The sequence below is a fragment of the Papaver somniferum genome, unplaced genomic scaffold (assembly GCF_003573695.1).
Source record: "Papaver somniferum cultivar HN1 unplaced genomic scaffold, ASM357369v1 unplaced-scaffold_19, whole genome shotgun sequence".
Taxonomy (NCBI): Eukaryota; Viridiplantae; Streptophyta; class Magnoliopsida; order Ranunculales; family Papaveraceae; genus Papaver; species Papaver somniferum.
The window spans coordinates 11,285,697-11,357,785 of record NW_020628818.1 but is presented as its reverse complement, the minus strand read 5'-3'; the positions used below and the strand labels follow the sequence as shown (position 1 = coordinate 11,357,785).

Below are 72,089 nucleotides of genomic sequence, written 5' to 3'. Positions count from 1 at the left end.
GATTTGAATTAGAAATAATATTATCATTATAAAGCTCAGTTGGAGTAACAAATTCCTGATCACTACGCCTAAATATTTCAGATTCTTCATCAGCATTATCCTCATCATAATCATAATAACATGAAAATGGTTGAACCTCATCTAAAGTATTGCTTCCAATTCTATCCTTGTCATCTTGATTATGTAAATAATATTTTTTTCTCACTTTCAAGGTTGATTTTTGAAGCAATGTATTGGCAATTCAGGGTAATTCGAGCAATTCTTTATTCCGTCTCTAACTCAAGCCTACGTGTTGACTCAGCAAACTCAGGTGTTGACTCAGTTAACTTATATGTTGACTCAGCTAACTTCCTGAGGTTATCTTCTAAAGAAGGTTCACTCATTGTTACAGTTCTTTCGTCTATAACTAAGTCATCTATGTCCGCTGACTTATGTGTCGACTCATGTAACTTATGCGTTGACTCAAGTATCTTACATGCTTCATCTAAAGGAGAGAAATTATAAGAATCTTGCTCGTATGACCGGTGGGCATGTGGATAGTAATTGGGCTCACCATGGTATGAGCCATCCTTCAAAATTTTTATGTTCCCAACCACTATTCACACTATGGTCATAAAAAGAATAATGTTCATATTGCTCAGTCGAATAATCATTGTATTGTCTATACCAGTTCGACATCCTAACTGCAAGAGAATTCTAAACAAACACAAAGAAGGCTGATTCGACCACAACAAGCCTATTTTATCTAGCAAACAAAAAACATGATGGCTCCCTTAGATTATTTCTAGACCAGCTTTTATTATTACGAAAAGGAATTCGTTACAATCTGAGCAAACCTCTCTGGAATCAATCCGAGTTAAAGTAAGTTGAGTATAGACGAGGGAATCTCAGTGGAGCTTTGATACCCAAGGCCTCACCGGCGTTATAAGGCGGCGTATCCAACTAACAGAAACCATCATGAACTTCAAAGTATGCTCAAAAGAGTAACCAATATTTTCCGAACGACTTTCCTAACAAGCTCGTTACCCTATCGGTCTCGTTCTAGTCCAAATTTTAAGGCTTAGGTTCGCGTAGGTTACGTGTTCCTAAGGCGGGCAAGAAGGAAACGGTGATGAAATCCAAGTCCGTATCTTGATTTGGCCAGGCCTATCCCTTTACTAGAAAATTAAATACGATTTCAGGTCCTCAACATATATGCATATGAAATCATCCAGTAAACCCGCTGACAGGGGATTCTCGGGTGTTTAGAATTCTTACCTCCCGATCCAGATGGGGAATGAACCATTGAAGTCGACTCGGGCCAAGACTCTTATGTCATGTACGAACCCGAGGAGCTGAGGCGGTATCGTAATCTCCGTCCTTCTCTGCAAATAGTTTATTTAAAACTACCCTTCCGCAGGGTTTTAAAAATAAAGTCCAATGTTCAATGTCCAAAAGAAAAGAAGAAAAAAAAATTGTCCAAAAATAAAATACTACAAAAATAAAAACCTTAATTACAGTTTCTAAAAATATAAAAATAAAATTATTTACAAAATCTTCTTCTTCACTCCTTTTGGATTTCTCTTTTCTTCCTTTTTGGGCTTTTCCTTTCTTTTCAGAACTTTCCTTTTCAGAACTTTCTTTTTTCCTTTAGCTTAGATCCAAATCTGAAAGCAAACAAAAATACCAAAACGCGTAAAAAAGAACAAATAAAATAAAACCTAAAAACAAACCTATAAACAAATCCGCGTCGGCGGCGCCAAAAATTGATCGAATTTTATATAGTGGTAAGAAGGTTGTCGTTCTCTCGGACTTGTGAAGATTGATTTAAGATTTAAGATCATGGAAAGAACTGAGACTATGGATTCCACCATTGACCAATTTTGAAGTGATTCAGTTAACAACAATATTTAGGCAATTCATACATTCAATTTGATTCTAAGATATTGCCAATATTAGATTTCCAAAATATTAATTGTAAATCGCAAGTATGGAACATCAAGAGCTCTAAGCTAAGCATGCACCATCAAGAGAGAACACAACTAATTAATCAAAATATTATAATCAATTATAGTTCAATGCAAATAATCATAAAGAAATTGCAATAATAAATTAATAAGAAAATACCACTTTATTATTGGAACAACGCTTCCTCCATAATCCCAGCATGTGATTCTAGTTCCTCATTATTATAAAGAAAACTAAATAGAAGAAATAAAAGAAAATTGTGAAACTAGCTACCGGCTCACCGGCTCTCCAATAACCCCCTTGTTTCCTGTTCTCGACTCTTCTTGGAATCCTAGGTTTAGCCGATTTTCTTGGAAGAGCCCATTTTATTCATTTACCTACAAAAACACAATAAATACCAAAATAAGCACCAACAATATATATTTTGGGTAGTAAATATGTAAGAATTAATCGCTCATCAGAGACTTGAACTCATCTATCACTCAAAAACAGTCAATTATATCTCCTACTCTTGAGACAAAAGTCGTATAATCATATATATTTTTATTATACAAATTTGCTATTTCGAGCCGAGTTATCTAGCGTATCTAATTCTCGAAATATGTGTTGGTAAGCTTTCGCTTTAGCTAAGTGCATCTTTACTCGTGACGAAAGTCATGTTGATATTTCAATCTCTTCAAAATTGCTTTGATGAAAAATAGTTTGTGAATAAAAACTATATAACATCCTCTAAGAATGTTTGAAAGATTGAAATGAGAGTTTAGATTATGTAACCATCTTCGAATATAAGCATATATAGTGTGTTCACACATTAGTGTGTAAATCCATAAACTGGAAACAAAGTGTGTGGGCATATATGTGCATACGGAATTGGTGAAGGAGACAGGTTATGTACGCGTACCCGTACGCGTACTGGCAAAATTTCACGTCCGTTAATTTCTACTGAGTTTGGGTTTTGCAAACTCTTAACTAGACACCTTAAGTACGCGTACCCGTATGCGTATTGGCAGACACTTTTCACCCCAAAATTTCTGTTGAGTTTGGAAACTAAAACCAACTCAAGTCGGTTGCTTAAGTACGCATACTTAAGCTGGTTACTTTATCAAATTGGTTAGTTCATGAACACAATCAATTAAATAATAAGGAATGCAATCTTTGCAAACCGTGGCTATATTTTTCATGAACCGATTTAAGTGAATCAAATCAATTTTGTTTCAATTGTGTCTATTATAAAGATCTAAGAAATTGAAGAAACTCTCTAACTAGTTCTTTTGAAGTTATTTTATCTAGTTACCGTGAAGATGAATATGGTTAATATGGAAGTGATCATATGGCTAACCATTTGGTTAACTATTGTTGAACCAACTAAGTGTACACGTTTAGGTACGATTACTCAAACCTAAATGAAATACATTTCATTTGTGTATGGCAAGCTAAGATTCGATCTAACGGTTGAAAGATATTATCTTGATTCAAATCAAGGTTTTCATCTAGCGATGAATATTGAATGATTTGTTACTAAGCTAACATTGATTGCAAACTCTGATTTGAAATATTTATAAAGGAGAACTCTAACAACTGGGAAAACTAATTCCCGCACCTCCTGTATAATACTAGTTGTGTTAGCTAGAGTCGATTCTCCTTTAACCTTAGGTTTCTTCCCGAGACCATGTAGGTTAACGAATTATGAAGCCAGACCCAACTATTTTCTTTGTAGTTGCGTGATCTGATCTTGCCGTTTGTATCGTAGTAGTACAATCGTAAGATTGGATTGAGATTGATATCTCCCATATGCAAGATAAAAGAAGTCACAAACATCTTTGTCTCATCGTTTTTGATTCCGCAATATCTTGTTTCGCTAGTCGATTAAGATTATTGTGAGGTGATTGATGATTTTTGGCTGTTCTTCGGGAAAATAAGTCCGGTTTACCGGTTGGTTCCTGTTCACCTTGATTTTATCAATAGACGAAACAAACTCGTAGGTATTTCTGTGGGAGACAGATTTATCTATCATCGTAGACTTTTCTATGTGATACAGATTTTTTTATTCAAGCCTTCGATTTTTGATGTCGTAGAAACTCTTGGTTTTGGGTGAGATCAGCTAAGGGAATCAAGTGCGTAGCATCCTGCTGGGATCCGAGACATAAAAAACGTAACTGTATCTTGAATCATGTGAGATTGATTATGGTTCAACTACAGTCCAGACCAGAGTTAGTTTGTAGTAGTCTAGTGTCTGTAGCGGCTTAATACAGTATGGTATTCAATCTGGACTAGGTCCCAGGGTTTTTATGCATTTGCGGTTTCCTCGTTAACAAAATTTCTGGTGTCTGTGTTATTTTTTTCCGCATTATATTTTGTTATATAATTGAAATATCACAGGTTATGCGTTGTATCGCTCAATTGTGAAATCGAACCTTTGGATGTTGATTGAAATTGATTGATCCTTGGATATTGGTCTTTGGTACCATCCAAGTTTATATCTCTTATATTCAATCGGGCTCACAGATCTCTATTTGCTGATTGCAGATTGAATTAGAGATTGAGATATTTAACTCCTTGATATATCTTTCTTAAGATTGAATCTAGCTGTCTAGCTGATTCTCTTGAAAGTATATTGGAGTTAGTCCATACAGATTGCTAATCGAAATATTGGGTGAAATTGTTAGACCCCCGCTTTTTCAAAGTCTACCACAAAGAAGCAAATTTATCCAGTAAAATGGAAGAAAGTTTGCATTCCGAAAACAAATGGAGGTGTAGGGATTTAGAGACACATAAGTATAAACAAAGCTCTTATGAAAAAATGGTGATCAGGATTTAATTTTGAACTTGAATCCCTTTGGATAAAATTAGTTGCTGCCAAACACGGAACGTCGAACCGCAGTAGAGAAACAAAATCTCCTAAACGCAGTTATGGGGCAGGTGTTTGGAAGAAAAATTATAACAATCTGCAACTTTATAAACAAGTTGCAACTATTAAGATGGGAGATGGGGCCACCACTTGTTTCTGGGAAGAAAAATGGCCTGAGAATAACACGTTAAAGGAGACTTACCAAACTCATATGCCAAATCTACAACCAGGGGAAAGACACTAACAGAGAGCGTTGAGTTCAGCAACAACTCCACCAACTTGAAGCTTCGTATACAAAGAAGGCTCACCAGCGTTCAGATCAACGAAGCAATCGACCTTATCACCAAATTGTAACCCATTAAGGTGTGCACTGAAACTGATACTAAAAATTGGACCCTCACAAAATCAGGTGAATTTTCTGTTCAATCTTGATATTCTATAAGCTTCCCTATTTGTCAAAAATCCTAGGATTTGGTGTCCAAAATGGCCTTATAAAATAGTCTTCTTTTTATGGCTAGTCTTACACAAAAGACTGCCGACCCTCAGCTTGTTAAGAAATCGGGGGCTAGATGTCCAAGATGTTTGCTGTTTATCTGCTAAAAATATTGAGACCAATGTGGTAAAAGGCGAGCGCTTTTGGCGCTTAAGCGTTAGAGGCCCACTAAATGCAGGACAAACGCCTAGCAAAAAAAGGCGCCAAGACGAGGTGACATGACCAATTTTTTTACTTTTTCTGGGCGGCTAGGGAGCTCAGGGAACGCTTAAGCGCTAGGAGAGGCCAGGCGATGGGCTTGGCACCTCGCCTCGCCCAACACCTTTTACAACATAGAGTGAGACTACTTCCCATCTTACTTTCGACTGTAACTACACTGATCGAATTTGACAACATTTTCCTAATAATTGGGGACTAATTAGAGGATGCCTAACTGATTCGATTTTATCCTCAAGAGGTGGAAAAGAAGTTCTCTATCTGCCGAGGGAAAACATCTATGGGATAGAATTACGGCAGCTATAGCTTAGACAACACGAAAAGCTCGCAATGATGTTGCTTTCAACAACAAAGCGGCTACTGTAGAGAAATCCATTATTCAAGTCAAGTTGCAAGCTTTCTATTGGTGTATCAATGAAAAAATTGTGCAGGGTTTAAGTTGGATCAAATTGCTGTAAATTGGGATAACATTTTAGTTTTCTTTAACTGTTTTCATTTGGGGTTTCATGTTTGGGTTTTGTCGCCTCTGGTTTTGGGGTCTTTGGAGTTCCTTTTGGTCTCCTTTCCTTGTCATCGTTAGCGGTTTCAGATGGCTTTCCCTAATTGATATATTTTGCCGATTAAAAAGAAAAGAAAAAACATGCACGTTCCAACCGAGTGTTCAAAATATCTCATGCATGGCAGCATCGCACATTATCATGTTTTTAGTCTTTCGAAATCATTAGTGTTTCAATTTCTTTTATCAAATAAAAGACTTTCATTGAGTGGTAGACAGAACGAAAAACCATGAGGAGACACCATTTTGGTTTTAAAATTAAAAGGTGGGTGCTGAATTTAGAAAACACGAATGATCTTTGATCCGTGATTTAACCAACTTCAACCCTAATTCGTACAACTTTTCATTAGAAACATAAACTAAGGTTTACTTCGCCAATATATCTTCTATGTGTCTACGTGACTCCTCCCTCCACTATCAAAACACACAATCATCTGTCTCTATCTTTCTCCTTGTAATGTAAACAGCTCACTACCACCTACTCTGAGTCTGGATTGATAAATTATTTAACTCGAAACCACGTCCTAAAAGAGTTTCTATGGAAAAAGTAAGAGTTCATTTTTCTTCGGTGTAACTATCCTTCTGTGCGGTGGATTCCTATCTTCGTCCCCATAAAAGAAGTTGAAGGTTTGGAACCTTGCAATAGCAGCTACTATTGCTAGTTATGAAGGAAGATTAATACGATGCAAGGAAAACAAAAACACTAAGCAAACCATCAAGAACACTACCAAAACCACACACAGGCCGATATCTTTTTTTGTTGGGTCTTATGGTGTTCAGCTGGAACCGTGCATGGTGCCGTTAGTGGGTGGGTCCAGGGACCCATCACATAATGAATCTCAAGCAGTCCGATGCATGGAGTAATGTTAACATATTCCTTCTGGTCGACGGCAGCAGTTATAAAATTGCCAAGTCTCAATCATTGCACTAGAAAAATTTAAAATAAATAAAAAAATAAAAAAGATGGTGTTAAGTTGTATCGGAAAAACCCTGACCGGAGAAATAAATAAAACATTAAAAAGATGGTCTTCATTAACTTGATACTCCTTTCATTTCTTAGATTTTAGTTTATGTTTAGGCAAAAACAAAGAAGTAATAGTAACATTTTCGAAAGAATATGTATTTTTTATTTTTATAAACCAACAACATTAGGTTAGGTGCCCCACTCAGCATTTCCCAAAAAAAAACGCCCATTTTTCCTGATGGTGTATATTATGTTGGTGTTGTTTAGAAGGACGGTTCGTGTAGAATGATATATACATATATAAAGTTGATTGCAAAGGCAAATCAAACACAAAAGAGCAATGTAATTGTCAATTTTGAATACCCAAAAAGTTTGAGAGAACCACAACAGAAATATCTTCTTCTTTTGTTCTTTTCGCCATTAAAACACTCGGAGTCAGAAAAAAAAATACCCAAAAAGTTCAACATTACTAATGATGTGAACCAGTTTAGTAGGAGGGTGCCAATTTGCATATAGAATAAGCTAGGAATGACTTTGTTTTATATGAAAATCTAAACACTTTGTTTTATATGAAAATCTATACGCTTCAAGTAAAATGGTATATCCTATTAGTAGTCATTAAAAAGTTGAATGATAATTTTGTTCACCAGAATGCTATATGAAAAGTAATTCTGTATCCCAAGTTTGGTATACAGAAACAAATTTTAAAAGTAAAATATATTGTTTTACTAATTATAAGTTAACTTTATTACCCATAGAAATCAATCCGAAATTGTATACCCGAATTAACTATTGATTTTTGTTACTTCTGACAATGTAAAAGCAAAAATGATATTAGATCTTTTACCTACATGAGAAAAGACAGTACCTTGCATTATAATAACCCCACAGCACCCTCTAATAGAAAGTTCTAATGTCACATTGATGATTCACCAGTGATGACAACAATATTGAATTGAGTAGTACAAACACCATAAAGTACTTACTATACCTGAATTATAAGCTTATAACTCGACATTAAAATAAAATAAAAAAAGGTCAACACTTTCTTGAATCAAGAAAGTTTTTCTCTTTCAGTTCAGAAGAAGAGAGAAAATCAAGAAAGGTAGCAAAATCTGTGTCCAAATAGCGCCTTGGATTCTTTTCATTGATAAGTTCTGGTGATGGTCTCACCATATTTATGAATGGCATACTATGCAGTGAAGCTACTGATGTTCTTGACTTGTTTGAATTCACTATTGCCCTGTGCAATACACTCTTGTACCTTCCATTGCTGAATATCTCAAGATGATCACCAACATTGACAACGAAAGAATTAGGAATTGGTTCTACGGTTACCCATTGTCCATCATGTTGTATTTGTAGTCCTTCAACTTCATCTTGAAGGAGAAGAGTTAGAAACCCGAAATCTGAATGTGGTGGCATACCCAGTGTTAGCTCCGGTTGAGGACAAGATGGGTAATAATTGATAACCATAACATGGCTTCCGTTTTCAAATTCTTTTGTAACAAAATCGTTAACTATATCATCGTTGTCATTCCTCTTGGTCTTAGGAACTATTCCTAGGCTCTCTGTAATGGCTTCCATGATCTTGAGAAACAAGAACTTGTTCTCTTTGGCATACTCACATATGGAATCCCTGTTAAAAATTAGCAAAATGAATTAGTTAGCATTTAGATGTTTATCGGAAATTAGTATTAAACTTTGATTATTCAAGTTATTAACATACCTGAAATCCGAAGGAGAAGTAGGCCAATGAGGAAGAGAATCTTCAATGGAATGACAAACAAGTTTTAAGAAATCTCTCCAACAAAAAATACTATCTGTACTTTGATTAAAACTAGTTCCATAACGAACTGGTGCTCGAACATCAGTCATCATGAACTTTGATCTCTCTTCCATAGGCTGTTGGAAAAATCGTCGACTCACATAGATCATATTTCCAATAATATCACTAGATATGCCATGGTTTATAAACTGAAACATAAAGATAATCAAACTAATTAATACTTAACCCAAACTTAAGAAGTTAAGTAATTAAAATTAAGTTACCAAGTTATTAATGAATTAGAGATAAGTTAGGTTGTACCTGAAAAAACCCATAATCCTCACAAGCTTTGGCAAGAGAGTCAAGAACTTGGAGCCGATTAGGACCTTGTAATTCAGAAAAATCAATGATAGGCAGTTTAAGGTTTAAACCAGATAATCCTGCTTGATCTTCTTCATTGTTTCTTTCAGGGGGAGGAAATATGTATCTTTTAGGAACGTTAGCGATTCCAGTCTCACATAAATGTTTAACTCCTTTGTTACGTATGATGCTTTCTGAGGATGAACTGCTATCTGCATTTTTCTTTTCCATAACTTCACACCCAATATGAACTGGTAAGTAGGTTTAAGTTAAGTTAGAGATCACAGAGAAATGGAATGAAAAGGGATGGAATGAAAAAGGATGGGATTCAATGATGTATTTATAGGGCAATGGTTGATGACGGAAAGGTCAAGGATAACTACAAACATATACACATAAAATGAACACTTAATTAGCTAGCTTACGGTTTTATACGCATGAAAAGTAGTACTACGTAACGTACAACTAGTTCCAGTATAACGACACGGGCTGACTTTTTGCAAATTTTCCCTGTCACTTGAGTATTGTAGCAGTTGCGATCCCTTCCAGAAATTTCTTTTCATTTGTAAATTTCAATACTTGTAGAGAAACTTCTTTTTGATTGTTACCCGTGTCTCCAAATTCTACGTATATGGTCTCCATATTTTGAAATAGATTTGCTGTGGACTTTTATTGTTTGTATGTCTTAGTCATATCGACTGAGTTTGTATACAACCAACACTAATACAATGTATTGGGCATATAATCAAATGTAACGCGTACAAGAATGGTCCTTAATTTCACTTTGTATACCATTATTTTTATTGGTACTGTATATTTATATATCCCATTTACATCGAACTCAATATTCTACTCCGTACTATATATGTTGTCAGGAAATTGTCTGCGTAACTTGCAGGGGTTGGTACTGCGGGGAATGTTTCAAAACCCATTCATAGTTTGGTACAGAGGTTTGCCATTTAGCCACAAGTTAGTTTGATTTGTTCACCCCACGGGCCATTTCAATCTCCTCAAGGCTACAGGAAGTTCTCAATGGCTGTTGCATATAAGTTTCGTGGATTAGCTGCTGGATTAACTCCGATCACTATAATTACGTGCAACTCACAAACGGAAAAGGTTATAGTGATTACCAAGGAAAAAATCACCATTGAAGAAAGTTATATAGTAAATTGGAAACTATGTTTCAATATGATAGTTGTCCACCTAAATAGAATTTGATGCACGAGAAATGGAAATGAAATAGAAAGGTTCTCAGTAGAACCCTACACACAAGGGCCACAAGTACTCTGGAACGGAAAGGCTGATGTCACTGTGATGATGCTGAAAGACGAAAACACAAACCCATAATAAATACTCAATTCTTCAAAGATTTTGTTTTGACTTGCCATGGTCTTACTTTTCTCCCAAAGATCAGCACTTTCTTGAATCAAGAAAATCTTTCTCTTTAAGTTCACAATTAGAGATAAAATTGAAAAACGTAGCAAAGTCTGTGTCCAAATAACGCCTTGGATTCTCTTCATTGATGAGTGTTGGTGATGGTCTCACCATATTCTTGACTGGCATACTATGCAACGAAGCAACCGATGTTCTTGATCTGTTTGAATTCACTATTGCTCTATGTAATACACTCTTGTATCTTCCATTGCTGAATATCTGTTTACATACAAAAAAAGAAAAAGAGAGTCAATAATGATATAATTAAAGACAACAGTTTCATGCAAAAATGATGATGGTTTCATGAAAACTATTAACTAACCTCAAGATGGTCACCAACATTGACAACGAAAGAATTTGGGATTGGTTCGACGGTTAGCCATTGTCCTTCATGTTGTATTTGAAGTCCTTCGACTTCGTCTTGGAGTAGAAGAGTAAGAAACCCGTAATCGGAATGTGGTGGTATACCAAGTGTTAGCTCCGGTTGTGGACAAGATGGGTAATGGTTGATAACCATAAGATGGCTTCCGTTTCCGAATTCTTGTGAAACAAAATCCTTCAAGGCTTCGTCATTTTCGTTGCTGTTATCTTCTGTGCTTTTACAAATTATACCAAGGCTCTCTATAATGGCTTCCATGATCTTGAAAAACAAGAATTTGTTCTGCTTGGCGTACTCAAATATCGAATCACTGATTAACGAAAGATTTAGTTAGCATTCAACTTTGTAATAATGAGTAGATATAATAATACAGTTAAACATGGGATACTGAAATAATTAATTAACAAACCTAAAATCTGAAGGAGAAGTAGGCCAATGAGGTAGAGAATCTTCCATGGCATGACAATTAAGTTTCAAGAAATCCCTCCAACAAAATACGCTATCTTTGGTTTGATTAAAACTAGTTCCATAACGGACCAGTGCTTGAAGATCAGTCGACATATACTTTGATCTCTCTTCCATGGGCTGTTGGAAAAATCGTCGACTTACATCAATGGTATTGTCAATAGTATCATCAGAAATGCCGTGGTTTATAACCTGAAACACAAAGAGAGTCAAACTCATTAATACTTAAACCCAAAATAGAACTTTCATATATAATGAATCAGATAGTTAGTCGTAGTCGAGTAGTACCTGAAAAAACCCATAATTCTCAAGAGCTTTCGAAAGAGAATGAAGTACATTGTGCCGATTAGGACCTTGCAGTTCAGCAAAGTCGATAACAGGCAACTTAAGGCTTAACACTACTTCATTTTCATTGTTTCTTTGAGAAGCAGGAAATATGTATTTCTTAGGGACATTATCAATTCCAGTTTCACATAAATGCTTAACCCCTTTGTTATATTTCTTGATACTTTCGGAAGACGGGATATCATCATCTTTTGGTTTTGTCTCCATGACAGTACAACCCATTCTTAAAATTTCCAAAAGAGATTGAGACAGAAATGAATGGAGAAGATGTGACTAAAGGAGAATGTTGGTGTTTGGGAATTAAATGTAGCAGTACTAGAAGATACTGATGATGAATGAAAATAAAGTGAAATGTTGATGTATTTATAGCGGGAAAATGTTGCGGTGGAGGGGTGGGGACAAACAATAACAGAAATTTCAGTTAATTTTCATAGAATATTTTTTCTCGTATGACCAGTTTACGGAAAAGAAAAGTACAACGAAGACTAGTTCTTCTAGTAAGAAGAATAACGACACAGGCTGACTTGTTGAGGTTGTCCTATCTTTTCTGTATCTGTCCTTTTTATGTCCTTTTTATAGTACTAGTGGGCTTGTGGGTGTGTAGTGTGGAGTTGTGGACGAGGTCTCCTAAATTTAGGAGGAGATTTGGCGCTGTTTTTTTTTCCTCTCTCGTATTCTGATTCAGTGAGTGTGTCAACTGTTTACGTACCGAGTCTTGGTCAGATTGACTGAGTTTGTATACCATGAACATCGAACCGTGTACGATGAGTTTGTCAACGCGGTGATAAGAAACGGTCTGTAAAATATCTGGTATACCCGTTATTTTGAACCTTTCTTTCGTGTGTACGGAGCCAAAACATTTTGTGAGAAATGATGAAGTTGTCTCCCTAACTCTTTCAGAGTTTGGTTCTTGGTAAGGGGGATGAGATGACCGAGTACCGAAGTTACTAAAATGATATAGGATGATCTGAAATGATGCCATTACATAAGGTCAACTGGTCAAGGGTCCTTAAAGCATCATAAATACCTGTTATTTTGATTTCATATTTTGAATCTTTCTTTCATGTATACTGAGCCAAACATTTTGTGGAAATGAAGAAATTATCTCGCTACCTCTTTTAGAGATTATTTCTTGGTATATAAATGACCGAGAACGTAGGTTGTTACGATCCCATGACATAAGTTTTTTTTTTTTTTTTTTGTTTGCAAGGATTTTATGTTACAGCCGTTGTACCAAAGACCCCTGACCTTATGTCATGGGATAGCAATCTAAAACTTGCTACTGTGATTTAGAAACCTACTCGGCCACCAAGAAGTTCCTTCATCACCTAAATTTTGTCCGGTGAGTCGTGACAATAAAAGAAGAAGGAAATATGACCTAAATTCTACTATATGACCCGAATTTTGCTACGTTGATCCAAAATCTATCTTATGTCTAAATTTACTCCTTCCGTTCTTTTCTAATATGCTGGTTTCTATAAATAAATGTTTCAAAAAAATAGGCTGGTTTCCTAATTGGGAAAGTTAAATGTTACTTTAATTTTTTGGGACCACTTTTTTCTTAACTTCTTTTGATGAGAAGTGTCATGTGACCATTTCACTTTACTTCTTTTACTGACAAGTGTCATGGGAACCATTTCACTTCACTTCTTTTATTAACAAGTGTCATGAGGACCATTTTCAATAATTAATTCTCTTAATTTCCTTAAATTTCTCTAAAAACAAAACCAGTCTATTAAAAAGAAACGGAGCGAATATTTTGTTATTTAGCTTTTGCATAATAGTAACACCTAAGAAATTGCTACTTTGATCTTAAATATGTAAGTTTTTAAAGAACTCTACTAAATTAATGACCCACGATAACATAAAATTTACTTCGTGACCCAAATCTTCTTAACTCTTGAATAATACCTCGATGGTGAAATAATACATTTGAACTTTTTTGGTCGTCCACAAATTTACCTCATGACTTTGAATCTGCATCTTAATTTAAAATTGCTTAATGAATTCACCAAAGTCATATCTTTAACAAGACATTATAATCCAAAATCAATATCCTTCAAAAATATTACTCGATGATCCAAAATTTTCCATGTGAGTCGGATGTGACCATAAGTTTTCCTTTTGACTGAATTCTACACCTCGAGTTCTCCACTCCAAATTGTGCAGTGATCCTAAGTTTGAATATTTGACCTAAAATACGTCTCTTCGCCTAAATTTTACACTTCAATACAAAAACTGCTATTGTGATCCAACTCTGCTCCAGCCACTAAGACTCTCAAGGCTCAATATTTTGCACAACGGATTTTGTTACTATTATGTCCCAAAATATACCGCATGACCTTGCATCATCCATTGTAAACCAAAATTTTTGCCCCTATAATGCAAAAACTCTTTTTTTTTTTGTTTGGTAAAAAGAGATTATATTAAGAAGAGAGGCACGCAAGCCACAAAGTACAATTGCAAACAGCATGGAAGTCACCAAGCAAGGGAAACGAAAACAAAACCCAAAACAAGAAAACCCACACTAAGTAGGTTTGAACAACAAACATTGCATTCCATTTCCATGGATAAAAAGTTACAAGTCAAAATTTGTCATCATGGTCCAAAATATGCCTTGTGACTATATATTTGAAAGATTTACTAGTCCATTTTCACTTTTTCAATTTAACCTATTTTTATAGGCAAAATTGAAAAAAAAAATCGAAGTATCATTTTTCGGGTTAGAAGTAATAGTAGATTTATGCAATAAATGAATCAGACTAGTCTGATTTGTACTATTGACTTCCATGAATGGCTAAACACATGGTTTGAAAAACATAATAGAAATGGGGGAGCTATGGATTGGCTTGCAGTATTGTTTGTTGGCATGTTTAATTTGGAAAGCAAGATGTGACTTTGTTTTTAGAAAACTGAAGCAAAATAGTGTGCAAACTGCTTGGATGATAGTCAAGTTTATGAATAGCTTCATGAATACAAATGCAACTGATTATCACATTATGCAAACACTTTATTATAATCCAATGAATGTTGAGAACTTGAAATCACTTATGAAGAACCTGATATTGATAAGGTGCACATAGCTGTCAGAATTAATGTTGCTATAACTATGTTTGAGCCAATTACTAGCTCTTGGTCTGACTCTTAATGATTACGCAGGGATCACAAAAGAAGCAAGAGGATACAATGCAGATTGTAGAACCAGAGAAGAGCTGGAATTGAGAGAGGCTGAAACTGCTTTTCAATGGGCAACATAATAGAATGGACACAACATCATCTTTTAAAGTGATCCGGAACCTATCCTTTTACAAAAGATACAATATTAGTGAGGACTTTGATTTTAAAGCTTCAAACCGTATAAACTTCAAAGTCCACCAATTATTTTGAAAAGTAGATTTCAAATAATAGAGGCAGCTCATATATACCTATTGTAATAGATTAGTTATGAACAACTCTTGGTCAGGTGAAAATCTTAGAGTTCTTTTACACAATCTTCAATTTCAATTGTGGAAAGCAAATGTAACCGACTCTATTGCTTACTACAACAGATTAGCTACAAACCACTTGAGGTTTAATGAAACCCTTAAAGGACCTTTGAGCAACCTTGAATTTCAAGCTTGTAATGTAAATGTAATTCACTCTAGTGCTCTCTATAAAGAGGAGTCAGAGATTCTCATCAATGAATGACGTTATTCCTCCTTTTCCCAAAAAAAAAGAAGAAGTCGGATTTGTACTTTGAGATTTTGATAACAAGAATTTAGATCTGTCAACTCATAGTCTTAATTTGAGCTTTGAAAATACATACAGCGGGGATGCCAACGATTACTGTTAATTCACGGTCATGTTCAATGAAAATGTGGCCTCGCTGTTGGGCGCTAATAACCATGTAGTACTTAAATGATTAAGTAATGAACTATTAGGCCGAAAACTTAAATGATTAAGGGCCATGATTAACTAATGAACTGTTAGACCGGAAAGGAAATGTATGTTTATTTTAGGAAATAAACTTTGACTTAAAAGAAGAACTATTCAAAGACTTAAAAGTGAACAAAGAGGTGATTCTTTCAGGGTTTATCATGAAGAGGTGATTTAAGGTTACGATTAATAAAAAAATTAAGTAAATCTATAAGTGACTTTGTCAATGAGATCCAGAGGTCAAGAGTCAAGATTCTCGAGAATATATGGGATACTCTAATGCCCGCAACTAGGCCCTTGTTAATGTGTATATATGACTGATAACATCCTGTTTTTTGTCAGGCAGCTCGACAGTATCATATTACATGTTGACATTTTTTAGTAAGATTTTTTTTTTATTTAGAATTGACTGAATCTGGTGAGCTAGAATTGACTGAAACTAACTCTGATGGATACTGAAGACATTGTCTTTGTGCACTTGGTGTGAACAAATCCCAAAAATATAACTTGAATTTTCTTCATGCATGTAAAAACTATCAAGGGGTCACAATTTTCTTCACGCATGGTCTTTTTTCAACATATACTGCCTGACCAAATAACTTGGTGCTAAGGCCAAATATGCAAGGGGTCACAATTTTTGTTCTATACATAGGTATGAAAATTCTGTATATTCTTTTTTTCTTCTGAAGTTTTCTTATGAATGAGACTGGCCCTGAATATTTTCATGCAGTATCTTTTTTCTTTCTGACAAACAAAATGAACTAGTATCAAATTCAATAAGGTTGCTTAAAGAGTAGACTTTTGGCAGGAACTCATGGAAGGAAATCAAATTTGTTATTCAGATTGAGACCAGGCCAGGTGTGGACGAATGACGATGAATGAACTCATGGAAGGAAATCAAATTGTTTCAATATTTACTAAAAGTTGGTTTTTATCTTGACTTTTTGGTAGCTAATTGTATTACTGCTACATGTATGATTGAGACATAAGATTATGCAAAAATGATCTGTAAGTTAACTAATTTATTTCATGAAAACCATTGTCCCGGCCGAAATCCAGGAGGCCTGGAGGGTCACCCCAAGATCAAGGATATGCATATTTCAATTATTTAGCTTACAGATCATATTTGCATAATCTTATGTCCCAATCATTTTTGTATACGTAGAAGATCAAATGGCCAATTCGTATCATCGACCCAGTACACTAGTAACAATGTCTAGCTACTAAACGAAGGATTCAAACAGAAAATTGAATTATGTCTAGAACTCTGCAGCATGTGTCTACTTTAGGAAAACTAAGCAGAGGGCAAATTGTCCAAATTTTCTCACATATTCTTATTCTCCCGATTGTGTAGAATAAGAAAATATGCCCTCTGCAGTTCCTCCAATATGCGTGAAAAAGTTCTTACTTCCGGCAGTTCATTATTCTTCCACCATAACTCTGCATATGCCACTGCCTCCTTTAGCCTTTTCACTTTACTAGGGCTGAAACGCTTAACAAAATCACCGGGCACTACTCGTAACATATGTTGAGAAACAAAAAACCACACTTTAGTTTTCCCCCGCAGCTTGTTTTTCTTACTTTCCTCCTCCACCTCCTGTTATGGATTCTCCATTTTATGGAGCTAGTCGCTCAATGCACTTGTGTTTGCCAATCGTCTATGATTTTTATCCGCAGCAGCAGATTGAGTTAATCATCGACATCTTTTCCCCCGAGATGAGTATTACCTGCTACAGATTTAACTTTATACTTCTTCCATCCATCTTTGATATTGACAACCGCAACACTCAATGTCCCTCCACCAAGATCAAATATCAATACATTCTGTTCATCTTCATCAGCGATTCTTGTTTCAACACAGTGTTGTTGTTGCTGCTGCTGTTGGTTTTCTCTTGATTTCATCTTCTTAAGCTATCCATAAGCAAGTGCAGTTGCTTAAGTTTCATTAGTTAAAGAACTTCGGCAATTGCGCTTACTAATGCATGGATTGTTTAAGGAAGTACCAAACAACAGCTAGCAACATTGTATCAATAGAAACTAGATACGCTCAGGAAGATCATGGGAATGTATTAACTGTCCGAGAAAATGATTTATTTAATAAATGGATTTTGGTCTTGGTGTGGTTTGATCTCATGACCTAAGGGTCTAAGGATACTCATTCATTTTTGAGTGAATGAAATGGAATCTTTAGTCCCACATTGTGGAAAACTAAAGAGGTGCTCCACTATATAATCATGTGCTCATGGATATGTTGTAAAACAATGTGGGTGGAGCGTTCGTGATGAAAAATACATGTTTTGACCCATGCCCATGCGCGTATACCATGCACCAAGTGGCGAATTCTTTTTAGGTCTACTTTTCTTCTTATTATTTTTTTTTGTGCGGCGTTTTACTTCCATCCCTGTTGCTGAGTTAAAGAGTTTTTTTTAGGTCTACTTTTCTTCTTATTATTTTTTTTGTGCGGCGTTTCACTTCCATCCCTGTTGCTGAGTAAAAGAGTGGGTAACTTGCGTTGTGATAACTCAAGTTATATCGGACAATGTTATGCTGAACACATCTTCGCACGTTGGGGTTTAGCATTACTTCAGAGTATACCTGCGAACTAATATGTTAAGGACAGCTTGTTGAACCTGTGATTCTGCCCTCATCAATTTGTTCGTGGTAGAGTTGTTTGATACGGTTCTTTATATTTATTGTTTGATACATCTGACGTTTCTTCTATTGTTGCAAGACACCAACATTAACATCCGATCACAGTAGAGAAAGTGCTCCGATTGTGAAAGACGGGAAGAAGAAGTATGAAGTTAAAGCAGTAACAAAAAAACAGACATGAACATACAAGAGTTCACGGCCGCAGAGTATTTCTCATACCTTTGCTGCTCCCAAAAATTTCGCATACCTTCCCTGCACCAAAATTTTGTCATAGCTTTGCGCCAAGATTACAAGATCATTCTCACCCTTAGAGGCCTACTTATACAGGTGAGGTGACATTCCTTGGGAAACACACCAAAAGAAAACCAAGTTGGATTAGGAAATTCTTTCCTACACAACTCCACCGACTTCCCTAAACGAGTACCAATCATCACCGCTAGTTCTGCAGTTGATCGTGATCGGATTTTGGCAGAATCTGCTGGAGACAACAATAGCCTAGGATGATCAAAAAGAAAGGGTAACGCCCACAAAGCTTCCCGAAGTGGTAAAGGGTTTTGACAATCAAAGAAAGGTAAGAGGATAAAACATAAAAATTGAACCAGAAGTTGCCATGGTGATGCACATTGCACAGTTGCCAAGCAACCATAGATGAAACTAGCTGTGTTGTATCAGAATTTTGAAGAGTGCGGGGATTGAAAGTACAAGGGGATAAAAGAATCGACAGTGTAAAAGCAAATAATGAAGAGGATGTACCAGGCCAGGGGTGAAAATGTACAAAAATAGTCTACGAAACCCAATTGACAAGGTTGTTCGCGAGTACCAAACACAAAAAAACAAAAATCGTTTCGTTGTTCTCTACTTGAGGAAGAATGGACTGGCGTAGCTTCAAAACGAGAAAAGATCTATATATCTTTAGAGTGTGTTTTTTCTTCTCTTTTTCTATCTTGGCGGGAGAAAGAATAAGACACCCCTAATAATACAGAGACATCTAGTGAGCGCTAGGGACAAAGGCAAGGAAGCCAAGCCTAATAAGTTAAGTTGATACACTGTGTTGCATATTTGTCCTTTCTTCTTCATACACTGCATAGTTATATGATAAACACAAGTCACAAATTCCACTGATCGTTTCTCTCCGCTTATTCTTCCTCACCTATGTGTCAGGATACCGCTATATATAGGCCATGTTGTAAGGAGGATCACCACTAGATCTGGATTACTGGCAAGGAGAAGAAAAGCATTTTCACAGGTTTTATTTATGGGCTATTCAGCAATACAAGCTTCTTATCTCTAAAATGGGGTGACAAGCTAGTAAGATGGAAGTGCTTAGGCCGGAAACCACATTAAGAAAAATTTACCAAACGCCTTTTGGGTCTTAATCTTACCGTTACCACAGTCTTGTTACAAATTTCTTTGGACGATCGTATGCCACTTCCCACCCCATACATGTGACGTTGGACTTTGAATGGTGTTCCCGATTTCAAATCGTTTGAATCGGTTATGCTGAGTTAACTCTGCAACTTGACTGATTCAATTACGAGTTCCGAACTAAAATGGTAATTAAACTTAAGGGCACAAAGAGAAACACTTTTCGACTTTTTAATGTTATCTGTAATATCATCACCCTTTGGTCTTCTTGATGAATCACTTTTAAAATGGCTTGATCATTAATTAAATGATGTTAATTGACCCTCAAATTTGGCTAAAAGAGACCCTTAAACATAATTAAAAAGGTCAACATCAGTGGACGAATAAACTTTTAGGACAATGCTCAAAAGCTGTCTAGCTTGCTAATCCTCTTTGACTCATAAGTGATTAATGCTTAAAGTTTGAACTAGTTTCGTGTCATCGATTCCTAGACTGAAATCATACTTTACTGTCATCCTTTTATACTTTCACAATAAAGGTTTTCTAAACAGTGATGCTACGTTTCACCGTGAATATCACCGCACTTCACGGCCCCTGGACCCATTGGAACTTGCAAAGAGTGGGTTATTTTTGTTATGAGTTGCGGCGATTTTTTGGGATTTTCTCTCGCATCACACTTGTAATATTTATTTCACTTGCTGCGGAAATTGACGGGGATTAACTCAGTAGGCCACTGGTCGAACTCCAGTTATTAGTTTCACCAAACAACTACTGCAAATTCGGTGGTGTTTTCGATTTCAAAGAGTGCCCCGTCTAGTACGACTTGATCGACAACTCAGTAACCATTGAAATTAATCGGCTGCTTAGAGATATTGTCCCCATTTTGCATTCACTTTCTGTTTCTTTTGCAAAGTTATGGGTTGCAGCACTTACACATGCATTCACCTCGTGAGCTGCTACAGGACGATGACGCATTTCCAGATGAACCTGTTGGACTTTGGAGGAGGCTAAAGAGTAAAGAGACCGTATAAATTAATGCACGTGAAAATTTGCATTATAATAAACTAATTTTCTCTAATCCCGCCCTGATATTACGAAAATTATGCACCTTCATGAGTAGTGGAAAGTGGAAAATCTCCCCAAATAGGGAAGCCTACTGTCTATGGATAACATTCAGGTCCAATTTAGTTGTTGACGGCTTTTCTGTGGGACTAGCTGGGTTTATAATGCACACAGCTCATTCATCATTTTCTATGTTTTGTATTGTTTTAAAACTAATTTTTAAATAATAAACAAATCAGTGATTCAAGTTTTTTGTTTTTCTCGAACTAATTAATCAATTGAAGCCCAACACTGTGGAACTGGAAGAAGGTCCAAAGTCGCATAAATGATGCTTTGGATCGATGAAAACATAAAATATTTGACCGCAGGCTGCTATGCCTATGTACAAGGGTAGTTATCTTTCTTCTGAATCCATTAGACCATGATTATGGAGAAATTAACTTTTCAACTGGCAAACTGGCTAATGCAGGATGAGATGCTGGTAAATACTTAGTCTCTTTTGATTAACTACTGTTGATTCTCTTTTATGTATTCTCTTTTGATTACCTACTGTTGATTCTCTTTTATGTATTCTCTTTTGATTACCTACCGTTAAATTGGTAATTCCCCATGGCAGCAGTCTGGTGAATACTTAGTCTCTTTTTTTCTTCTTTTTTTCTAGTCACACTTGCACATGGATTTTAAATGCACTCGGTGAGAGAAGAAAATAATACTATAAAGAGACCAAGTACGCTGCTATATTTATAAATTTTGTTTTGACTTTCCTTGGCTATTAATTCAAGGTGCAAAAGAACTCTTACAACTATATACTTTGACTTCTATTGATTCCTATACAAATAGTAATATCAAAAAGGTCAACATTTTCTTGAATCAAGAAAATTTTTCTCTTTAAGCTCGAAAGTAGTAATAAAATCAAGAAAAGTAGCAAAATTTGTGTCCAAATAACGCCTTGGATTGTCTTCATTGATGAGTGTTGGTGACGGTCTCACCATATTCATGATTGGCATACTATGCAGTGAAGCTACTGATGTTCTGGATTTGATTGCGTTCACTAATACTCTATGTAATACACTCTTGTACCTTCCATTGCTGAATATCTCAAGATGATCACCAACATTGACGACAAAAGAATTTGGGATTGGTTCGACGGTTAGCCATTGTCCTTCATGTTGTATTTGAAGTCCTTCGACTTCGTCTTGAAGGAGAAGAGTAAGAAATCCGTAATCAGAATGTGGTGGCATACCGAGTGTTAGCTCCGGTTGTGGACAAGATGGGTAACAGTTGACAACCATCATATGGCTTCCGTCTTCGAATTCTTTTGATATGAAATCCTTTAATGCATCACTGTTGTCGTTTCCGGTTGTCTTGGGAACTATTCCTAGGCTCTCTGTAATGGCTTCCATGATGTTGAGAAACAAGAACCTGTTTTCTTTGGCGTACTCGAATATGGAATCCCTGTTAACAAAAGAAATCACTATTAGCATTCAGATTCGTAATGATCATCAATTAGTGATTACTAAACCTGGATTAATGATGTAATCAACATACCTGAAATCTGCAGGAGAAGTAGGCCAATGAGGAAGAGATTCATCCATGGAATGACAATTAAGTTTCAAGAAATCTCTCCAGCAGAACACACTATCTTGACTTTGATTGAAACTAGTTCCGTAACGAACCGGTGCTCGAACATCAGTCGTCATAAACTTTGATCTTTCTTCCATAGATTGCTGGAAGAATCTTCGACTTACGTCGATCATATCTCTAATTGTATCAGTAGAAATGCCATGGTTTATCACCTGCAAATTAACATTAATCAAACCCATTAATACTTAATCCAACAATTAACAACTTACTTCATCCAAATTAAGTGAGTATACGAATAAGCCGAGAGTTTAGTCGAGCTGTACCTGAAAAAACCCATAATCCTCACAAGCTTTGGTAAGAGAATCAAGAACTTTGAGTCGATTAGGACCTTGTAATTCAGCAAAATCAATGATAGGAAGCTTCACATTCAAACCAGATAAACTGGGCACTAGTTGATCTTTGTTTCTCTGAGAAGCTGGAAATATGTATTTCTTAGGAACTTTAGAAATTCCGTTTTCAGATAAATGTCTAACTCCTTTGTTATACTTCTTCATCATACTTTTTGATGAAATATCAACCTCTGGTTTTGTTTCCATAACTTTACACCCCATTTTTTTTGAAATTAGAAACGTGGGAAGCAAATGAATTGATGGGAAGTGAAAAAAAGCTTAAGAGAAAGGGATGAGAGGATGTTGTTGTTGTTGATGAATGAATGAAAAGAGAGGGAATTCAATTAAGTATTTATAGGGGAAATGTTGGGGCATGGTAGGGACGGAAAACAGCAAACACACAGAAATCTCTTTAACTAGTTTTCGGTTTTATATACTATGAATTAAAGATTAAAAGGTAATACTACAAAGACTAATTCTAGTATAACGACATATGCTGACTTTTTATAACTCGTCCCACCACTTAAGCTAGTGTACATTTTGGTATAGTTGTAAAGTCCCTCCTAGTCCCTACCTCAAATTAGAAGCTTATCCGACTCTTTTTGGTTTTTGGTTCCGAGCATTTTCCTGATTGCTGTAGGGAAACTTCATTCTCTTTTATCATTTGTTGATTTGTTTTCTTCTCCTTAAATTCTACATACAGTACTACCTGTATAGCATGGATAATTATACTACTACCCAATCATATATGTCAACGCGCATAAGAAATGGTCCCTAACTGAACTTACATTACCCGGATTCCAACTTGCATTTTGTTTATTTATGCAGAAAATTGTCTATGCACACAGGCTAATGCCCCCCCACTAGATGGCCATTGCAATCCCCTTTGAGGCCACTCTAAGTTTTTAGCTGCTGTTGCACTCACAAGTTCAGTAGTTTAGCCAGGTTGGGGTTAACTACCCGCAAGTTAAGTTTTCTCCCATGATTTGTCTGTCGCTCAATCATTGTTTATCCATTGCTTACTTGTGATACCCACCGTCAGTTCCGATAGAGTCTATCTTTTCTTCTTTCATTTACTTTATTTTGGAAGCCAGAATTTATCATTCCTAGATTTTGGATTTAGATTGATAATATTTAAGTCCCAATAAGAAAAAAAATTGGGGCAAAACTTAAGAACATATAGCAGCTTCGAATTGAATCTGAAATGCCTTTTTTTTTTCTTTTGAAAGCCCAAAAATTATACTAAAGTTTAAACATCAAAGACGTTTATAACTTACAAACCCAATGCTCACGAGTTTCAAACTCAGATCGTTGGCATCATTATCCAACAACTTTACCATTGTACCACAATAACATCTGCGGTAAATGGGTCATTTGTCCAAATATTTTTAAAACATGGTTCTAATGGACGAGTAAAAATTATTACGGGTGAAATGGACAAAAAAAGATAGCAAGGATGAAACTGGATTCATCCTGGCTTAAACTTAAAAAATAGAAAGGATGAAACTGGATGCGTCCTGATGTAAATTAAAAAAATATTTGAAAATGGGTAGGACGAAACTGTTTACATCCTGACTATTTTAACATTTTTGCTTATTCAAACAGTATCAAAACCTAAATGTCTTTTTCAGCCAAAAATTATTGATTTTGGTCTTTTTAACCAATTTTTTGTAACATATGTGAAACGGCCTTATTTGACCTGATCTGATTCCTCGGAGGTACCTTCACTAATCTTGCATTGAATTTTTTGGCTTCGAGATATTTAGCTTGTGCCTGGCTTAATTAGAACCCTAAATTTTGAAGTCAAAAACCCCCAGACACCATCATAAAGATGCAGAAAACAAACATCCACCAGAAGTGCCGTAACCTTACCGGACACTCAACCCCACACATGCATAGACATCGCACACAAACGACCTACCCTCATTCTACGTGGCTTAAATCTTAAACAACGTAGCTATTACAGCTTGGATCAGGAGGAATGATGGATCGTACTGTACCATGTACGGTGTACCTCAACCAATAACTTTAAAACCAGGTCAACTAAATTTAACTAGTTATCGGTTAACATTTAAGACATATGTCGGTATATTCACTGTTCCAAGACTGACCCTAAGACTTGGACTTTGAAGCTAAATGATTAGTCGGCAGCTGCTTCCGGCAACAAATAGTTCATGTAAATTCTACTAATCCAGTCTTATTATGTGCTCTCGTGTTTTCTTATACCTCTGATAGGCCACAGTAAAATTCCTCTTTTCACAACATCTCAATCTTTGGGTAGAAAAAATTACTTGCTGATATGCACAATTTGAATTTAATCAAGATGAATTATTTTGATAAAAAAATAATCAGTAGTGTATCACTCCTTGTCAGTGAAGAGGATGTCAACGGGATTAAGTTACATAGTCATGTTCAGAGTAAGAACTTGTTTGTTTGCAGCTGACTCGTCATCTGAATCTGAGTCAATCCCTGACTCGGACCGAGTCAGCAGTCAGACCGTTTTTTTTCCATTTTGAGTCAGATCTGACTCGACCTATGACTCAGACATAACCCCTGACTCGGACTCATTTGAGTCAGGTAACAAAATACCCCTGATTCATGGGACCAAACCACTGACTCACTTATTTCCGAGTCAGATGAGTCAGATCTGACTCAAAACAAACATATCGACTCAGATCCAGATGAGTCAGGTGATTTCACTCAGATCCAAATGATTCAGATCCAGACGACTCAGATGAGTCAGGAGTAAACAAACATGGTGTAAGCCTTAATGTTGGGCACATATACCTGTTACATACGTCTAAACTTTTTAATGAAATATTTAATTAAGAGAGTTAATTAAATATAATCAGTAGACCGAAAAGGAAATAAACTGTTTTTAATTGAGTGTTTGAGTAGACTTAAAGTTAAAAGAGCTATTCAATTCCAAAGTTGGTCCTCATCCTTTGAATGAAGAGGTGATTTAAGGTTTCGCTCAATTGAAGAAGCATCAAAACCACTAGTTTAGTATTCTAAAACTGCCATTACCACTAAGTAATCAAAATAAAACCCTTGACTCCAGCCTCAGTTTCATAGAAAGTTGGGGGTACTAATTAACAATGATTTAATTAAGGATAACCCTTTTTAAGCTAGCTGGCTATAACCTATAAGTCACTCTCAAGGGAAGTGATTTGCTGCTAATGTTTAAGTAATTATTCTTAACTGGCACTTAGCGTAAAGCAAAACGATTAAATATATGCTAACAGTAAGATGCCATTAAGCTCGTACTTATCCAGTGAAGATTACCCAAATTGGCATCTTTCTATTACGGGATACAGCAGCGGATTGCCTAGCCGACAGGCACACTATCTATATTTCTTTGAGTTGCATAGCGTTCAGCTATGGGTTCCGTAACTGGCACTTAGTGTAAAGCGAAAAGGATAAAATTACTCTTAACTGGTACCTAAGACGACGCACCTACGTTCAGGCTGGTTCAATGGCCAAAACAGGAGTTTGTGAGGGGAAAAGATTGGACCAGGTGTAAGTTGGAAAGTTCTGATAAAGTGATTTTATGAAAAGATGCCACCAGGGGGCGATTTATTGGGAAACAAATAACAGAGTATTTACTTGGGTTTTGTTGGTAGCATGGTGATTTTTATTATTATTATTATTATTATAAATTTATTTTATTATTGGATAAAAAATATTATTACAAGAAACTAGTTGGAAGCCTAACAAGCTAAGCTCCAACATCGTATTGTTAGGATTAAGACCTCCACAAGACACTAATAGTTATTTGGATCAATGTAGAACTAAAGAAAACAAAAACTAGATACACTAAACGAGACAAGAAAGACACAACTATGAGCAGCAGGTTGTTGTTCACAAACGCCAAACTAATTCTCTATGAACAAACATTATGAACCCTAAATTCTCTAATTGTGAGAATTTATCTCTAAACTGTGTTGTGTGTGTTTCCTTAGGACTTGTACACCTATTTATATAGGTTACAAACTTGAGTTCCAAGTATAAGAGTTATACTAGGAAACCACAAACTTGAGTTCCAAGTATATGAGTTATACTAGGAAACCTCAAACATAGCTAAATCAGGAAACTCCGTAACTTAGGCAAACAAGGAAATCTCAAGAAGATTCTAGACTCTTCCTAAAACATCGACAACATAACAATTATCCACCCTGCCGATGTTTCCACCAAACAGAGCTTGATCTTCACAAGTTAACTGTAGCCTCTAATGCCCCTGGGGCCTTAACAACGAGCAGCATTGATCAAGCTGAGATACTTCTCAAACTTGACATTCGAAACGACTTTCGTCAACATATCTGCTGGATTATCTTCAGTATCAACCTTGAATAGTTGTACTAATCCGTTATCAACCATTTCTCGTACCTTATGATAACGAACATCAATATGCTTGGTGCGTGCATGAAAAACTTGGTTATTATCTAAATGAATAACACTTTGACTATCATAGTTCACAACAACACTCCGTTGTATAATCCCAAAGTCTTCAACTAAACCACGATGCCACAACGCTTCCTTAACAGCCTATGTCATAGCAATATACTCTTCCTCCCTAGTAGACAAAGCTACAATTGATTGTAACATAGACCTCCAACTGATAGGTCCTCCACTCAATGTAAAACAATACCCCAAAGTAGAACTACACATATCTCTATCACCCGCATATTCAGAATCAACAAATCCACAGACCTTCAAATTCTGCTCCTTCTCAAACGCTAAACCAATATCCAAGGTCCCATTAAGATATCTCAAAATTCCCTTCACCGCATACCAATGTGCTCTCCCAGGGTTAGCCATATAACGACTAACTAAACCAACTACTTGTGCAATATCAGGACGAGTACAACCATAACATACATCAATGAACCTACCGCATTAGCATAGGGAACCTTTGACATAGACTCATTCTCCTTCACCCCTGGCACGAACAGTTTCAGCCCGCATAGGTTTAACTGATGATATGTGGAGGGGCGGGGTTACCCAAACAGCTCCTTCAGACAAGTTGACTCCAAGATCCCGCACCAGATATACGAATGAAGGAGTTTGGCTACCACCGGTAGCTCGTGGAGGTTGCGATGCACTCCTTTGCCGAGCCTGTATAAGAGAAAGTGGAGAAACAACAACAGAATAAAAATGGCGGGAAAAAGACGATTTAGCCGCCTCCCGTTTAGCCTTCTTGGCAAGGCTCTTCTCAGACCAATCGCTCTCGGGCATGTTCAGATACTCCTCTATCAAGTAAGAAGGGGCCTTCCACCACAAAGGATTGGGTAGATGAGCCTCCTGAGAATGCAGTTCCCACTACTTTATTAAAAAGAAAAAAAAAAAGAAAAAAAGACGAGGAACACAGTAAAATAAACGACAAATACCTGCGTCACCGGGAGACTAACAGCTGGCTTAGGCACATGTAATCTGGGAGGCTTACGATCAGAAAGCGGCTTCACCCCTTTTTTCTTCCTTATGGGATCATGACCTTCAGGAGGATCCCAGGTAGTCACCAACGGCTCCAGAGGGCGACCTTTGATGCCTGAACTAAGACGATTCGCGAAGGCTACGATATCATCAAGCTTAAACCTGCCAGACGCATGTGGTATTCGGAGATCCTCATAAGATAGATCGCAGGGAAAAGATGGATCACACAAAAGGAAATTTAGAGCCCGATGACACATGAGAAGCTGATACTCGTGATCTCCCTTAGTAACCGCCAAAGGGCGCTCAGAAATAGGCCGCCGGAAAGAAAAGTTGATTCCTCGATCACTCAGACATGTTGGCCCCTTGGAAAAAAAACGATCAAAACTCGCGGTAATGTCTTAATTTCAGAGCTACTCCAAGGCGGAAATCTGGGTGAACCCCCCTGATCGAACCCAACTTGCCGAGCTGCGCGGTCGGGACTATAAGACATATCAATAAATTTTCCTGTGTAAAAACCAGAAAGATAATCAGGCAACGCCGCCATCACCGAATCAAAATCCGACTCTGTCAAGGACTACGTCGAATCCAAATCATGGTCAAGAGGCGAAGTAAAATCATAATGCGCTGGAACCGATTGATCGTCATGATAAAGAAACTGCACAAACATCTTAGCCACGCCTATATACTGAGTTATATCACCTTTTGGCACCTTCCCCTTGCCATTCCAAAGAGCCGTCTGTGGATAGCCATAAGAACATGAACTCTCTTAACCGTGCCATCGTCTTGTTCAACATCTTCTTCACAATAAACTTCTAAAATGTGAGGATCAGGCGCGTATTCATAGAGGTGCTTCCAAGACCACGCTTGCATGAAAGGCCGGGATGTAAGTCTCAACTTTATGAGTCGAGTTAACTATATGAACATCATGGAAATACAGGTCTACATGACGGTACAAGCCACCTAAAAACATCGGCACGAGAGGAAAGGAGACACCACGAGATAACAACACTGCCATCGGCACAAACTCACTTTTAATTGTATCTTAAGGGATGTAATCAAACACATCATGAAAAATCCAAAACAAGATGTAAGAACCCAACTCAGCCGAGGGTTCTCCTCTTTCCAACGACGGGGTAAGAATTTCCCTCCGCCAACTGCGGATCCCAATACTGGACCCAAAGAGGAAATGAGGCACGTTGGTTTTGTTTAGTAACTATTTCGGAACCTTCCCGAGCTGAAGGGGCCAGTAAGCCGTGAACTGGTTCATAACAGCGAATAGAGCTATCTTGTAAGCACTCTCCTGTTGGGCGCGTTGAAGAGGACTTCTTCTCTTTAACCATTTTTGCCTTCTCCTTAGCCGCGGGCGACGGTGCCTCTTTCTTACCTACAACAGAGGCTTGTCCTTCCTTTTCCCGTTTGGCTGGCATTTGATCCTTCCTCACTAGTTCATTTAGAGGGTCGTCTTTACAGTCAAATAGATAGGCCCATAACTGCATGTCTTCTTCATTCAGAGCTTGGAAAACAACCGCTTCGTCATACGAATGACTAACGTGAATAGGTAGCCATGTGAGAGCGACTACATCCTCCAGGACTATGGACGCCTCTCCCCATGCAGTGAAGAGGGTATAAACGGGAGATACCCAACGACAGAAGAGTCGTGTCATATCGCGTTTATATCTCACCACTTCCCGCTTAAGAGACGAGTTGATAGCCTCATTGTTAAACTCTGCGGGCATCCAACTCAAAACCAATTGGAAATGAGTGGAGAGACCCTTCCATGTCATATTTAAATTAATTAAGCGGATTATAGCGATGTGGGACTATTTTTCCTTTCACACGCCCCCTCACGTGTAAGGCCAGTCATTGGACCTCACATGTGGACCTACGTACAAGTTACCAGTCCATCGCTAACAGGTGTACACAGGTGAGTGACTAAATCAGGGGGTAACACCTCGGCCAGTATTGGCGCTGGTGATAGACACATTTTTGTGTTTAATTTGATCCCAATACTATATATTGTTGGCACTCGAGTTTGTACTAATTTTGGTGTTTTATGTGTTTGTACGCACCTTTGGAAAATAAACATTTTTTGGAAAATTCGGCTCGAAAAGTTGGTAAAAGCCCCGGAGGACACGTGTTATTCAGACTCTCACCGTTGGATAAAGGGCACCTCAATTACTAAGGGGCACCCCAGGTCACCCCAAAAAGCATCTGCTATTCGCACCCCGGTACAGGATTAGGGGGAGGTCATCTTCTCCATTTGAATTTTGTTTTTGGCGGGAAAATGGAGAACACTTCTGCAGATTTTTGATCGAATTGTTGAACGTGTTATAGGAGATTCAATGGCTGATTTTTGGTAGATAGTTGTGATATGGCCTATTAAACACACTGTGGGCGTTTGGTTCGACCAGAATTGGCTAGAATCAGCTAAACAATTCACGGGTTGAAAACAGGGTAGTTCGTGTATATCATGGGTTTCACGTGATTTGGAGAAGATTCAACGTGTTTTGTGCGTGCATGGAAGACCCTCACAGCCTGTTGGAGCGTGAAGGAGTTAAATATGGTAATTTGGAGGCTTCGAAACGCGTGAGAAGATGAAACAGGAAAGAATATATTCCCATAAATATTTTCCTTACTGCCGAGTTAAAGAGAATTATATGGAGTGAATGAGCGAGATTCGATGGGTTTGTTGGCTATAAATAGGTTGCTGGGGTTGAGTAGAAAGGTTGTCGAGAGTTTGGGGTCGATAGGAGAGCTCAGGAGCGAGAAATCAAGAGTTGATGAAACACTGTTTCTGCTCCTGCTGATGATGAAGAACACCAAGAACACGAAGAACAGACTCGCAGGGACAGTCGTTTATCAACAGTGAAACAGACTCACAGGGGTGGATCGTAGGTGTGGGTCTTAAAACCACAGCAACAATAGCACTGCTCTTTTATCGTTCTTTTGTGACCCTTCCTGTGGGTCGCACATTAGCTGTTACACCATTTTCTCTTCTTCTCTTCATTGTAAACACCATTTGAGCAATAAATAAATATTTTGAGCGTGTTTTTATCATGATGAGATAAACCCAACACTGGGACGACGGAGGAGGGTGAATTTCATACACGGGTAAATTTATTTTATTCTTTCTTATGACTTTTGCATTAATTTAAAATTGAAATATGATTTGAATTAATTGGTTGTTATTTAATTTGATGATGTATGCTTAGCTTAGGTGTTTTGATACATCATGGTTAGGACTTACAATCGATGTTTTGAGAATCTATCTTGGCAAAATCAGAGTCCATGTTAATTTTATTGAGTTTTAAATTGTCAAAGAATATATGAATGAAACCTGTGTAGTGAATTCGGCCAAATCCTTAGTCCCAGTACCTCTCGCCCATTGTTAATATTTTTTTGTATATATATATATTTTTTTTAAATCTAAAAATTCCATTTCCTTCACAAGTCTGAAACGAACCCTTTTATCACTATCTATAACAACTTTTGGAAAAACCATCAGCTGGCCTACACCCTGGCTGTACAAGTGACAAAATCGGTTAAACACTTCGGCCAGTAACTCGGCCTACATCCGGCGCACGCATGTCTGGGTCTGGGGCTTAGCTCTGATACCATGTTAAACTCTGCGGGCATCCAACTCAAAACCAACTGGCAATGAGTGAAGCGGCCCTTACATATTATATTTTAAGTTAATTAAGCGTATTATAGCGATGTGGGAATATTTGTCCTTTCATACTCATCAATGCCTACCTTACGAAGGATCACTACATGATCGAGATTAGAAAGGATATAAGATGTCCAACATGGACATATAGCGGGCGTAGAAGACGAAGAACGAATCTCAATTGTGGGGAGATCGTAGTCACCGCGGTGAATGCCATGCGCGGTACCTTTTTGAATGAGAAAGCATCCAAAGTTTCTGATGCGGGGCGCATAAGCCACCCAGGGTCAGACGGATAAGGCAATACAGAAGGATTTAAGAAGAGTGGGATAAAGATATCATCTAGAGGAACGACGCGCTTACCACCACGGATCCCTCTTAGCTTCAACGCTCGCTTCATGTCAGCAGTACTGGTAAATTCCGAGATTGTATATGACCTTCCATCTGCTGGATGGGGTATATGAATCTCGTCTTGTTACGCGTATTCGGTTTCTTCGAAGCCAACGCTCATTACTTCCTCGGACTCTTCGGACTCCCCCTCGGAAGAACTACTGCTGGCTGAACTGCTATACATGGCACATGTATAAGCGTTTATAATAAAGCGGAAATAAATCATAAAGGTAAAACATAGAGGAAGGAAGTAGGTCACATAATTATATATAGGGGATTCCAAATCTTGAACGTGGCAGTTATAGAATTGGGAGAAAAACCGACAAAAAAACTGAAAAGTTCGTGCACGACGTGGAAGGTCGAGCATCACCCAGGATCGTGAAGCCGGTAAAAGGGGGGAGGTTTCTATCCCTAACTTCTAAGAAGGGCGCACCCGAAAAGGATAAATTGACTACTGGGTCATTTGACAATTGACCCAATAGTCAGGGACTAATGTTGATACATGACCTTTAGCGAGAGTAAGGTTCCCCAAAGGGGAGGCAAACCCAACATAGACATGGGGACTTGGGGACTGAGGACCAAGTCCAATAAGGAAATATCCATGAGGTGAAAGGGACAAGGAAGGGGTTAATGAAGAAGGAAGAGGTTATATTAAGAATGAATGGTATTAGTGGTAATTAAGGAGGTTTAGGACATGTGGCATGATGTCATAAAAGGAGAGGCTTTTGGAAAGTCTATATAAGGAAGGACAAGGTACAATAGAAATAAAGCTCTCTCTCTTACCATTCCTAGAAAGTGTTGTCATTAGGTGTGACTAAGACGGGTAGAACCAAAACAATATTTACCCCTCAATAGTGACCATAGTAGAAAATAACATGAAGTGACAGAACATGTATTGCCTTGTACGTGTTTGTAGTATTTCTGAAATTGTTGTTAGAGAGTTTAAGGTAATTGGTTGGTTGTTACCTTGTGATTGGTTTGTTGATATGCGATTAGAAAGGCTTCTCCAACCTTATTTAAGATGCCTACTTGTAATTAATTTTTGTTATATAAAAACTTAGTCCAGGGGGGCATAAGACAAGTACAAATTGGTTGGAGGACTGTTGTCACTAGTCCTGCCAATATTGTTCTTACAAGTGAGAGCAATATCAAAAGTTTCTAGGTTCTGGATTCTATGAATCACTTTCATACTAATCAAAATGAAATTAACTGGCATAATTATGGTAATGTTATCTTCCTCTCTAGAGTGCATGATTTCATGAAAGTCTAGACTAAATCTTCCTTTGACAGCATTGTGGTATAGCAATTTGAAGCGGACCAGGATCTCCAGAGATTCATCTTGTATTTTTACGTCGGTGTGCTGCATTTCTTTCGCCCATCTGAAGTCTATGTCTTCTTCTCCTGTTGCCCCTCCAGTACCTGAGTGTCCTGGATATCCTCTCGTTCCAATGGGATTACCTGTAAGATCTATAATAGTTAGCGCACTGTAATAAGTTAGACTATCAGGGTCTTGTAACATGCATATCTTGATGATTATTCCAAATTCCCCTCTAGTGTAGTGGTTTCTATTATAGGGAGTGATGTTATTATCCCCAGAGGAAGCAGACTCCTCAGAAGTTAGAGAGAAGGTATTCATGATATGATTTGGAAGTTTGTGTGTTCTGTGATTACATAGATATTTCCTGATGCATCATGAAGTTTGACTGGCATTTGGCCGGATATGTCTGAAAATCAGATCACATCTGGCCTTCCAGATAAATCAACATGTAGTAGCATATAGACAACAATTCTTGTTTGCATCTCCAGTTAGAAACCTAGAATTCATCCAATCAATGAAATTTGTTTCATTATCAAAGATGGTGTGAGAGTGACCAAGAATTTCCTACGAAACAGATGTGGCTGCAGGACAATTTAGAAACGTATGAGCCATTGTTTCCTCCCCACTGTTGCATATTTTGCATATGGGATCAATGTAGTGCAAAATGTTAACAGTTTTGGCATTAGTGGGGAGAATGTCATGAGCAATTTTCCAAACAAAATTTTTGATGACTGGAGCAATATCCAAATTCCATATTGCCCCCTAATTTCTAGTTGTAGTATCATTTCTGTAAAGGTCATCTATCTTGGCCTTGTAAAGGCCTTTGGCAGATAACTTTCATGTGTCATTTAGATTCCACTGAATATTGTCTTTTTCCCTAGGGTGAGTAGCAAGAGATAGAATGATTTGAGAAATGTGAGGATTGAGAATATTTTGGATCAGGGTGTTATCCCAGTGCCCACTTGGAAAAAGAATATCTGCAACTGTTTCAAGAAATATGGGCAGTTTAAAGGTTTTATAAGCCTAGTTGATATACTTGGGATCCAGATATCATCCCAAACTTTGATCTTCCTCCCATTGCCAATTTTCCAGGTACAGTGTTGTTGAATGTTTCCAATACCTTCTAAAATACCCTTCCATATCCAGGAGTCACCATCTTTTAGTTTGAGGTCCATATTGAGCACATTTCTGCCAATTAAATACTTAGCATCCATCAGCTGAAACCATAGAGAATCTTTGTCTTTCTCTAGTCTCCATCCAATTTTGGTGATCATTGAACTGTTGAAAAGTTCCATATTCAAGAATCCTAATCCTCCCAGTTCTTTAGGCTTACAAATTGCAGTCCAAGCTTTTGGATAGTAACCTCTTGGTAGGTTTGCTTTGGAATTCTAAAGCAGTTCATCTGGTATATACTAGCTGTTGAAGTAACTGACTTGATGAGGACTTCTCTTCCAGCAGGGTTTAAGGGGAGATTTTTCCATCTAGAAAGTCTTATTTGTATCTTGGAAACTCCAGGTTTGAAGGAGTTAATCTTGCTTCTGTGGGTGAAACGAGGAGATCCCAGGTACTTGTTATCCAGCCGAAGCACTTGAACACCCATAATGTTACTTATGGTAGGTATGAGATCTGGCTTTGTGTTTTTACTAAAGAAAAACCCATATTTATTGAAGTTGATTAGCTGTCCAGAGTTTTGCCCAAATATGTTTATGATATCCATGATATTTTGAGCTTCAATCTTGTTGGCTTTACAGAAGACCATGCAATCATCAACAAAGATAAGATGATTGATGGAGGGAGCATTTTTGCATATCTTGATTCCAGTGATGAGACCCAATTCTTCTGCATGAATGATAATTCTATAAAGGGACTCCATGCAGAAAAGAAAGAGGTGGGGAGATAAAGGATCACCTTGTCTGAGACCTCTAGAATGTTGGAAGAAGTTATATGGGGAGCCATTTATCAAGACTGCAGATGAGGTGGTGGAGATGCATTGATGAATTTTATTAAACCATTGTTCATTGAAGCCATCTTCTTCATGATGGTGATGAGAAATTCCCAGTTCATTCTGTCAAAATCTTTTGCCATATCAATTTTGATTCCCATACTTCCCTTTTCACTTTTTTTTACCTCTTTTGGACCTCATGGTGTGTATTATTTCATGGGAAATAACTATGTTGTCAAAGATTTGTTTTCTAGGGATAAAAGCAGATTGGTATTGGGATATAATTTTGTTGAGATAAGGCTTCATTCTTTGAGATAAAATCTTGGAAATGATTTTGTAGGTTGTGTTACATAGGCGCATAGGTCTGAAATGACTTGGAGAAGGGGGGGTTTTTCAGTTTTAGGAATGAGGGAAATGAAGGTGGAGTTCATCTCTTTGAGCATGTGGCCAGAGATGAAGAAGTGTTACACCATTTTTACAATGTTATTTCAGTTTTAGGAATGAGGGAAATGAAGGTGGAGTTCATCTCTATCAAGTCTTTGTTCAGTGAGAGCAAAAGGACAGCCAGTAAATCCAAGATCCACCAAATCAAGATCAAGGATTTTATTATTGAACAAAGTATCTTCAGAGGAGTCAATGGGATGAGAACTGAATTTTTCTGTGTCATGGAGGATAAAATTAAAGTCACCAATAATCAACCAAGGTAGATTGTTGGTTGTTGCTGTTTTATCCAACATTTTCCAAGACATTAATTTACTGGCAGTATCATAAGGGCTTCCATAATAGCCTGTGAAAAGCCAATGGGGGTAATTAACGGGGCTGACTATAACATTGATATGGTTTAGAGATAAGTCTATGATATCAATAGTGAGATTACTTTTCCATATCAATGCTAGTCCACCAGCATTACCACTTACCCCTCCTGAATTAACATACCAGTAGTTTTTTACACTAATCTCATGCATAATTTTCTTTCAGTTTTCTTATTTTTGCTTAGTTTCAAAAATAAATATGATATTAGGGTTTAACTTACTGATCATGTCATTTAGATACTTTTTGGCATCCCTTGTGCCTAACCCTTGGAAATTCCAAACCAGAGCAGTGAAAAATTGCGAAAAATATGACACATTTGGATACTTGGATGTTAGTCTTCTAGTGATTTTATCATGGTAAATATCTAGGTGGTTGGGGATAGAATAGTACATATTTGAGAAAGACCAAAATATAAAGAGAAGTAAAGAGTGTACCATGCTTTCGAATGTGGAGGTGTCCAAGGTACCATTATTCAGAGAGGTATTCCCATTGTTTATATTGAAGTCTTCATCCAAGTCCTTGATTCTCTTGAGCTTTTCAGTGACACTGCAGTTGGGGTTCTTGTTGTCAACATTGGAGGAATGATTCTTTCTCTTACTTTCTGGGAGAGTGAGCATTAAAGGGTTTGGACTGAGATCCTCAAAAATATGAGCCCTTTTCTTAGCTTTCCAAGATTCCTTCTTTTTCAAAGCAATTTCAGCTTCCATTCTAGCTTTGATTTGAGCCAGAGTGGGGAGGGTATTGAAAGGGAAATTTTTTATTGGTGGAGAAGCTGGAAAGTAAGTATTAGCATCAACTTGGTGTTGAGGGTTATCAGTATTTGTGGTATTGTTAGCTCTAGCAGCATCTTTCATATTTGGTAGTTTTTTCTTGTACGCTCCTACAATCTACTTAGTCAAATCTAACCTTTTGCTTCTGATTTGACAAGCAATGACATCAGGATGAGGAGAGTTAGAATCATCAGCAGATATGCTTTGGGCCCCAAAACTGATAGGACTGCTAGAAGATGAGGCAATATTTTCTATTGCTTTTTCAAGTTCTAACTGTTTAGCCTTCTTCATTTTGGCTTCAAATTAAGCTGCAACATCAACATCAGATGAAGGTCTATAAATGATATATTTTCCATCTTGGACAATTTTTTGTTGTTGTATTCTTGGTTGGGGGATGGTTGAGAGGTTGGGAGAGTTTGATGGAGGGGATGGTTTTGGTTTTGTGGAGTTGTACAAAGGGGACATGGGTGATCAAGGATTCTACACACATTACAGAATTTTATGCCATTTAGAGCATAAGCACATTCATGCCAGTGGGAGAGAGTAGGTGTTTCAAAAGCTTCAATTCCAAATTTGAGAGATCTGGTAACATTGATGGTATGCTTGAATTTCATATTTTTCTCAAATCTATCTCTTCCATAAGGATTTTTTGCATCTTGATAGACTCCAATTGGTCTAACTATGTTTCTGATATTAGGAATGATATGTGCTGGGATTCTTTTGATGAGTAGCCAAATCATGACCTTTGATAAAATTTCTTCATCAATCAATTCAGGTCCACCAGCAAGAACACCAACTAACACCATAAGCTTGTCAAAAACCCCTCCAGTGCCTCCTTTCCTCAAAGTGCAGTAGTCTTCTTCATGAGTAGTCCTGATTATATAGAAATTTCTTCTTCTGTTCCATACATCAACTTCAATTCTTCTTTGCATTTTCCAGTTAGCATTAATGAAGCTACTCACTCTAGAGGTTTGGAAACAGATATTGCTGCAAAGCTTTCCAAGAAAACAACATTTCCAATCTTGAGGTTATTTGGTTTTGACATTCTCATCATTAATGAATACTTTTGGGAACAAATCCTCAAGAATATTGAGAGCTCAGTTCATTTTGTGTACTAGATTATCAATATTACCAGGATTGGAGTTTGAGGTAGAAGCCATTACAAGGAAGGCAATATGAAAAATGGGGTATAAGGGATGTGAATATTATTCACTGAGGGGAAAATAGGTTATGGTAATTTTATGAAGAGAGAGGGAGCTAGAGAAGGATTTAATTTAAAAAATGATCACGGGTGTAGTTTGATGCTTGTTGTACTTGGGATAGGTCTCTAGTTATTTGTGGTTCAGTAGGTACTTTGATGCGTGCATTGATGGTATAACCATTTACAACTGAGATTTGTTTTGTTGCTGTGATCATGAACTTTGTCGGCTAATGGCACCTTGGATAGAAACCTGTCATGCAAGAACAAACTACATGTTGTTTGTTAGTGACTTTGCAGTTAAAAGTAGGTGAAGTCGATGTTACCAATTTGTAGTTTTTTTTTTCCTTGTCATGATTCGAAGCATAATATTGAGAAGCGTATTGTTGACCGGGTTCAGGTGTCGGGTTGAACTGATTATACATTACCCAATATCCATCTAAGTGTTTGTAGTGGTCCTTTTTCCAGTCAGCATTCTTTAGACTTTCATTCAGTTTGGCTGAATTCTAGTACACAAGCGTGTTAGTAGCACGCGTGTTTAGCACCGAACTTGATCTTTCGCCAAATGTGATAAAACTGAGATTCCAATTGCCATCTATCAAGAAATATAAGACAATAGCAGTTAAGAAAGGGTTAGGATTAAGGCTAGCTAGCCTGGATATGCAGTTATCAACAAATAATGAGGTAATTGAAACGACAGTGCAAGTTGATAAGGGTTGAGTGATGGAAGAGATTTCTCTTCGGGAACCGCTGCCCATTAAATGTGAACCGTTCCGCAACCAATCCACAAAATCCTTTAAAAGGATCCATTTAATCGTCGGAGCAGTTTTCCAATTCCAAATCTCTTGTTCGTCTTTTCTTATTCTCTGAGAAAGAAAAAGCAAGTCCGATTTTTTTGTATCATGGCTGACACAAGTAATCAAAATGAAGTGGATCGAAAAGGGAAGCGAAAGATGCAAGAGGTGGATATTGAGCCGCGTATTCACTGGTATCCCCACGAATATTGCGTTGATTGTTTGCCTTATGGAATTGCATTCCCTCAAGGTTGTGAGTCTCCTGACTTTGAAGAGAGTTTTACATGGTACTTGGATGATTTGCAGCACAATGTTAATGTAAAGGTGGAGGAATGTTTGGATCGATAAGGGCATCCTGGTGTGGTTCATGAATTGTTGATCGACTCTCCTGTTGAGAAATTGAAACAGTTTTTCAAGCAGCCAAAGCCTGCTCCAATTAATCAAGATACCAACAATCCATTTGAGGATCAGGGTGATGGTACTTTTTCAAACAAGAGAACCAGTGGAGACAAAAATGATGGAATTGGGGCTCAAAATTCCACTACTAAACCTCGAAGGGCTGGTTCTGATGATGATAGTTGGGTTTTGTATGCATATCATCCCAAATATGGACCTTTCCAAGTGCATGGGGGTGTGGCAGTTGTTGCTGATCGTTTTCTTGTATCTGGTTTGAGTAGGGTTGGGTTTCAATCCATTACTCTTGCTGCTGAAGAGAGTTATACGGTACGTCAATTGACTACTAGACCATGGCGTTATGATGAACCAATGCATTTTCCAGTTATGGATTCTCTTTTCCCTGCAACTGGAGTGATTGGCCGAGCAATCTTTACTGGTGGTGTGCAACCCAACACCGATACGATCCCCGATCCAAATTATCTATCCACAGTTCCTACTGAGAATGATCCAAGTACCCTTGCGCCAGAGCCTTATAGTGATAAAGGTGGAATTGATGCTGATCAAAATGTAGCTGCTGGTTCTACCCAAAAGTCCAAGCCGAAATAGCGAGTTGCAGAGCTTTATGTCCGCATGACTCGGAGCTGGACCCGGAGTGTCAGCCCGAGGACTCGGTGTAAGGTTGGACTGAAACATCAGTAAGTACTCACTGAGGTCTTACAATTATATCACATACATATTAAAGCTATATTTTTTGGGTTTTGTGAGTTTGCTAGAGTTGGGAGGGGAAAGATTAAACATTGGGGTTCAGGTTTGATTGAACAATTGATTCCTGTTTAAATTCGGTTGGTTGGAACCATGTCTATTAAATTTGTAAGAACAATCATGCTTGTTTTTTGGTGTGACGATAATAGTTGTTGGTTTGAATTGATTTTGAATGAATTGGTAATGTGGGTGATTGTACAGGTTATAATTTAGTCTAGGCTGAGCATGATTTAGTAGAGAGATTAAGAAACCATGATGAAACATAGATAAATGATGGGGGTTATGAGAGAAACTACACTTGAGATAAGAGATTCTACCTTTGGGGAGATCATATTCACCGCGGTGAATGGCCATGCGCAGTACCTTATTGAATGAGAAAGCATCCAAGGTATTTGATTCGGGGAGCATAAGCCACCCAGGGTCAGAAGGATAAGGCAATACGTAAGGATTCAAGAGGCGTGGGATAAGGATATCGTCTAGAGGAACGACGCGCTTACCACCACGGAGCACCCTTAACTTCAACGCTCGCTTCATGTCAGCACTACTGGTAAATTCCGAGATTGTATATGACCTTCCATCCGCTGGAGGGGGTATATGAATCTCGTCCCGCTTCACGTATTCGGTTTCTTCGAAGCCAGTGCTCATCCTTTCCTCAGACTCTTCGGACTCCTCCTCTGGCGAACTAATGCTGACTGAACCGCTACACATGGCGCGTGTATAGGCGTTTAGAATAAAGCGGAAAGAAATTGTAAAGGTAAAACAGAGAGGAATGAAGTAGGTCTCATAGCTATATATAGGGCATTCCAAAGCTTGAACGTGGCAGCTACAGAATTGGGAGAAAAACCGACAAAAAAACTGAAAATTCCCTGCACGACGCGGAAGGTCGGGCATCACCCATGATCATGGAGCCGGTAAAAGGAGGAGGTTTCTATCCCTAACTTCTAAGAAGGGCGCACCCGAAAAGGATCAATTGACTACTGGGTCATTTGACAATTGACCCAATAATCAGGGGATTAATGTTGATACTTGAAAATAATATCCCTTAGCGGGATTAGGGTGCCCCAAAGGAGAGGCAAATCCAACATAGACACGGGGACTTGAGAACCGAAGCCCAAGTCCAATAAGGAAATATCCATGAGGTGAAAGGGACAATGAAGGGATTAATGAATAAGGAGGAGGTTATATTAAGAGGGAATGTCATTAGTGGTAATTAAGGAGGTTTAGGACATGTGGAATGATGTTATAAAAGGAGAGGCTTTTGGAAAGTTTATATAAGGAAGGACAAGGTATAATAGAAAGAAAGCTCTCTGTCTTACCATTCCTAAAACGTGTTGTCATTAGGTGTGACTAGGACGGGTAGAACCAAAATAATATTCACTCCTCAACGTTGACCATAGTAGAAAACAACATGAAATGACAGAAGAGGTATTGCCTTGTGTTTGTAGTATTTGTGAGATTATTATTCGAGGGTTTAAGGTAATTGGTTGGTTGTTATCTTGAGATTGGTTCGTTGGTATACAATCAGAGAGACTGCGCCGACCTTATTTAAGATACCTACTTGTAATAACTAACCTGTTTTCTTCTGGTTTCATTTCAAGAACAGATAAAGGTATGAACATTATTTTCACTCTATATGCTTCAGAAAAAGAATCATTTTCACTGTATCCGTAGATACACTGCATGAACTAAGGAAGAAGACTGGCACCCGTTTTGACTTTGCAAACATGTTATAATTTTTTAATTATCAGAATTCGCCCCTGCCAAAACCAAAAAACAATTCGACTCAACGTTCCCTTAAACATATCAGACAACAGTGACTCTGACAACGAAATCTTGAGGTCAAGAATTATTCAAGAGTCAAGACACGCGTAGAAGCTAACAAGTTCGCATTTTTTGTAGTTTCATTTTATATAGTTTTGACTGTAAGCTAACAAGTTCGCAAATATGCATAAAAGACTTTCATGAGACTACCTATTTCAGATTTAGACTTGCGAAGTGTGATCTTACTGGGACGATGTAAAATATATCAATATTAAAAGCCTCAAAACAAATATTTTAGTTGCCTATGAATACGCTAAATATTTTTCTTGTCCAACATCAGAATTACTTTCTAATTGGTGAGATAAGTCCATTTCTTGGTTACCAAATTCTAGGAGAATTACGATTACCTTTTCTATATTAAACAATACAATCTTTCCCACGGGATTCAATTAACTGATAAGTTACGTATCACAAAATCTGATAACTTCGTGTACGAAACTGTTTATTTGATCTCCCTGGTACGGTATAAGTCTTAAGTACCAGAGAGAACTTATGAAAGGCAGCAGTTACTCCCATTTTGCCTTTTTTTTTATCTTCAGTGGTTCTTTATAAACCGTGCAAAAAAACCATGCAAAAACCATCCTCACATGGGATGGGCTCCGTCCACATGGAGTTAACTGGGATACTTTCAGGCGTGGGCTAAGAGAAATGTGATGAGGCGGTTTTTTTTAGTAGTTTTTTACACGGTTTATCAAGACTTTTTGTTCTATCTTATATCTCGTCTAAAAGATCTTAGAATACGTGGGATACAGATGCCCTCAGGCTCAGTTAGCTAGTGTACATATAATTAAAACAAAATAGAGAGCGACTAGTTTCATATTTTTGTCTGCCAGCTAGATACAAAACGTCCTATTAAACATATAGTTGACATTTTATGAGAGGCTAGTTTTTGAAACGTATGCAATACTTATTTTTGAACACGAATTTAAATAGTCCATAATCCATATGATACGTTTAGAATCCAATTTCAAATTCAAATAAAATGGTTATTCTTGACTAAATCTTTTGTTAGCTAGACTTGACTAAAAAATTTTCTTTGATAGGATATACTATGAAGTCATCGTCATGCATCTGGTATGAAGTATGAACTAATACCCAAGAACATCATTTGAATTATTTCATGTTGAACTGAAAATAGTGATTGAATTTAAGAAACTGATCAATATTTGTTCAAGGAGTGGACTTTTGCAGGTTTTGACTATAAACCGAAGCCAGGTATGTATACAATGAACTCGTGGAAAGAAAACAAGATTTTCCATCCTAAGCCTAATACTAAACATTTTTCTCCGATCAAACGTCGTCATTTTCATTTTATTTTCTAACAAAAGATCTAAAAGTCGTCTCTTTGTTGGCATACTGTTGTATTATTAGAGTGTACCGAGTTCTTTGCTCTATGTGGGAAAAGAATCAAACAGTCTAATAATACCAAGACCTTTAGTAAGGGCTAAGGGTAGTAGGGACATGGCGAGCTAAGGTTAAGGTAACAGCAAAGCTAGCTAGTTCAAACTGCGAGTAATGCTGGAAGTTGGAACAGTATTGGCTAGCTACTTATTGTCCTTTCTTCTTCATTCATTGCATCATTATTTGATCAACACCACCACTCACTTATTATGAGTTATCACCTCACTGTGTTTTTTCCGGCTTATATTTCATCACGTGGCACGGTGGCAGATTCTATATATAGGCAACGTGTTGGATGGAGGATCACTAGCTACTAATCATGGTAGATCTTTATCAGCATCGATTCTGCCTTAGCTGGTAGAAAACGAAGGAAAAGTGTTTTCCACAAGTTTTACTGTTCAACACGGTCGCTACGCAGCAAAGGCATTATTATTGTTGCATCCACATGTTTTATTCACCCATGTGTCAAGTACTTTCGCTTGTTCGCTGTTTTAATGAGCTGACCATTTGAGATAAGACGAACAAAAAGAAGGTCAGATCATCATGGTATTTCTGCTGATAAGCATTAGCTAGTACAACCCTTACCTACTTGGGGGCCTTGGATTATGACCTGGTAGTCTGGCAATCCTGCACCATCCGTATGCAATGAGTGACTAGCATATCTTTACCAAGCGAAGAGAAGTCTTTGAATAAAAATGTCTAGAGGCAAATATCGCAGTAATTAACAAGCATTTTGCTTCCACTATCACCTGATGTCAGTGGTTACAGCAACTGGGCATGCATGCATTTGCCACTAGACTTTGAATTATTGTGCTGTTTCCTTTTACATGTCATTTGACTCGATCAGGTTGACCTAATGCTGACAACTTGACCTCTTCAATAATGAGTCGAAAATTAAGAACTGCAAAGCTCAATTTGACTTTTCCATACACATTCCTCACCCTTTGGTCTACTTGATGAATCAGCTTACACCAGTTTAATTAAGGGGTTGACTAATTGATGGATTAATTAACTAATTATTCGCGTAATCAGGCTTATCCCTTGATGGTGGGGGCTAACCTCAAAGCTGGCTAAATGGGACTTCTAACCATTAATATTATACATGCACGTCCAAATCCCTGAACGAATAATCCTTTCATGCGATCCTTGTAGTATTTCTTGCTTGCTGCAGATTCGATAACCTGAAATCACATTTTTCAGTTTCGTAAAATATTGCAGTATAATAATATCAGTTGCCTGGTGTACAAAAGCCCACCTTCCAATTTGTGGCTTAAAGATTTTTCACACCCTTTCGGCCTTCAACAATGATGGTTTCACAATTTATATGATTTCTTGATTAAAAGAATGAGAAAAAGCGAAGCAAGTTTATATTTTTAGAATAAATGATAATTTTAGTAATAAGAGAGTTTATAAACTATTTGTGGGCAACCTAACAATTAACTGGGCACCAACATCTTTTTGAATAGCAGTTTCTAATCTATGAAAAAGAAAATCACCAATTTTAACATCTACAACATGACTATTTACAAAATTCTTCACTCTTCAAGAAATCCACGGTTTCATCGCCTAACTCACCCAACGTCGTGAAAACTAGAGTACCGGAACCATAACCATGTGTCGTACACTTGTCGAGATACTTGTTTCGCTTTCTTGAAACCGCTTTACCGACAGCCTGCCCTGGAACGAAAGTATTTACTCCACCTCGTGTAAAAGGTGAAATTCCAGTTACATCTAATCACAATATCGTGACCAGTGTCCCAATAATAGATGAGAATATCTGCAGGCCTTAAAGCACCACCGTCAGCTGATAAGAAACCCAAATCCACTCCTTTTTGTGCATGTATGCCAGCACGAGAACATATATCAAACAAAACATCACAAACCAAGTCATGCCGAAACTTTAAACCTATTTCGTGTGCACAGTGAAGAGCATGGTCACCAAACAAATCCATATCTCCAATGCAAAAAGAACAAACACTCCCAGCTGGAAAGAGTGGAATACCAAGACGATAACAAAGAAAAACATAAAACTGTCGAGGACCTGTGCACTGTCACAGACCACCTATAGCCACAGCTAACAAATAATTCTAAGCATGAGGGAACTTATTGCACTGTTATAAGACTAAATCCCTAACTGACATGTTATATAGCTTTGGCATCTTTTGTTTAACAATATTAAAGTACTTAGATGCCAGTAAACGCATAGGATGGGGGGAAGTTAACTCAATGTTGAAAGAGGCAGAATCAAGATGGCATACCTCGAAGAAAGAGTCTAAAGCAAGCTGGTTATTGAAACCATCGCTACATACACCTGAATAACACAAGAGAGTATCCTTTAGCTTCTTGTATTGGACGCAAGAGGCAAGGTAACAATATTTAATGGTGTCTGACATAATATACATGCCCAGACCACCATCTCGGATAGGAAAGGTAGTAAACCTGTATTGCAATACACCATATCCAGACCCATCATTCACAGTCAAACGTCGCATACAACTGAACAAATGAGTGTCAAAAATTACTTGGGCTTCTTCTAGGTACATTGGTGCAGTAGTCCTGATACTAAAATATATTCCCTCCATCCCAAATTAGTTGAGCCAATTGGTTTTAAATTTTATCCCACAAATAGATGAGATATTTCACTAATCAAGGGGATATTTCTAAAACTACCCTTTTAATTTATTAGTGTTACTATAAGAAATATGTATAATTTAATAACCATGTATATATTCGTTACGTAGGTGTTTTAAAATGCTTTTCAACGGTATAAAGTTTACGAAAAACCGTGGTATAGTTTAAGAGATAAATCATTTCTAAGTTTTACAAGTTATTATCCATAAGGGCATACTTGTAAAAAATACTTAAACATACTCCCCTTTTCTCCTTGCCTTAATAATTGTGCAAACTACAAATGGCTCAACTAATTTGGGACGGAGGGAGTGAGGGAGGAAATACTTAAACATACTCCCTTTTTCTCCTTGCCTTCATAATTGTGCAAACTACACATGGCTCAACTAATTTGGGATGGAGGGAGTGAGGGAGTAATTTGGAAATACCTGCAAAATTACGCAGTAACAAGAGCTCACTTTGGGGGTATCCTAAACTGTGAATGGTCTGCATTAAGTGAACTGTTTTCTTCACACGGTTAAGAACAATATCACTATAAAACTGATGATTCAAACTGACAGGTCCTCCAAGAAGTTTAACCCCTTCAATTGGTCTGGCACTTCTGCAGGAAAAACATCTTCAAGTCGACTTCTTTTATCAATAGTAGGCCAAAAAAAATTCAGTTTTATGTAGATTGAGATGAAGACAAAGAACTGAACCTTCAGACCGGATGATTTGGAAAGCTTTAGGGTCCAAGGAACAATGTGCATCGATCTTCTTCAATAGAGGGTGTAAAGCTAAAGCAAAAAGTAATGATCCTAGTGGATCACCTTGTTGGACTCCTTGAGCCGATGACAAAGTAGATGTGCTGTAATAGAGCCTAGCAGGAGAAACATAACAAATTTCAACCCATCTAGATATAGTGGGACATCTACAGCGCACTTTATAATCCGCTAATAACATAGACATTAAATTGCTTGTTCCTTTTGCTTCTAAAATACGATTAACTGGGTGTAATATAGCTTCACTACCACAAGGGATACCAACACTAAACTAATAATCACCGAAATAAGCACTCATATCCTTACTAACTGATTAAGCAGCTACCTTGGAAACAAATCTTCTCCAAATTGTTCCTATAGCAATTGGTCTAAAATTAATCTTATTTATTATAAAATAATATTTTCTAATTGACCAACTACAACTTAAATAAGATAAGGGTGTAAACGAATGCATTCATAGGATAAAGTGATATATGCAACCAAATTTGAAAATAGCATACAACATTCAAACTCGATCGAACTTTGAGCAAGTTTTTCTATTCGTATTTATATATGAATATTTATTTGGATATCAATTTATATCTGATCCAAAATCACACAAATGAAATTTATAAATTGTTTGTATGTTTTGCTAAATATTAATGTTTCAGAATAAAAAAATATTAGCATAATTAAAAATAATTAGTTAAATTTTGAAAACAAAAGAAAAATAAAATGTGAATGTGCAATTCTTCCGATAGAAATTGTAGAATATATGTTTTCGATAGGTGGAAGTAGGATTCTATACACTAAATTCCTAGAATAGCTATAAGAATACATTATTTTGTGTTCTTTTCATCAAGGCTGATAATGGGGATACTATTTTGCTTGGGGTATACCAATCCAAAAACAAATGCTTTTTTGTCCTATATACATATTGGTAGAGCCCAAGCAAAACGGTACCCTATTAGCAGTCTTGTTTTTCATGGTATATCATCTTTGTCTTTACTAGTGTAGAACAAGAAGAAAAAAAAGGTCATGTTGCATATACATTAACCTCGTGCCTACTTGGTGAAAGAGGAATAAAGTGAAACTAATCGAGTGATAGTAAAAGTAGGTTCCTTATTGAGTAGGCTGCTCATAGGTAGAGTAGATCTAAAAAAATTATAGACTAGCTGCTTCTTGATTAGTCAGGAGTTGCTCACAGGAGTTGTACTGGCGACCCTTAGAAGTGCACTAACACCAATTTGACCACAAATCAGTAAACAACCTCCAGTAAATTCACTTCAGTTCCAGGTGAGAAAATAATGTCAAGGCCTTCTTGCCCACCCAGTCGAGTGGAGAAATCTCCATTTCTCAGTTGCTCCGCACCCTTAATGCGACTTCAAGACGGAGGAGTGTGCGTTCTTCTTTGAAAAGCCAGTTAGAAGCCGCTGAATTAACATGACGCATGGAACCCATTCAACTTCTTGAGGAGGCTAAATATCTTAATGTAAAAAGCACGTGAGAAAATAGATCATATTTAAATTACTCAACCCCAGCTATCATCAAGAATATTGTGTACCTGCCTTGTGTGAAGTGCTAACCGATGGTCAATTTGATTATGCCGACTGGACTTAAAATCAAACATTCACAAGTCACCCAAGGACGGTTGTATGAATTTCGTCAGATTGTTGGTGGCGTGACTATTCTACATGTAAATTCCATGTACCATGTGTTTAGTGTACAAGATTTCAAATTTATTAGTAAGACCTGATGATATCATTCATGTAAATGTAATGCATTTGCGAAGATGGATGACTAGCTAGACTGGTTGAGCGATTTCTTAAGTGATCTAAATGATGGCTGTAATAAAGCCCAATAGGTATAGCCCAGTATAGTTAAGATCCCAGCCTGATAAAAATGAACAAAACCCATACAGTTGAGTGATGTTCCTTTAAATTTTTTTGGGGTACTCGGCTTAATCTAGTCTATGAATATCATAGACTAGTTCTCTATATATTTTTAACGTTGGTTGTGATTTCCTGTGGAACTCCCTATGATGGGTGAAGACTGAAGAACTATCGATGTTACGTGCCGAACAAATGGACTGAGAATAACACAAGCAGGCATCAACAAAATCTGACAAACCGTTTTTTGGATGTGAGGAGGTGTCCGGGAAATCATGTCTCGGTGCAAGTTTCGCATGATTGCACCAGTCTCTCATAAATTTTCTTTATCACAATTCAGTCCCAAAGAGTTTTGGTCATCCACACATTCCACAAGAGGGAAGGAAACTAGGAAAGTCCGCTCACCCATCCAAGTGAAAGCCCACCTCATCTCTTGGGCCTCTACACCCATTTTTAAGTTTTTTCCCACCCTCAAACCCACGGGCGTAAAAACTCATTCGCGCACCCATTTTTCCAAACCCATATTTTCCAAATATTGTTTCTTCTTTTTTAACTATGATTTTGGGCATACTGAAATCTTATTAGGCATACTGAATAAAGACAAAAAAAGGATGTGAAATAACAAAATCAGAAATCTCCTTAACCATTTTTTTTAATGGCAAAGCTATCCTTTACGTATTAGTGTTAGTAATCTGGATTAGTGATTAAAACTTTTGTTTAGTGATTAAGATAATTTTCAGAATTATAAAGGTTTGTTTAGATGAAAAAATTTGGGGAAAAAAAATCAAAGTTTTTATTGAGAAGGAGAGAAGGAGAAAGTGAGAAAAAATTTCTTCTTGATTCAGTGGAGGATGAGAAGGGTCATTCTTTATCTAAAAAACCTAGGAAAATACATATCAATTACAACAATGATCCAGAAATGGCTGATTTCTTAGATTATGAGAATGATTTTACACAAACTCAACATGATGATTTTTATGAGCCAAATCCAGATGATGAATACATAGATGAGGAACCCAATGCTTCTAACACACATGTACACTTCTATTTTATGTTTAATCTCACTTTTGTAGCTTGAAATCATCAAAAAAATTGTATTTTTCATCATGGTTCGGCGAACCAGGACTATGTTCGGCTTAAAAATATAATCTGAACCCACTAAATTAATGAACAGTTCGGCTAGCTTGTTAATGTTATACGCCGAACCTTCATTTTCCAACTTCCGACCTATTTGCAAGATCCTAGTTCGGCTTATATTAAAGTCTAATAACAAGTCGAACTTATTCCTGAGAGTTAGGTTCGGTTCTCACTCTAAATATCGTATCAGCCGAACTATATATTTTTCCAAGTTCGACTCATATTAAAAAAATCACATCAGCCGAACATGATACTGATTTTCCATGAAACACTTAAGTTCATACACATTTAGGGGTTGTTCTAGGCTTTTTATTACATATGTTTTCTATTGTGCAGCCTTTTCATAGGATGAACCAAACAAAAAAGGTGGAAATTACTAAAAGTGTTAAGAAAGTGAAGTCTAATGATGGAGAATACCAAGATCCATATTAAAATCATTAAAATCAATTAGATCTTATCTTCAACTTCAATAGAATGAAAAGACAAACACAACGCAAAAAGAATGAGGTCATTCCGACATCGGACGAAAAAGTTATGGCCAAAACAAGATCGAAAAACTTGAGTGTGCAAAGAGAAGGTTCGGCTGATAACTCAACAACACGAGCTAGCCGAACCTAGAGCATGCAAATCAATATTTTCGAAGTGTTTACAAAGAAAGTTTCGGCTTGAAAGTGATCTAATCGAGTCAACCGAACCTGACAACCACCTGGGTAAATTTCACTTCTCAGGTTCGGCCGGGAAGGTTTGCAAGGTATTAGCCGAACCTGACACTGTTCTGGGACGTATTCAATACACATTTTGGGGTTCGGCTAAAAATTTACATTTACGGTTTAGCCGAACTGTTCATAGACACTTTCAGGGTGAAATTTCAAGAACAGTTCGGCTCAAAACTCAACTCAATTATCAGCCGAACCCGCTACTGTAACCGTCAAAAACCCTAAGTTTTTAGCAATTTAACCCATTAAATCCATGAAAAACAACAAATAAAAGGTTGGGTTTGTAGGGAAAACCTTCTTATCCTCATTTCAGTATATGGAGCTTCAAATGGTTGAATTTCCGATTCAATTATAGTTTTTACACCTTCATCTTCAATTGGTTCTTCTTCTTTAATTCATGGATTGGAAGAGGATTTAGAACACCTGAATTTTGCTTTTTTCTTTGTACGATCCATTATATAGTTCAATTTTAACCTATGATCGAATTTTCACGAATAGATAATCAATTACAGTGATGAAAAAAGATATTCTGAGAGAAAAGGAAGGTGGTTTGAATGGAGGAAGAAGAAGAGATGTTTAGGATTGTTTATTTTTTGATTTTAGGTTCAAGGGTATATAGGTAATTGAACTACCCAATAGACACCCCTTATAAGGTCACTTAGGATGGGAAAACTATTTTGTATGCCTTGAAAGTTTTTGGTATGCCTAAAATCATAGTTATTTTTTTTTCTCTAAAGCCAACTATTCATTTTCGTTGGAATAATCTCTGAGAGTTGAGTGAGAAGACTCTACGATTTGAGAGAAGGGTAGACATGAAACAATAAAGTAGCTATTATCATCTTTTTCTTCCAATCGTATCAATAATCATCTTCTCTTTCGTAATTTCCACAAGATTTGAAGTTATTACCCTACATCTGATACATTCTCTGATAAGGTATTACTGTACTTCTGAGTTTTATTTTTTAGGGTTTTATTATATTTTAGATTTTTCATATGAATCTTGTTTGTAACAGTGAACAATTCGTTACTGTGACCGATTTTATAGGCGTATTGAATGGGTTTTGTGTTGTAGAATTAATGGTTATGGTGTTTGTTTTTCAAAGTGGTTAGGACATATTTCAGAAGTACAACGAAATGGAATTGTAATGATAATTAAAGAGAATGAATGTGGGTAAGTTTCGAAGCTATAAAAGGGTAAAGCTACAGCAAGATGAGTATGGCATACAACCTGTTCGAGTAAATGCCTGAACCACTTCTGCCTAAGTTGTTTGCAGCTGCTAGCAACGGTGTGATGGTTGTGCAAGGAGGATGTTTAGCACTGTCTAGTTGGTGTTCTCAACACCAACTGAGAAGAGAGGAAGTAGAGACGGCAGTACAAGTTGTATGAGTAGTTTGAGAAGAAAGATGAAGTTGCTGCTATAACTGAAGTGGTGAGAACTGTTTCCATGGAAGTGTGAGCGTGATTGAAGAGTCCTGACTTAATTTAGATGCTGAAGACAAGCACGGGACAAACAAGGTTCTGTAATAGTTTGGGAGACCCATCTGTAGGATAAAGAACATCCCACTCAATAAAATGCTGGTACGTATACATAGTTACGCACCGATTATTAGTTTTTGCTTGAGTTAGGGGAATTTTTGTATAGCGTCGTTAAGTTTTGATCATTTTAAGTGGAAGAGTTGGATAATGAACTTCAAAGACTTGTATTACTACAATGGAAACAAACTCCCTTTTGCTGCAGCTCAGATTGGCCAAGCTTTCAGAAATGAGGTTAGTTTACAAACCCATCTTTTCATGGTATATCCAATTTTTCCCACCCACACCTAGAAATTCTATTGCATCATCTGTTTATGGACATCTGACATGTAGTAGCATGTTTGTATAATGACTTACAATTCAATAATTTGCAATTGACAGCATGCCAACACATCTGACATGAAGATGACTTTAACTAGACAAATATAACGGTTTTGGCAAATGCAGATATCTCCTCGTCAAGGTCTTTTCCGAGTTCGTGAATTCACTCTAGCTGAGATTGAGCATTTTGTCGACCCAGAGGACAAATCTCATCATAAGTTTAGCGAGGTTGTAGACTTGGAGTTGTTGATGTTTCCAAGGGAAGAACAAATGCCAAGGAAAGATGCTGTTAAGCTTCGCCTTGGTGATGCAGTATCAAACGTTAGTTACCTCAATTTTGTTCTAGTTTTTATATCATATATAACATGCGACTTTGTTCCATTTTTATTTACACGTATTGCGATATGACACTGGCTCAGAGAACTGTGAACAACAAAACTCTTGGTTACTTCATTGGGAGGGTATATCTGTTCCTCACACTCCTTGGGATAAATAAAGAACTTCTACGGTTCCGGCAACATCGTGCAACTGAGATGTCTCACTATGCGGTAGATTGTTGGGATGTTGGGATTAAATGCTCTTACGGCTGGATGGAGTGTGTTGGTATTGCTGATAGATCTGCATTCGACCTACGTGCTCACTCAGTAAGAGTTTATTGCCTACTTTAACTTGAGATATTACTATCGAAACACACTTTTAGAAAAATTGTAAGTTTCTCTATGTATGGTTGGCACTTGATAGGAAAAAAGTGGTACTCCCTTTGTTGCTTATGAGAAGTTTGCAGCACCAAAAGAAGTGGAGGTAGCCTTCCCTATTATCATTGACATGTGCGGATTTCAGTTTGTGATAATGAATGCATTCGATTGTGTTAATATATCTTAATATTCAATTTCAGAAACTGGTTATTATGCATTTAAAAAAAATGGAGGTGTGAATAGTGGTGCATAACAGGTTATGCTTCTACAAATTTGTTGCATAACTTGTTATGCATTCTCGAAATTGGTTGCATAACACGTTCTGTAGCTTTTTTTTTTGCATAACGTGTTATGCAGTCCAGAAAACGGTTGCATAACACGTTATGCAGCTACTTTTTTCTTAGTATTGAAACCAACAAAACATAAGGTTGCATAACTTGTCATGCACCTACAATAATATTTATATAACATGTTACGCAGTCGTGAAAATGGATGCATAACTTGTTATGGATCCGAAAATATGACTGCATAATGCATCATGCATCGAGAAAATTGTTGCACAATCTTTTATGCATCGAGAAAATAGATGCATAACCTGATATGCATACTGCATTATGCATCCATTTTTTATGTACGCACTAAAATCAATGAAAACAATGGTTACATAACTTGTTATAGATGCATAATTTGTTATGTAGTGGATAAAATGGTTGCATAACATTGCATAATTCGTTATGCGTCTGCAGAATGTGTTATGCATATTTTTTGGTGGCTGCATAATGGTTATGTAGTCAGATTTCGAAACTTTGCCTAAAATGATAATCACTTCCGATTTTTTCATGAAAAACAAAAATTTGATATTGTTGTTTGTACTCGTTTCGTAGCTCTCTTAAAAAGATTTCCAACGATATAAAATTTGTAAAATTCCAAGGCGCAGATTTTTAGATATGTTATATCCAATTTGCATTGCCAATTATACCCCTGATGCATAACTCGTCACGCGGATGCATAATCAGTCATGCAGACATTTTTAATAATTTCATATAATTATGGGTGTATCGGAAATAATTACGGGTGTCACGGTACCTAAAATTAATTGTGGGACTGACAATGAAAATATTTTTTTTTTGGCCTGCACCTAATTTTCCCTAGTGTTTATGCTCCTTAGCTTTGGTTATAAACTTTTTTTTTCCTTCCGAGATCAAGTCTTATGACTCCTTCTTTTTTGTTTTTCTTTTATTTTGATTATAAAAAATAAGATTTTAAATCACTTGCAAAGTGTTGAAAGAGATGAGATCCTTTGACACTCTCTCTGAATCGTATTGATAGAATTTTTCTTAGTTTTCAATACAGACGCAACACACAATTTCGGTGTTCTTATAAGTTTGAAAAAATTTTAACCACCTGAGTCGGTGACTAACGTACAATATAACCTATAACTGTCAGTTACCCACATCACACGCTCACCAGAACAGATACAGAACACATTTTTAAGACCATATTCTAACACCCCCCCCCCCCCCCTCCCGGAAGATCAGAGTCTATGTAGGTGCAGAAATACTGAGCTTGAACCTGAGAAGAGAAAAGCGCTTGGTGGAAAGACCTTTTGTGAGAATATCTGCAATTTGATCTCTAGTAGATAAGAAACGAACCTCCAATGACTTAGCAGCTATCAGTTCTCTGACATAGTGAAATGCAATTTTAATGTGTTTCATTCTGTTGTGAAAAATTGGATTGGCTGTTAAGTATGTTGCTCCCATATTATCACACCATAGCACAGGACGATATGGGCACTGAAAATGAAGTTCAGATAGAAGAGATTGAACACATATTATCTCTGAGGTATCATCAGCTAAAGCCCTGTACTCTGCCTCGGTACTGGATCTGGAAACAGTCTTTTTCTTTCTGTAACACCAAGAAATCAAATTAGGTCCCAAAAAAATTGCCATGTTACTTATGGATCTTCTGTCAGAGGTATCACCAACCCAGTCAGCATCAGAGTATGCTTGTAACTACAGAGAATAAGACTTTATTGCAGACCAAATGACAAAGTACCTTGAAGATATCCCAGAATCCTCTTCACAGCAATCCAATGATCCTTTGTAGGAGCATGCATATACTGACAATCTTTGTTTACTGCAAAGGATATGTCAGGTCTAGTAAAGGTGGCATATTGAAGAGCCCCAACAGTACTTCTATACAAAACAACATCTTCAAATAAGGGTGGTTGCTCAGCTGGTTGAGGTTTAGAATATGGTGTGTCACTAGGCTTGCAGACAGTCATCTTAGTTTTGGAGAGTCAAATATTGGAGATATATTGAGTTTGACTTAGATGAATACCTTCTGAAGTATGAGTAGCTTGTATCCCCAAGAAAAAATGAAGCTCCCCAGATCTTTGATAGCAAATTTATTGTTCATGGCTATAATCAAAGAATTGATAGTAGAAGGACAACTGCCAGCGATCAAGATGTCATCCACGTAGATAAGAATATAGACTGTGATTGAAGAAGTAACTCTGTAAAATAATTAAGTGTCAGTCTTAGAGGATTCAAAACCATTATGAAGCAAGAATTTTCTTAGCCTTTCAAACCAAGCTCTAGGAGCTTGTTTGAGTCCATAAAGAGCCTTTTGAAGTTTGCAGACATGATGAGGAAAAACAGTGTCAGGATAGCCTGGAGGTTGCACCATGAAAACATCTTCAGACAAATGGCCATGCAGAAAAGCATTCTTGACATCCAATTGTCTAACTTGACAACTTTTATAAAGAGCTATAGATAGAATTGTTCTTATTGTAGTAGGATTCATAACTGGACTAAAAGTATCTTGATAGTCAATGCCTTCTACTTGATTGTAACCCTTAGATACTAGTCTAGCTTTGTATCTCTCAATAGACCCATCTGCATTTCTCTTAATCCTGAATATCCATTTATACCCAATAACATTGTATGCATCAGCTAGAGTAACTAACCTCCAAGTGTTATTTTGAATTAATGCATTGATTTCTTCATCCATAGCATCTCTCCATTTTGGATCTTTACAGGCTTCAGTATAGCAAGTTGTAACTGTGATATCCTCACATACAGATTGTACTTCAGAAGCATATACTTTAGGTTTGAATATACCCTGTTTACCTCTTGTTTGCATAGGATGAGCATTAGCAGGGCCTGGAGGAGGTGAGGAAGTAGATGCACCTAGTGGAGGAAACTCTTGAAGATCAGTTAATGGAACAGTTACTTCATTAGAAATAGTTGGGGCTGACATAGTAGCTTGTGACGGTACAATTGACACACTAGGTAAAGTTGTTGATATAGAGTCTTGAGATAGAAACAGATTGGCATAAGGGAAAGCAGTCTCTTCAAAAACAACATCTCTAGAACTATAATCTTGTTTGTTTGCAGATTTAAGCATCTATCCCTTGTGTAAATTACCATAACCCAGAAAAACACACTTCACATATATTGGTTGCAGTTTATGATAATAAAGGTCTTAGACAGGGATAACATGCATATCCAAATGTCTTTAGGAACTTATAATCTGATTTTAACTGAAACAAACATTCTAAAGGAGAGACATTGTGTAAGACTGAAGTGGGAAGTCTATTGATAAGGAAATTAGCAGTTTCAAATGCATATGACCAGTAAGATAATGGCAATGAAGCATGAGATAAAAGGGCTAAACCAGTTTCCACTATGTGCTTGTGTTTTCTCTCAGCTGTACCAACCATTTTGAGCATGAGCATGAGGACATGGCACTCTGTGACCTATTACACATGAATCCAAGTAGGTTGACACATTTCTATATTCACCTCCCCAGTCTGACTGAACAAATTTAATGCTTCTTGATAATAATTTTTCTATATAAGCTTTAAATTTGATAAATGTAGAAAGAACTTCAGACTTGTATGCCAAAGGATATATCCATGTAAATCTACTGAATGAGTCTATGAATGACACATAATATTTGTGGACATTTATTGAACATAAAAGGGATACCCATATATCAGTGTGAATAAGATCGAAAGGACCATAATCTTTGGTATTAGACATTTTTGAGTAGGGAAAAGCATGACTCTTAGCTAACTGACAATCATGACATATATAATAGTAGACAGATGATAATAAACTCATCAACAAAAGACAGTACATGCTTCAGAGTTTGATATGCAGGATGTTCCAATTTGTTATCCCAACTGGAGAGAGTAGAAGTACTTGATGCAAAATCTTGTTTAAGTTGAGCTGCAGAGAATTCCAGATGATAAAGTCCATCTTTAGCAGGACCATGAAGGAGCACCTTGTGAGTAACCATATCCTTCACAAATAATTTATCAGGATAAAATTCAAAGAAACAATTATTTTCTTTGGTAAATTGATGCACTGATATTAAATTCTTAGTAATTGAAGGTACATGAAGCACATTTGACATAACAAACTTTGTAGACCCATTCTGAAAATTAGAAGAACCAATATGAGTTATGTGCAAACCTGAGCCGTTTCCTACACGCACTTGATCAGTTCCCCGGTACTCAGAGTGTAAATTGAGATTAGACAAATCAGGTGTGAGATGATATGTGGCACCTGAATCTGGGATCCAACTAGAATGAGAAGTAGAAGCACCAGAACAGGATGTAGAAGTACCAGACTGTGAAGTATGGGGATCATCATTATATACTGCAAAGGCTTCAGGTTCTAGACACCAGAATTCTTCATAATCATCACCAAAGTAGTCATAGGAAGTATTATAAGGTTGAGCCAGATAATTGTCAGATGGTGCATATCTATAGTGACAGGTAGGAACCAAATGTCCAGGTTTCTTACATATCTGACAATCAGTAGATGGATTGAATCTCATAGCTGGTGGATAAAAGTTTGTTGGTTAAGCAGGTGGATCAAATCTACCACCACCATTAGACATTCTTTCACGAAAACCTCCTATGAATAGACCACCTCTATTACCTCTAAAGTTACCAGATCTATGAAATGTTCCTCTAGATGGATATGAGTTCCATTGATTGGATATAGGAGCATAATTGTGTGGATAATCATATGACCGATTGTAGTAATTAGCATTAGGATTATGAGAGGTTTTGAACTGATTACCAAAAACAGGAGAAGAATTAACCCGATGTCGTTGAGAGACATTAGAAGAAGCAGAAGTGAGATCAACATTAAATTCATCGTTCATTCTCGATTCCTATGAGAAAATTAATCCTAGCAACTCTGATGAAGTAATTAGGTTCTCGTTCTTGAGTTGTTGAGTACGGTTCGATGTCTTGAAAGAACTAAACTCTACGGGTAAGCCTTGTAGGATATGAAGCACAAGATCCTCATCAGTAATTGGTCGATTTATCTGTGAAAGTTGATGAGCAATAGATCGGGCTTTGTTGAAGTAGGTTAACATCGAATAAAAAATCTTCTTCAGTGTAATAAGGTCGGATTTCAATTTCATCAATCTTGATTTGCTGGTAGCATTATAATTGTGTTCCAATCGAGTCCAAACTTCATGAGAAAAGGTGCAATCAATCACCTGAGAGTGAATTTCTTTAGTAAAACTTGTAAATAACCAAGATAGGATAGCTTGATCTTGATTTACCCAGTATGCATACACATGATTACGAACAAAATCATTATCTGAATCTGAATCTACAAAATCAGGAGCTTCAATGATTTTGATACCTTTAGCAGATGTACGCCTGTAATACTTTGATGGACAGATAAATGATCCATCAACAAATCTGAATAGATCATAGCTTCGAAGAAGTGGTGGGATTTCCATAGATTATATGAAAAGACGAGGGTACCCAAATATACCTCAATCTAAAACTTTTCCTACCTATAAGTCCTTTCCCCGAAAGTGATTGTCTATGGACTGAGTCGACACAATACAACTAATCGGTTCACACTTCGTGTAATCGTCTATGGATACGAGATCAAGACAATACAACAACGAAGTATGTTTACTTGATAAAAAGATTTGGACTTAACCAAACACCATAGAATTCACTTATCAAGTAAATATGAATTAACGTTTGTGTGATTTACTTTATATTATAAATAAAGACAATTATAACTACGTAAAATAAAAGTAAATGACACAGCAAGATTTTGTTAACGAGGAAAACCGCAAATGCAGAAAAACCTCGGGACCTAGTCCAAAATTGAATACTCTCTGGATTAAGCCGCTACACAAAATTACACCAACTTCGTATAGTTGAGACCAAGCAGCTAAACCTATAGTTCACCTAGTTCCGTTTGTATTCCCACGCCTACAACTTATAAATAAGTCGCGTACTTGGATCAATTCGTTTGGTTCATATTCCAAACAGTAAAGGAACAACAAATCTGTTTGGTATCAACTCTCTTCAACCAAGTGATATGAGTCGGACAAAGGCTCTTCTGTTTATCTTAACATAAACTCCTTCGTCAGGTCCTTAGATCTATCTTATGTTCAATTACCAAAGTAATCGTTAAGAATTTGCAATCAACACTCTTAGTCCAAAGAATTGTGTTGATGCCGATCTACTCAATTAATCAATCTAATTCTATCACAAGGATAAACCTATTATTAATTGGATCCTCTTTTTACCGAAACAAGTATTGTGCACACCAATGATTATGAACTCACAAATCAGGAATCTTCAATATTTTCTTCGTCTTCAAATCTTCTTATATCTTCAATAAACACCTGCACACAATCACTTGAATCTCTTGTGATCAATCACGCACAGAACGGAGTCTGTTAACAATGGATTATCACAAGATCGTCTTTCGAACTACAAATAGTCTAAAAATCCCTGTCGAAACTCTGAACTAGTTTGAGTGAATCTTATATCAGAAGACAAGATTCTCAAGCATAAACAAATTAGGTTCAATATCAAATCAATGAAAACAAAAGATAAAACGCAATTATCTAGTTTCCCACCAACGGTACTAATAGAGCTTCTCAATCCCAAAGAAGACTTTAAACTGAGTGGCCGTAATAGATTTCGTCTAATTAGGTTACTCTCCTCTCCGAATAGGCGGCTTCATCAGTAGCAGCACAACAAGAGGTAATTTGCTGTTATGAAGGATTAGTTTGCTATAAATGCAAACTTCAAGTATTTATAGACTAGGAAGTTTGAACACCAAGGAATTTCCAAAACCGAAAATATTTTCAAGATATTCATTAAAGCACAAATTCGGTTTCCATAATTCCTGGAAATGCTTTGTCCAAAAATAATGATCGAAATCTCTCAGAAAATATTTAATTAGTAAATGCACATTACTAATTCTTATTTTCCTAAAAATGAAATTAATAACCTTAATTAAAAGATTCTTAACTTATTTATGTTTCGATCTTGGGATTCTCTTTCCTTATCTATTAAGGAATAACTTTGAACAATTAAATAATAAACATTCACAACACGTGTTCAAAGTATGTCGACATCCTAACTTTGTAAGTTCTCTTTCATACTTACAACTTTGAAACCGATTTGCCACACTTCCAAAAAAGTTTAGAATTAGTTCATCTGACTTTCAAGAACTATGCGATTGATCAAATAACATTCAATCACAATGGGTATAACGGTTCTACCAAAATAAGTTTCGGTTCTACCTCCATGTGAGTACTGTGCATAGTCACGCTAGCTTTCCAAAATTCGGTTAACTAGGTACTAGGATCGGTTCCCCACATATATATGGTATCTAACTTGAATGTATTGCACATGTGCATAGTATCGGTTCCTCTTTGCCTAAAAACGTGTTGCACATGTCTGTAGGATCGGTTCCCCTTTCTGCTATAAACCTGCTGCACCTCATACAAGGATCGGTTCCCCTTTGTGATGTACTGCATCTTTTACCAGGATCGGTTCCCCTTTTCCCAGTGTTGGTCAGACATAAAATCACAAACCCGATCATACCATCTCAGGTGATTACTTAAGATCAGTTTCACTAATAAAAGTCATACCAATACATAAGTCAGGCCTTTGTGAATAGTTTTACCAAGAACACAAACAAGTCATGAACGGTTCTACTAAATCACACATATTGGATGTTCACAATATATGCAATGAATAAAAATCCCAATAACGCCTGGCGATTTCCTTTTTGATTCACAAACAAGTTTATGAACTTACTTCCTTAGAACACATGTAAACATTGTTCCCTATGATGAAATCCTCACCTCATACCCATACATAATCACAATAACATTAAAATGATTATGGCGATGTCTTATATCAAAGTTTAAAGGTTAAGCAATAAATCTCGTATTGTATTCCTTAATACTATGTCTATCTAGAGTTCAAATATGCTTCGCAGTTTTGTTTTCAATATGCACGACTTGAAAGATACGTTAGGGAATGAAATAGTTCAAGTCAAATATCACTAACCTCAAGTGGAAGGATGATTGTTATCTTTGTAGCTCCTTGCTTCTTCACATCTTCAAGTCTTCGCAATACTTGTAATGTCTCATATCCTAATACTTTCAAGCTAACTTATACGAAGTTAACTCTAGTGCATAATCAAGCGACTCTTAATATGAGTTTTGAATCACTAAAATATGACAACCAAACTTGACATACCAACGCTTGGTGGGTTCAACCGAGCTATGCTCTAACATTATAGTTTATGTTTGATAATTTTGAAGGTGATTTGAAGGTTAGAGAAACATGTTTTGTCGATTCTGCCATTGTTGATAATGAAGAAGATAGATGTTTGATGAAATTAGGGTTAACAACAGGTATCTGATACCATGTTGAAAGAATGAGATCGTTTGACACTCTCTCTGAATTGTATTTCTTAGTTTTTATTACAGACTGAAAAAGCGGGGGTCTAACAACACCACCCAATATTTCGCTTAGAAATCTGTATGGAAAAACTCGAATATACTTTTAAGAGAATCAACAAGACTCAATCAATTAAAAGTACATCAACGAGTTTATATCTCTCTCTCTTGATTTGATTTCCTCAAACAGAAACTGCGAGTACTAATCAAATACAAGGAATAACTTGGAAGGTACCAAAGACCAATATCCAAGGATCAATCAATGACAATCAACAACCAAAGGTTGGATTACTGCAATTGGTGATCTAACGCACAACCTGTATTATTTCAATTATAAAGATAAAACAATATAATGCAGAAACTGAAATAACACAGACACCAGAAATTTTGTTAACGAGGAAACCGCAAATGCAGAAAAACCCCTGGACCTAGTCCAGATTGAACACACACCGTATTAACCCGCTACAGATACTAGCCTACTCCGAGCTAACTTCAGACTGGACTGTAGTTGAACCCAAATCAGTCTCCCACTGATCTAAGGTACAGTTGTACTCCCTACGCCTATGATCCCAGCATTATACTGCACACTTGATTCCCTTAGCTGATCTCACCCACAACTAAGAGTTGCTACGACCCAAAATCGCAGGCTTTGACAATAAAAAAATCTGTCTCACACAAACAAGTCTATCAAAGAATCAATCTGTCTCCCACAGAAAAACCCTAAAGTTTTTGTTCCGTCTTTTGATAATAATCAAGGTGAACATGAACCAATTGATAATCCGGTCTTATATTCCCCAAGAACAGCCTAGATAAATCAATCGCCTCACAACAATCTTAATCGTATGGTAGTGAAAAAAGATGTTTCGGAATCACAAACAATGAGACGAAGATGTTTGTGACTACTTTTTATATCTTGCCTATCGAAGATATTAATCTCAATCCAATCAATATGATTGTACTCGTACGATAAAAGATGCAAGATCAGATCACACAACTACGATAAAGTAGTATCTCTGGCTTCACAATCCCAATGAAGTCTTTAAGTCGTTAACCTGGCTTTAGAAGAAGAAAACCAAAGGTTAAAGGAGAAACGACTCTAGCACGCAAACTAGTATCACACGTGAAGTGTGGGGATTAGTTTTGCAGAATTGCTAGATGTCCCCTTATATAGTCTTTCAAATCAGGGTTTCTCCTTGGTCACAAAGCAAACAATATCCACCGTTAGATGAAATCCTGATTTAGATTCAAGCTAATATTTCTCAATCGTTAGATCGAAAACTTAGCTTGTTATACACAAATGAAGTGTACGCTTCTAGGTTTGTTAACCGTACCCAAACGTGTACATTTGTTGGTTCAACAATAGTTAACCAAAAGGTTAGCCATATGAGCATTTCATACCAACCATATTCTTCTTCACCATAACTAGTTCAAATGACTCAAATGAACTAGTTAGAGAGTTGTTCAATCGCAAGGAAATCTTATGTACTACACAAGACACAATTGAAGCAAAGATGATTTGATTCACTCGAATCGGTTCATGAAATTTATAGCCACGGTTTGCAAATTGCATTCCTTAGTATTTATAAGTTTAAGTTCAGAAATCATCTTTAGATATATAACCTTCTTAAGTTCGCACACTAGGTTCGCGGACTTAAGAAACCGGGCAGAGTTTACAAACTCCAACAGAAAATCTCGGCAAAGACTTTCCGCTGGTTCGCGGACTAGGTTCGCGGACTGGTACTCACGCAACAAGTTTGTCAACTCCAGCAAAATTTCTCGGGATGAGAAGTTCGGCAGTTCGCGGACTTGGAAACAAGCCATTCTTCCGGTTTCTCGTGATCAACAAAGTTCGCAAACTTTGGTTCAAGGGATAGGACTTATGCACATATGTGTTTCCACAACAATACTTATGTCCATCATTGGTTACGTAATCTAAAATCTCATTCCAACCATTGAAACATTCTTAGAGGACATTATATAGTTGTTACACTATTTCTCGTCAAAGTGATTGAGACATATCATGACTTTCGTCACTAGGTAAAGATAAACATGGTCGAAGCGAAACGCTTACCAACACATATTTCGAGAGATAGACAGGCGAGGTATACTCGGCTCGAAATACCAAATGTCTATAATCTAAGTCTATATATAGCATACGACTTTTTGTCTCAAGAAGTAGGGGATAAAGTAGATATACTTTTGAGTGACAGATAAGTTCAAGTCTTCGCATACCTTTTTGTCGAGAAGTTCCACCGGTTCCTTGAGTAGTTTTTATTCTTGTATGATGAATCTCCATGAAGTCCTTGAGCTCAACTACACTTTCTATCCTAGTTTGAGACTTAGCTGTAGTAGACTAGAAATCAAGACTTATAGTTTTGATCACTAACATTGACAAACATGCTTGAGATAGTAACGCATGCGAGTTCGACCGAGCAATGCTCTAACAATCTCCCCCTTTGTCAATTTTAGTGACAAAACTATCAATACATATGGAATACAAAAAAGATAAAGAAACTTTAGTAGCTCCTATTCCACATGTCTAATCTTCAACATTCCTCGAAATCTTCGTCACTAAAAAGTACTCCAATGATCCCAAAGGTTGTAAGTTTAGCATCACCGTTGTTGAAGATCCGTAGCTATGACAATGAGAAAGCATCGGTCTCGATCCTTTTTATACAATGTCATAGTATTATTACACCGTGTCAAAGTCCAATTGTATCACAACTTCAACAATAATACTATGGTGATATATATCACTCCCCCTTAGTCAATACTCCATCTCATATGGAAACCACTACCCCTTACACAATGATCCGAAAACCATATGTATTTGTAGTGTGAACTACATATTAATTCTCCTCCTTTTTGTCAATAAAATTGGCAAAGGTACAAGAACGGGATCATAATGAAATTTCCGTAAGAGACATTTCATGACTAAAACAAAATACATACCATCTAATTTAGATGCAATCATATAGTCGAAGCTAATATCATTCATCAAGGAGTTTAAAGATACAAGATAACCCCTTTAAAATTCCACAGCCGCACACCCCTCAAGATATGACCATTAATCACAAGTTCAAAAGAACTCTCCCGCATTTGATGTCATTCCCAAGGGAACAACAAGAGAGACCTTAATTTCAAAAGAAAAGAAGGATTTTGATTGGACACCAAAAACCATGAGAATGATTTTCTATATACAAAAACTCAATCAAATTAATCACAAGTAAACCCATGATTAATTTAATCGGAATACGCAATCAAATTAAACACAAAAGTGATCAACTTAATTGATTATGCTCGACATAAGAGAACTTACGGAGCATACGACTTAGAAGATGAATATGATAGTCGTTCATATACTCGACATAAGAGGAATCTTACGGAGTATGAAAATACTCAACTAGATTAATTACAAGAGAACCCATAATTAATCTAATTGGAATACATAACCAAACTAATTACAAAAGTAATCAATTTAATTGTCATTTGTTTTGCTCGACATAAAAAGACTTATGGAGCAATAACTAAATAACCAAACAAGATGATTAATTTAGTTCAAGAATGCTCAACATAAAGTACCTTACGGAACAACCAACAAAGCTAATCAAAAATTAATCAACTTGGTTGTATCGTGCTCCACATAAGACACATTACGGAGCCTCACAGTATTACATAAAATATGGATCAGTGAAGATCAATACTGTGGAATACACAAGGATTCATTCTATCTTTCATCACTTATTTGCTTAACGATATTTAATAGACATAATCCTTGAACACAAAAGATTTTAACCTATCTTCCATCAAAGAATTGACAATATAGGCTTAACTTTTGTATATGTCAAAAGTCTATTCACCCTTAAATCAATACATGAATATCGATCATGAACGACTTTACTTTTGACAAAATATGGGACAACATAGTTCACGGACGTAAACACCAATATCCCATAACAAATTGCAATATAACAAATCATAAAGATTAAATACTGCAAACCATTATCCTCCAAATATTTTTAGAATTTAAACCAATAAACCTAAAAAAGAACAAGAAAATGAAAAATAATAGCTATGTGTAGTCACAATCATTGCTTTTCAAGCACTAGTTATTCTTCCAACCAAACCAAAAAGGATACTTACTAGGAAACAAACAAACTTCTATGATGCATTTCATTTACTTTGAAAATTCTTATCATATTCCTTATATTCATCAAGATCATCTTCGATTAGATCAATCCTAGATTCCAGATTATCCACCTTTTCTTCAAGTCTCTTGGAGGAAGCTTCGAGTTCATTTTTCAGGGCACGTACTTGATCCAAGACAAGATTCATGGTTAAAGAGATCTTATCAAATTGTGAGATTGAAGGATTCTCATCAGACGATGAGATACGCTTGTCATAACACATCTCTTTATCGGCAGAATCAAAACGAATATTCTTAGAGGGAAACAGAACAGTCCATACATCACTTTCTTTGCTTGAAAGACTAGAGGAGGACATGATAGAGAAGATAAATGAAATGATCATCTAGAAGAGGAGAAACTTTATTTTAAAAGAATGAAGATGAAGTATTTCCTAAAACGACCTTTTACCAAACCCTAACAGAATTAGGTTATCACCAGAAAAAGTCTTTTAAAGAGTCAGAAACCGTACATGAACAATAACCGTACAACAAAAGCCAAAAATAGAGAATTAACAGACACATTCCAACACAACCCTCTCGAAAAATCATGATTCTTGCCTAAGAGGGATAGACGAAAGAATCATGAGTAACAAGATTACAAATCATAATCAATCCAATCCAATATAGGACTGGGATATTCTCGTGAGGGGAGGAATCATTTGTTAATCCAAGTTTTTGCTTATTCCTTAGAAAAGAAGAGTTATGCACATCATTATTTTCCCTTTTAATCACAGTTTTGAAGAACTTGATTGTTGATTTGCGCATATCCTGTACTGTTTTAGAAATCACTTCTTGAGGGAAAAAGGATTTCACGGGAGATTTCTTCCTCTTCTTCTGCACACATCGTTTAGCAGAGCAGGATTGCTTTTGATTATTTGTGCTAAGATGATCATGATTTTTACACAAGGAAACCGAGAGTTTTGGTAGCATCTTGTGTTTTTCTGTATCACCCTTGTTGTCAAGATGGATGGAGAGTGATACATAATCAGGTGACATTTGCTGACACGGCTTACGAGACACAATTGGAGTTATTCGACAAGTCGTATAAGAATCATGATTGTGATTTTCAGCAAAAAGATTAAAACAACAATCACAGATTTCATCCTCATGACAATAATCAAGAGTATTCATCCATGCTTTAGTTATCTTATTCACCTTAGTATCTGGACCATTGGAAGTATACATACTTTTACAGCACACGAGACCAGTTTCGCTAGTACAGTTTTTCTGAACTCTCTTATCCCCCCTTTTGATTGATTAAACCTCTTTTTGATACTTTCTTTTACTTTGTCTAAGAATTTTCTTAAGCTGTTGTATAAACCGAGACAACGTAGAAATAAAGCAATTCTCATTTTTCTTATCAATCAATTTAGGATGGTGAGATTTCCATCAGGATTGCTAGACATGTGATGTTTATCTCTTAATTTAAGTTTGCAATCGAAAATTTTAAGCTTCCCAACAAGCGTATTTCGCGAAAGAGTATCAAGGTTATTTCCCTCAACGATGGCATATTTTTTAGATTCGTATTTAGATAGCAGCGATCTGAGAATCTTATCACAATTTCCCTTTCAGGAATAGTCCTACCCAATGCACAGGATGCATTAACAATTTCAGACATTTTGTGATAAAATTCATCAAATGACTCTTCTTCTGCCGTATGAAGGTTTTCCCATTCGGAGTTAAGGTTTTGAAGCCTAGCTTCCTTTTCGCTGGTGTTACCTTCAAATACGGTTTCTAAGATATCCCAAGCATCTTTAGACCTAGTGCAATTTGACACATGGTGCTGAAGATTTGGGGTAATGGCATGTAAGATGGCATTCAAACCGTCGGAATTTTTCTTTGCAGCAAGTATCTCGGCAGGATTATATTCACCAATATTCTTGGGAGCGTTTACATCTCCAACTTCCACAACGGGAGCATCATAGCCATAAACAACATATACCCATGATTGAAAATCACGCGCTTGAAGAAAAGCTCGCAAAGCAATTTTCCACCATAAGTAATTAGAGTCATAGAAGACTGGTGGTACGTTAATAGAGATAGCACCTCTGTCCATAGAGTCAGATCGCTACAAACACAGACTTGTAAGGTCTTGAACGTGTTTGCCTGCTCTGATACCAATTGAAAAAGCGGGGGTCTAACAACAACACCCAATATTTTGCGTAGCAATCTGTATGGACAAACTCGAATATACTTTTAAGAGAATCAACAAGACTCAATCAATTAAAAGTACATAAATGAGTTTATATCTCTCTCTCTTTATTTGATTTTCTCAAACAGAAACTGCGAGTACTGATCAAATACAAGGAATAACTTGGATGGTACCAAAGACCAATATCCGAGGATCAATCAATGACAATCAACAACCAAAGGTTGGATTACTCTAATTGATAATCTAACGCATAACATGTATTATTTCAATTATAAAGATAAAACAATATAATGCAGAAAATGAAATAACACGGACACCAGAAATTTTGTTAACGAGGAAACCGCAAATGCAGAAATATCCCGGGACCTAGTTCAGATTGAACACACATTGTATTAATCCGCTACAGACACTAGCCTACTCCAAGCTAACTTTGGACTGGACTGTAGTTGAACCCCAATCAGTCTCCCGCTGATCCAAGGTACAGTTGTACTCCCTACGCCTCTGATGCCAGCAGGATACTGTGCACTTGATTCCCTTAGCTGATCTCACCCACAACTAAGAGTTGCTACGACCAAAATCGCAGGCTTTGACAATAAACAAATCTGTCTCATACAGAAAAGTCTATCAAAGAATCAATATGTCTCTCACAGAAAAACTCTAAAGTTTTTGTTCCGTCTTTTGATAATAATCAAGGTGAAGAGGAACCAATTGATAATCCGGTCTTATATTCCCGAAGAACAGCCTAGATAAATGAATCACCTCACAACAATCTTAATCGTATGGTAGCGAAACAAGATGTTGCGGAATCACAAACAATGAGACGAAGATGTTTGTGAATACTTTTATATCTTTCCTATCGGAGATATTAATCTCAAGCCAATCAATCTGATTGTACTCGTACGATAGAAGATGCAATATCAGATTACACAACTACGATAAAAGTAGTATCGGTCTGGCTTCACAATCCCAATGAAGTCTTTAAGTCGTTAACCTGGTTTTAGAAGAAGAAAATCAAAGGTTAAAGGAGAAACGACTCTAGCACGCTGATGTATTTTCAAAGTTGTTGTAGTAATAAATAATAGAGTTCGTTCAAGACTTGTGAAGGTTGTGCTTTTAGATTTAGAATTTAAAACTAAAGAAAATAAAGCAAATTAAAACTGATTATATTAGAGAGATCGGGGTTCAGGATTTCACCATTCACCAAAATTCATGTAATTTAATGTTAATTTTTATCATGCAATTCTAGACAATATAACTCCAATCAAAAGAAATTGTGGTTCTAATCATTGCTTAAATTAGATTTTCAAAACATCAATTGTTAATCGCAAGAATGAAGTATCAAAAACCCTAAACTAAGCATACTTCATCAAGAGAAAACACAACTAATTAATAAAAAACATTACTAAATTTTCATTCGGTGCAAATAATCATAAAAGAATTGCATAAATAAATTCAAATAAATTTTACCACATAACTTTTGGAAGAATGGCTTCCTCCATCGCCCCAGAAGATTGGGTTTAGCTCATCATGTTGGAAACACACTCAAAATATGTATTCATGGCTCAAAAAGTGTTTACAAGAAGAGAAAATAGTGAAACAGGAAATCTGCAACAGCACATGCGCGTTGCAGACCGACTGTTTCAACTCTCAACTGTTATGATGAAGATAACCGTTACAAATATGAAGATAAATGTTGCAGAAGAGGATGAAGAAACTATTACAATGAAGATAAATGTTGCAGAAGAGGATGAAGAAACTGTTACAATGAAGATAAATGTTGCAAACCAGTTGAAGAAACTGTGACAAGCATTTGAAGAAACCGTCGTTGTTTCCCTGTTCTTCACGAGCAGCAACAATAGAGTTCTGAAAACTCTTGATTCACGCTTCCTGAGCTCTCCTCTTGACCCCAAACTCTCACCCCCCCCCCAATTCTATGTGATCCTAGGAACCTATTTATACATCATTACGACATTGAATCTCCCAAAATCTCTTTATTTAATCTCATTATTTCTTTTATTCTCGAAAATATATTGTTTCCAAAAATCGTTTTCCTACGCGTCTGCAGCTCTATTTATTTCCTTCTATACCTTCTTCACGCTCCAGAATATCAATCAACTCTTCCAAACACGTGCAGTACACGTTTAAATTCCTCACAACTCGTGCAAGCTCATGTTTTTCCTCCAACTCCCTGTTTGGATTAAACCAAGTTATCCAGCCAAATTTGATCGAAACAAACACACATACTAGCTCTGTTAGGACATATCACAACTACCCATGAAGTTTCAGCGATTGAATCACACAAAAACTCCTCCAAACAATCGATCGAAATTCTTCCAGTGAAGTGAAATGTTTTCCCGCCAAAATTGTTTTGAATTTGAGAAGAAGATGTCCTCCCCCTAATCCTGTACGGGTTTCCCTTTAGCACTTGCCTTATGGGGTGCAAATAGTAATTTTTGGGCGTAAATAGTAATTTTTCTGGGGTTTCTCCGGCACATTTTTGGGGTGCTTCCGGTGCATTTCTGGGGTGCCTTTAGTACTTTATCCTGGGGTGTAAAACACCACTTTTCGAGCCAATTTTTGCTGCAAGAGCTTATTTCTCTATAAATACCTACAAAGACATAAAAAACAAAATAAATACAAAATCGAGCACTAACAATACATACAATTGAGACATATTAGACACATAAATGCGTCTATCAACACCCCCAAACTTATTATTTGCTAGTCCTCGAGCAAATCAAAACTACAAAATAAAAATGACTACACTTAGCACGTGCAGCAAGCCGTTAAACCGCTAGGTGGCCCTAGCGGCGGAGTGTTGTCTCCGGAGGGTTTACCAGAGGTGTACCCACAAAACCTTTACTCCAGACCCTAGCTATCTACGCAGAACCTTGGAAGGCACTAAAGAATCTCCTTGGTTGGCATACTTATTGACTACAGGAGGAAGTACCCTGATGCGAAATTCCAATTGTTGTACACGAGTTTGCACTCAAGCATACTAAAATTCATATGAAGTGACAGAGCTCTACTCAGATAGTCGCACTATGGACATCAATATCCGGAGTCAAAATAATCACATGGATAGATCAAGAAGATGGATATAGAAAAACATAGATGGTTTTGATGTTTACTAGGTGAACGGTGTTTCTCATATCTGTCTGAAGGCCTCCGCCAAAATGAACCTATCCTAATGGACTGAGATACCGGTCTGACTAATATCAGCACACTGGCATATACAAGGGTACCAGTGGTCGATAATCCTAACTCTAGGTCAACACAACTGGCATATACAAGGGTTCCAGTGGTCGACTTTATTGAATTTATTCCAGTTGGTCTAATGGTCTGGTCTCTTTTTTTTTTTTTTTTTTTTGTATCTCAATCACTCTAATTCACCCTAGCATTGGTAACAACTTGAATCGTGAGCCCCACCTAATCACTTAGAGAAACATAGTTTAAAAACAAAACAAAATAAAAACAGAAGTGAAAAGGACTCAACGAGATATGGTGAAACTATCATGTTATTTCTAACACCTGAGCTCTGTGCTTTTATGAATAGACTCTTTAGATGTTGCCATCTAGTCAGATTGGTTCCTCAACTCCTATAACCAAAATGCTTCCATCCACTTAGATTGGTTAGTGCCATCCTTAATAGGCATAAATTTCTAGGCTCTGGAGTTTATTTATTGCAAATAAAAGCTAACAAAAAGTTTCTTCCCTACCCCCAAACTTAAATCTAACATTGTCCTCAATGTTTCTAATGAAAGAGCAATACCAAACAGTAAAGTAACATGAGGAATTAGTAAAGAGAGAAGTCGGAAAGATAGTACCTGGGTGAAGAGAGAAATCAAAAACTAATATACAACAACATACAATCGCCTCGATGGTCAATC

General features: G+C 36.9%; 4 protein-coding genes across 4 annotated transcripts; 1 reads left to right on the top strand and 3 right to left on the bottom strand.

Annotated features, from left to right (window-relative positions):
* Nucleotides 1–7,785: 7,785 nt before the first annotated feature.
* Nucleotides 7,786–9,533, bottom strand: LOC113338228 (protein DMR6-LIKE OXYGENASE 2-like). Its single transcript, XM_026583684.1, has 3 exons — nt 9,114–9,533; nt 8,754–9,001; nt 7,786–8,663 (listed from the first exon to the last, which is right to left on the bottom strand). The coding sequence occupies exons 1-3, from the start codon at nt 9,381–9,383 to the stop codon at nt 8,063–8,065; spliced, it is 1,119 nt and encodes a 372-aa protein (XP_026439469.1). The 5' UTR covers nt 9,384–9,533; the 3' UTR covers nt 7,786–8,062.
* Nucleotides 9,534–10,254: 721 nt separating this feature from the next.
* Nucleotides 10,255–12,080, bottom strand: LOC113338302 (protein DMR6-LIKE OXYGENASE 2-like). Its single transcript, XM_026583746.1, has 4 exons — nt 11,719–12,080; nt 11,375–11,622; nt 10,909–11,275; nt 10,255–10,805 (listed from the first exon to the last, which is right to left on the bottom strand). Exons 1-4 carry the CDS (start codon nt 11,995–11,997, stop codon nt 10,563–10,565), a joined length of 1,137 nt encoding a protein of 378 aa, XP_026439531.1. The 5' UTR covers nt 11,998–12,080; the 3' UTR covers nt 10,255–10,562.
* Nucleotides 12,081–21,517: 9,437 nt separating this feature from the next.
* Nucleotides 21,518–23,048, bottom strand: LOC113339041 (protein DMR6-LIKE OXYGENASE 2-like). Its single transcript, XM_026584441.1, has 3 exons — nt 22,677–23,048; nt 22,318–22,565; nt 21,518–22,224 (listed from the first exon to the last, which is right to left on the bottom strand). Exons 1-3 carry the CDS (start codon nt 22,962–22,964, stop codon nt 21,624–21,626), a joined length of 1,137 nt encoding a protein of 378 aa, XP_026440226.1. The 5' UTR covers nt 22,965–23,048; the 3' UTR covers nt 21,518–21,623.
* Nucleotides 23,049–51,251: 28,203 nt separating this feature from the next.
* Nucleotides 51,252–53,299, top strand: LOC113338649 (glycine--tRNA ligase, mitochondrial 1-like). Its single transcript, XM_026584027.1, has 6 exons — nt 51,252–51,485; nt 51,655–51,722; nt 51,826–52,319; nt 52,533–52,727; nt 52,826–53,050; nt 53,148–53,299. Exons 3-6 carry the CDS (start codon nt 52,236–52,238, stop codon nt 53,286–53,288), a joined length of 645 nt encoding a protein of 214 aa, XP_026439812.1. The 5' UTR covers nt 51,252–51,485; nt 51,655–51,722; nt 51,826–52,235; the 3' UTR covers nt 53,289–53,299.
* Nucleotides 53,300–72,089: the final 18,790 nt, after the last annotated feature.

Excerpts from the sequence above, each read along its gene's own strand:
- LOC113338302 (XM_026583746.1), bottom strand. The coding sequence starts at position 11,997 with ATGGGTTGTACTGTCATGGAGACAAAACCAAAAGATGATGATATCCCG. Across the intron at positions 11,623-11,718 it reads AGAATTATGGGTTTTTTCAG|GTTATAAACCACGGCATTTC; the intron begins GTACTACTCGAC and ends TTTGTGTTTCAG. Across the intron at positions 10,806-10,908 it reads ATGTTGGTGACCATCTTGAG|ATATTCAGCAATGGAAGATA; the intron begins GTTAGTTAATAG and ends GTATGTAAACAG.
- LOC113338649 (XM_026584027.1), top strand. The coding sequence starts at position 52,236 with ATGAACTTCAAAGACTTGTATTACTACAATGGAAACAAACTCCCTTTT. Across the intron at positions 52,320-52,532 it reads GCCAAGCTTTCAGAAATGAG|ATATCTCCTCGTCAAGGTCT; the intron begins GTTAGTTTACAA and ends TGGCAAATGCAG. Across the intron at positions 52,728-52,825 it reads TTGGTGATGCAGTATCAAAC|AGAACTGTGAACAACAAAAC; the intron begins GTTAGTTACCTC and ends ACACTGGCTCAG.
- LOC113338228 (XM_026583684.1), bottom strand. The coding sequence starts at position 9,383 with ATGGAAAAGAAAAATGCAGATAGCAGTTCATCCTCAGAAAGCATCATA. Across the intron at positions 9,002-9,113 it reads AGGATTATGGGTTTTTTCAG|TTTATAAACCATGGCATATC; the intron begins GTACAACCTAAC and ends TTTATGTTTCAG. Across the intron at positions 8,664-8,753 it reads ACTTCTCCTTCGGATTTCAG|GGATTCCATATGTGAGTATG; the intron begins GTATGTTAATAA and ends AATTTTTAACAG.
- LOC113339041 (XM_026584441.1), bottom strand. The coding sequence starts at position 22,964 with ATGGGGTGTAAAGTTATGGAAACAAAACCAGAGGTTGATATTTCATCA. Across the intron at positions 22,566-22,676 it reads AGGATTATGGGTTTTTTCAG|GTGATAAACCATGGCATTTC; the intron begins GTACAGCTCGAC and ends GTTAATTTGCAG. Across the intron at positions 22,225-22,317 it reads ACTTCTCCTGCAGATTTCAG|GGATTCCATATTCGAGTACG; the intron begins GTATGTTGATTA and ends TTTTGTTAACAG.